This window comes from Cervus elaphus, chromosome 13 (assembly GCF_910594005.1).
Source record: "Cervus elaphus chromosome 13, mCerEla1.1, whole genome shotgun sequence".
NCBI classification, from domain to species: domain Eukaryota; kingdom Metazoa; phylum Chordata; class Mammalia; order Artiodactyla; family Cervidae; genus Cervus; species Cervus elaphus.
Window position 1 is genome coordinate 14,015,203 of NC_057827.1, and position 72,089 is coordinate 14,087,291.

The following is a 72,089-nucleotide window of genomic DNA, read 5'->3' on the forward strand; positions in this document are numbered from 1 at the left end:
GCAGCTTGCTAATAAAACCCAGTAACAAACAGAATTAAATAAGTGCCTCTACAGATTTTGAGGACACACAGAGAGATGCTTGGTACAGATTTATTCATATTTTCAAATGTTTTGTTAAAAATTCAAACAAAGTTGACATTTTATTATCTAATATGTCCATATTTATTTGAATATGTAGACTTAAAAATTTTTAATCATGTTAAAATGTATATAATATAAAATGTACCATCTTAACCATTCTTAAGTGGACAGTTCAACAGGGTTAAGTACATTTATATTATCATGCATCTCAACTGCATAACTCTTTTTACATCTTGAAAAACTGAAACTCTGCACCTATTAAGCAATAACTTCTCATTTTCTGCTTCACACTTCTTTCCAGCAAACACCAGTCTTCTTTCTGTCTCTATAAATTTGACCACTGTAAGTACCTCGTATATATGGAAGCATAAAATAATTTTTTGTATGTGACTGGCTTATTTCACTGAGCATAATGTCCTCAAGATTCATCCACGCTGTAGCCTATGTCAGAATTTTCTTCCTTTTAAAGACTGAATAACATTTCACTGTTGTACAGATCACATTTCATTTATCCTTTCATCCATCCATGAATTCTTGGCTTGCTTTTATCCTTTGGCTACTGTGAACATTACCACTACAAACATGGGTATATAAGTATCTGTTCAAGTCACTGTTTTTAATTCTTTTGGGTATATACCCAGAAGTGGAATTGGTGAATCATGAGGGAGTCCTATTTTTAATTTTTTGAGAAATTGACATATTGCTTTCCATAGTGGCTGCGCCATTTCATAATCCCCCCCAATAGTGCACAAGGGTTCCAACTGCAGCACATGTGCACCAAATCTTGGCATTTTTTTTTTTTTCGGATTTTGTTTTTTATAGTAGCCAGCCTAACGGATGTGAGGTGACATTGCATTGTGCCTTTAATTTCTTTTCCCTAATGATAAGTGATGGTGGGCATATTTTACGGATGGAGACACTTTTGCATTCTCCATCAAACTTACTTCATGGCAAATAGAAGGGGGGAAAGTGGAAAGAGTGACAGATTTTATTTTCTTGGGCTCCAAAATCACTGTAGACACTGACTGCAGCCAAGAAATTAAGACACTTGCTCTTTGGGGGGAAAAAAAGCTATGGAAAATCTAGACAGTATATTAAAAAGCAGAGACACCACTCTGCCGACAAAGGTTCATACAGTCAGCGCTCTGGTTTTTATAGTAGTCATGTACAGACATGAGTGTTGGACCATAAAGAAGGCAGAATGCCAAAGAATTGATGCTTTTGAACTGTGGTGCTGGAGAAGATTCTTGAGAGTCCCTTGGACTGCAAGGAGATCCAACCAGTCCATTCTAAAGGAGATCAGCCCTGAATATTCACTGTAGGAACTGATGCTGAAGCTGAAACTCCAATACTTTGGCCACCTGATATGAAGAACCGACTCATTTGAAAAGACCCTGATGTTGGGAAAGATTGAAGGCAAAAGAGAAGGGGGCAGCATAGCATGAGATGGTTAGAGGACATCACTGACCCAAAGGACATGAATTTGATCAAACTCTGGGAGACAGTGGAGGACAGAGGAGACTGGAGTGCTGCAGTCCATGGGGTCACAAAGAGATGACCACAACTCAGCGATTGAACCAGAACAACAATCAAGTTGACACTCTGAGCATCACCAGCATCCCTCCTTCGGCCTCAGCTTGAAAAGTATGCTCTGAACAGGCTCTCTAAGTTTGCCAGCCTTGAGGGTTAGCCTACCTGTATACCTCTGTTGCAGTCTGCTCCCTCACTGGCACCATATTCTCTGGAGCTATCAGATAGGGTCCTTTCCTTTCTGTACGCCCTAACCCCCCCACCTCCTGATTTTTGTACATAGTTCTCTCTGACTTGGACGCCTTTCTCCTTCTTTTCCACTTGCCTCTGTCTTGCTCTAACTTCAGTGTTGATGATATCCGCTCCCCACTCCAGTGTTGGTTCCAGTCCTACTTCTATTCCCAGAGCATTTATCCTATCCCACTGATATCAGGGTTGAGTCATTTTCCTCTTGAGACTGTGAGCTCTTTGAAGACTGACTTCATCATCTTTGCAACTTCAGCACTGAGGCTGGGGCCTGACGCACGTTTGGACACCAGGAAACATCTGGTTCATGGATAGGGGGAGAAGTCTTTGCAGACAGGAAGGGCATGAGCCAAGGTACAGGGTGAAGAGGCAGACACCATGTCAGCAAAGTTAACGGCTGTAGATTTTGCATTTTCACAAAGTAATGGGGCTTTGCAAAAGTTTAAGAAGCTGCACAGTGCTGAACATTCAGATTCTTCAGAGGCTAGAAATCTCACCGATGGGACCAGGCTTCACATAGGAAATTTGCAATAGCTCGATTAAAGCCAAGAAGTGAAGAGCAGAAGGACCAGTGGCTTACACAAAGAGCTTACAGATTGCTTGGCAGTGTCTTGGAAGAGTCGATAAAACTTTAAAATCAATATGCTGATGAAGAGCCAGCGAGAAAATGTCTCAGAATAGGGTAATGTTGTCACAGGGATCTAAGGGTTACTGCCCAGCACTGTCTATCCTGTGACTCATCGCTGTCCCCAGGCATCCGAATGGCATCCCACCTTTGAAAACTTAGCAGTTTCTTATGAAAAAGCAACCAAAATTCTCTTTCTACAGATTTTATTTTAAAATGCAAGCAATGGGATAATTAGGGAGAAAATTTAGAAAACATACAAAGTCTTAGAATTATCGGGAACTACCTAGAGGTTAACACGATGAACAATTAAGTGCCATCTTTTTTTGTCCATGTGTTTTGGCATAACTAAGACAATTGTCTATATATACTTTGGTATAAATATACCAAATTGTACTTTATTATATACTCTATTCATGAAACAACAGTATTGCCTCAGATAGATAAAAATCATTTTGAAAGCTGTGTAAGTTCCCTTATAACATAGTATCGTAAACAGTCCTCTTATTGCTAGACATTTAAATTATCTCTAATATTGAACTGAACCTCTGTGTACATGAAAGTTTTAGAAATGTTTATGTTATTTCCCTACATACTGTGAAATAAAGATAATCAATGCCCACCTGTTTAAGAACTGTGATATATGTGCATCTTGAAATCTGAGGATAAGTAATGTAATTTTGTTTTAATATTGACAGAATAAATAAAAAGTAACAGCAGGATTGAAGTCAGGGGACCAAAGTTCTCTCTAGCCAGTATGAATAACTTAAATTTTCATGAAGCTTGCTTCAGTGAGGTACATTGTTTTCCACAAAGCTCTTCTTATGCGCCTCTCTTTCTGGAATACTGTAAGGATGTTGTAATTCTAATTCTATGAGTTACATGTATATATGTATAAGCAGACATCTGTTTGCTAACAACCCAAAACTACTGCCAATATTTCAATTTAAAATTTATTACACCTTTCCATAGACCTTGAAATAATAACATAACAATCGTCTGAAAGAACAAACTCAAATGACAATTGAATAAAATTTGTCCAAACACAGAAAAAAATTAATAATTCAAATACAGCTCTTTTATTAAATTAAAAATGAATTGTCAAAAACATTTTGATAACTCAATTTAGTACATTTAATAAAGTCTCCTTAAATCATGCATTTTTCCAAGTAATTTTATTATTTTATAAAATCACCTAATTCAAACCTAATTCTCTGAGTTTGGATGTGTCTTTCTGCTAAGTAGGGTGTTTTTTGATGATATTTTAACTCTTTTATTCATGATTTGGAGTGCCTACTACATTTTTAACTTTCTTAATCCTTGAGTGTATTAATCCATCAATATTTTACTTTGTAGGGCACCAAGGATGGAGCATGGAAATCATCTATTAGACAGTTGTCATAACAGTGATAGAAATTTTCTGTATAAAAGAATATTGTCTGTTTAATGAAATTTAACAGTAACTAAAAGCACAGCACCCAAGTGGACCCTTAAAATTCACTGTTGATCCCCAAAGCTCAGAGATGAGGGGCCGTTCTGAAAATAAAGAGCCATTCAGAAATTGTTTAGCAGAAGAAAGTGCTTTAAGAGGTTTCTGCTTTTAGACTGAGGTTATCAAAATGGGAATTACCTTTACTGGAAATAAATCACATTGTTTTCTTCACAGGTGGCTCAATTTAGCTGTTTAATCTGAGAGAAATGACAGATTTAAGAGCAAAGAAAACTTCTTGGTTCATCAAGTTTGGAAGATATTTTATCTCTGTTTCAATGTTTCCATCTGATAATCAGTTGTGTGGACTGTAATTTCAGAGTAATTTGAAGCATAGAAAATAGAAAGTCTTACAAATAGGTGTGTCTTGGAGTGGCATATAGATGGTCGTGGGCTAAGGTATTTGTTTAGAAATAATATGTTGTTTTTTGGTTTTTTTTTTACTGTCAGGTTTAATAACTTGCCCAAAATATATGTGTACATATTTTCTCAGACAGTTTTCCAAAGGAAAAGGTCATACAATTTTGATGACTGGCCATATAACATACTCTATTTGGTCAAGACAGAAAACTAGCTGAAGCAGTGAAAAAATAGTTCAGAAAACCATGCATGCTTTAAACTAAGAATACCTGAAAGTAATACAAATATAAATCTTTATTTTGCTGAACTCTATTACAATTTTATAAACTATAAATGTAAATGGGACATACACAATTCATAAAGAAATATAAGTGAAACATACTGAATTTAGTGTAGAAATAGCCACAATGCTTAACAGAGAACAGTGAATCTGCACCTATGCTTAGCAAATCTACTCACACATGTTAAAAATACATAATACAAAAAAAATATTATCACCTCTCAAGACTGATATATTTTGGATGCAATACTATAATTTAAATAAGCAAAACATCAAAAAAGTATGTTGTCTTAACTGGCGTCTGTAATTCTGTGCCATAAAGTCTAGGAATTGACATACAGGAAAAGCCTAATGTGGAAAAAATGAACAATTTGAAGAAATTGAACAGCTGGGAAATATCTTGAGAAAACACTATGTCCAAGAAACAAAGATTTTTAAAAAAAAAAAAAAGACAAAAAATAGTAAAAGGAAAGAGACTATGTATTAACAATGTTTTTAGTTGATGTCATTAAGATAAATTGGCATTGAATGGATATAAATTAGAACTTCCAGCTGAACATGCTCATTAGTTCTTTTTTCTATAGTGTTTTCACCAATCATATTTAACGGGACCTGGGGAAAATGATGACCGTATCTGGACTCTTGTCTGTTCCTGTGCCTACCCACCAGTTTACGCTCTCTGAAAGAGAGTTAGTGCATGTTTCAATATATGTGCCTGCTTTTCTTCCTCCTCTTTTTGTATAAAAAAGGCATTCAACAGACATTCACACAAGGAGTCCTTGACTTTTGATAGAGGCAGTACAGGAGGGCTAAAAAGACCTCCCCTGGGGATCTGGAATAGACTGAGGATGCCTAATACTTTCTGTGTGCCCTGAGACAGACCTGAGGGAGGTGGGCTGAGAAGATAAGCAACCAGCAAAGGAGCAAAGCTGCCTAAAGGAGAAGCATCAGCTACTGCCTTTCACAAATCTCATTCAAGTGTCAACATTTGGAAAAGTGCTGTGCCGAGTCCAGCACTGTTCTGGGTACCTGGGGATACAGCTTGAAACAAAACTTACCGAAAGTGGGTGTAGAGGTAGGGGGATCTTGTGAAACTTTTAACCCAATAGAGGGACAATAAACCAAGAAAATAAGTAAATTATGCTTATATTTGAAGGGTGTGAGTGCTTTGAAAGTAAGAGGGTCGGGGCTGCATTGATCTGCTTGCAATTGAGATGTTAGGTGTAAGAAGGTCCGGGTATAGAGGTATGTTCATGGAATGGTAGACCTGTTTTTGCCTTTAATTACTTAGGTGAAGGGAAAGAGTATTAGTCCTTTGTGGGTTTCTGGTTGTCTGTTAATCAAAGCAAACCTTATTGATGTATTTGCTAAAACATATCTAAGTTATTCCTATTCTGCCAAATGAAAATCAAGAAGGGCCCATAATCTGTCCTACACTGGTGATGCTGAATAAAAAAGCAGGCAGCATCTTACAGGGTGATGGTGCAACAGTTCTGCTGCTGCTGCTAAGTCGCTTCAGTCGTGTCCGACTCTGTGCGACCCCATAGACGTCAGCCCACCAGGCTCCCCTTTCCCTGGGATTCTCCAGGCAAGAACACTGGAGTAGGTTGCCATTGCCTTCTCTGGCAAGACCTCTACCTGGGGATTTTCCATTAAAGAGACTGAAAGCCTGAACAAATGTAGAGCTTAACCCCAAAACAGAAGGTAGATTGCAGAGCAACTGTCTTAAAAGGATAGTGGAAGAAGAGCTAAAGAAAAAAAATATATATACTGGGATGCAGTTGGTGAAATTTATATACATCAGAAAATTTTGCATTTGGTAAAGGCAAATGACATTCTAAGTATTGTATGGATGACCTTCTTACCTCTGAAAATGTCGTGTATCTTTATTTTTAGTTGTTCCATCTTATGGAAAAGTGGAACTTGGGAAAGAATTGCAGAATGGGATGCACTGCTATCTAGACAGAAGTATACTTCCCATCCAGTTCTTGTTTTGATCCCTCCCCACCCCTTCCTTCAAATATAGATGCATTTTCCCTTTGTAATAGCATTGGGAAAATAGTGAAAGTGTCAAAAATCCAGAAAAGATGAGACAATCTAAAGATGCTTCTCTGAAGAATATAACTGCAAGCTGCCAACTTGACCAGGACATGGTGAAATCATTAGAATGTCTCTTCTAGATGATGGAGAGCTTGGGCTTCCCTAGTGGTCCAGTGGTTAAGACGATGGCTTTCCAATGCAAGGGGCATGGGTTCTGTCCCTGGTCAGGGAACCACCATGTGGCACAACCGAAAGTAAATAAATAAGTAAAGCAAAATAAACGATGGAGAACTTGCTGGCTTGCTGGCTAGAAGGCATAAAAGCAAGTGACAGTTCACCAAGTTAATAGATAATAGGTTAAAACTGGTTAAGGTGAATTAGTCATTTCAAGGCAGACAAGCATTACAGAAACAAAAAAATAAGATAGACAAACTCCCTGGCAATTAATATAGATCTGTATCATTCAATGGAATGTTTATGAAATTGCAAAGAACTTTTTAATTCATGCATTTTTATACATGGGTACTTGTTTATGTAAACATGTAACATTTAGCACGCCAAGATCATAATATGACATGACCCTCCCCATCCTTCTTCTTCTGTAATAGTGGGTAAAATGAGATTTTTATAAAGATATTAGCACTCATCTAAAATACGGGTACAAAAATGTAAATAATGCATGAGATTGGGCCTTTGTAAACCTTAAAATAATACAGGTTTGAGTTGAGATGATAGGATAGTGCACTGACCTGGAACCCTGACCCCTTGACTCACAAGACTGTTGATTCAGAAAGTTTCTGAATCTTGTTGAATCAGGTGCATAAACTCAGGGATACATGTAAGACCCTCTCTCCTGGATCCCTCAGTAAGGTCAGGAGGAGCCCCCTAATCTCCAGGGCAATGGACCACACATGATGTATCAAAAAAGAGTTAATGGTATTCCCTGATGACCACAGGTTTACTTATCAGAATAAAATCATTGGCAGTAATATTTTTCTTTGTTTTTTTCTCTCCTTACTTCCTCTTTTTCTGCAGTTCTTCCTTTCTGCTTCCTTCCTTGTTTCCTCCTCTCCTTACTTCTCCTCCTTCAGCAATAGTGTGAAAAAAAACTAGATCTTTTCCTAGAAAGATATTAGCACTTACCTAAAATATGTATAGCAGAAAAAAACAGTCAAACAGGGGGAAAAAAAGTGGAAAGTGGGCAAAAGAATTGAACTGAGACTTCACAAAAGCATTTATCCAAATAACCAGTATGGTAGATTGGCTCATCATTTTAAAATATCTATATTTTTCCCACCCCACCTCCACAACGGAAGTCTGAAGAGAAAGTGTTAGTTGCTCAGTCATGTCCGATTCTTTGCAACTCCATGGATTGCAGCCCACCAGGCTTCTCTGTCCATGGAATTTCCAGGCAAGAATACTAGAGTGGGTAGCCCTTACCTCCTCTAGGGGATTTTCCCAACCTTGGGATCCATCCTGAGTCTCCCGCATTGCAGGCAGCTTCTTTACCATCTGAGTCACCAGGGAAACTTTGGGGAAGTCTAATCCCTGTTTCTTTGAGGCTAGGTTTGGCCATGTGGCTTGCTGGCAGTTGAGGAGGGCACTGAGGCATTCCTGGCATCTTGCCTTGGCCATGTCACCTGTGTTGGCCAAGGAGAGCAGAGAACTGAAGTGCTTCTGGGCAGCTGGTCTTCTCTTATGCCTCCACCGCTACCCTGAGGACAGCACCTAGGTGAGCCCACTGCTCCCAGAAGGAGAGTGAGACCAGGCAATAAAGCTGAGCAAAATTACATAGAATAGCATATATTAATAAAATGTAGGGCTACTGCAAAATGCACATATACATGTGAAGAGAATTGCACCAAGATAATAATTGTCTTTACTCTGGAATGGTAGAAGTCTGTGTCAGGCAAAATTTTTATGTGTAATTTTAAATTTTCTAATGGAAACATTAATGCTCTAAAAAAATAAGGTACGATGTGGGGTTTCAAAAAAAATGTAGTGTAGAACTTGATTATAAAGTTTCTACAGATTCCCAAACATTGTTTTTTTGTTTCTTTGTTTATCTGTGGTTTCCTATTTTTCTAAAGGAATGCATAGTACTTATATGAAAAAAATTACAAGGAACAGAAATTACTTCTTTATTTGCTCTGGTACTTTTTTGTTAATTTGCACAGTAATCCCAGAAATGAAATATGAATATCTGATTCATTTTTTCTTGAAATCCATGGGAAAATAGCTCTTTCCTTTCTTAAAATGTCAACATTTTCATAGACTCTTACATTTAGTGTTCCCCCAAATCTTGCAACAGAAAGAAATATAAGAGCAACGATGTACTTTTTTAAAGCTAGAGTTTTGGCGTTGTTCATCCGACAGCCTGTATGCCCGCGTGCTCAGTCACATTGGTCATGTCCAACACTTTGCTACCCGCGGACTGTGGCCCACCAGGTTCCTCTATTCATGGGATTTTTCAGGCAAGAATACATGGGAGTTTTCAGGCAAGGAAAAGGGTTCCCATTTTCTTCTCCAGAGGATCTGGCCAACCTAGGTATTGAACCCTTGTCTTTTGCTACTCCTGCATAGCAGGCAGATTCCTTACCACTGAGCCATCTGGGAAGCCCCTAATTAGTTGTATGGTGGTGGTGGTTGGTGGTAATTTAGTTGCTACATCTTGTCTGACTCTTGTGACCCCATGGACCATAGCCTCTCAGGATCCTCTATCCATGGGATTTTCCAGGCAAGAATACTGAAGTGGGTTGCCACTTCCTTCTCCAGGAAAACTTCCTAACCCAAGGACTGAACCCAGATCTCCTGCATTGCAAGCAGATTCTTCACTGACTGAGTCACCAGGGAAGCCCAAAATGTCAAAGAGATCTATCCACCAAAATCTGAAGGCATTCTTGTGCCTAAGCCCAAACTCTAGACTTTGATAAAAATTCAAATTCATTAGAAACTCATTTATTTCACTTGAGAATGAACTTTTATGCTTGCAGATACATTAGCTCACCCACCTCCTGAATCACTAGACTAAATACACATTTTCTTTCTAACTGGATGATGGAATGACTCAGAAGGCATATTAGGTTCCCGGTGAAGGCGAACTCTTTGCTCCTCACTGTGGTTGATTATCAGTCTAAGGTAACCACTGGTCAACAACATGATCCAAATTCCAGATCAGTCACTCAGTCTTTCCTTAATATTCTTCTAGAAAGAGAAAAGAAAATGTTATCAATGACATACAACTTCAGAAAAGAAGAAGCAAAGTCAACTGTGAGTTGAATGATTGCTGTAGGTAGCTTTTTTTTCATCTTAGATGTCTAACAGGGCTTTTACAAATAAAAATGATTAAGGTTCATGATCATGTTATTGTAATTACTTTAGATTATTAATAATCATGACAATGGCTTAAGCAAATGCCTTGAAGACAACTCAAAATATACTTAAACCACTCCATAAAAGGGACTGCTATTAAAAAAAACAGCTTTCCTGGGCTAGTTTCTCAAGTAATGATTGTAATAAAAGTAATAAATTTACATATACTTTAAAGTCCACAAAAATTTTTCACAAATGACTCCTCATTACTAAACATTTGTTAGAAATTATTGAAAACTCTAAAAAATGATCTGAAGATATAAAAACTGTATATTTTCACTATGAAAGTAGAACCAAATTTTTAAAAATTTAAGGAGAATAAATGATAGTAATGGATCAATAGTTTCAGCCTTAGTTTTTCTTTTCATCTATTTTTCTTGGGCTTTAAGGATGAAGTCTTATTGTGTTGCAAATTATTTAGTAAGAGAAATAAAATAGCTTTTACTAATCTTAAAGAGTAACAATAACAAGAAAATTGCAGGGAGGTTTTTTTTCAATTAGTAACCCACATTTAAGAGTGTTTTCCATGTACCAGTCACGATACTAAGCACTTTACTCTCATTTATGTTACTTAATCATTACATCAAGCATGCAAGGTAAAATTTTATTCATTGCATAAAAGAAGAAACTAAAAATCATTGAGGCTAAACAATTTGCTCAAGATAGGAGACCAGCAAGAGAAGATAAGTGAATGAATCTCTGACTCTATATCCTTAACTGCTCACCCAGGCTTGCCACAACATCTTCTACTAATTTTTTAAGTGACCCAGGCCACTGATACAACAAAATGAAAGATATCCATGTGTGCCAATCATTTATGTATTAGTTCCTTCTACAGTTTGCTCTGTGATGCTGTGGCTGAGACTTTGCAAGCTACATTTCCCAGATTCCTTTGCTTGCTGGCTCCGTGATGAAAGTGAAAGTGTTAGCCACCCAGTGGGATCTGACCCTTTGTGACCCCATGAACTGTAGCCCACCAGGCTCCTCCCTATCCATGGAATTCTCCAGGCAAGAATTTGGGAGTGGGTTGTTAATTCCTTCCCCAGGGGTATCTTCGTGACCCAGGGTTTGAACCCAGATCTCTGGCATTGCAGACAGACTCTTTACTGACTGAGCCACCAGAGAATGACGGGTTCCTTCAATAAGGGCACTGTGGAAAACAGAAATTAGGAGAAGAGGGGAGGGACTCTGATGACTGGGTCCAGCCATGCCAGTTGGGCCTGGTAGCAGCGATTACTCCCTGAATCCAGCTTTCCAGAACCAGCTTTGTCAAACTCTCCTCAAGGTATAAGCAGCAACCAGGTGCCCACCTCTGTGCTCCTGAAGTTCCAGTGATTTCCGAGTTTCTCCAGCCCTGAAAATGATCGCTGGTTCCATCTTGATTGCTTCTGTGTCTCCCTGCCTCTCTCCTTCCCACCTTCCTTCATTCCTTCTTTTTCTTTTTGCCTCTCATTATCTCAACATCTGTACAGACAATTTGAGTCAGCTTTATTGAAATATCTGGTGTGGTTCCTTTTTCCCTGACAAAACCTTGTCTAACATAGTGCTTGGCATTGTAAATAAGATTCTCAGAGGAAGTATTCAAGGATTGATTGGTTTATGTCTTTAGCTGTAAGCACAGTATTGAACTAGATGCCAGCACAAATCAGGATTCCAAATCCATGTCATGTAGAGGCATTATAATTAATTCAATTATCATCTTTGGTTGCTTGAAATGAAGTACTTTTCAAAGCAGTCGTTTTGGAAGACTAGGCGCCTGATATACTTAACTGTAGTAATACTAGCCATAAGAATTATTTGGTTGTAGGTTGGCTGCTTTCAAATGCATACAAGAGTTAACAGAAAGAAAACTAGAGAGTTATGTCATAAACTATCAGCTCAAATTAGAACCAGACAATAAGCTGGGTTATTATAGTAAAAATAACCAAGATAAATCCCTTGGAATCTTTTTCTCCATCAGAGTGGGAAAGAAAATTTATTACCACCAACGGAATTACACGAGTCAACGACACTACCAAAGACTTGAAAGATGCAGGTACAACCCTACTATATCTCTATTTAACTCTTCCACTGGGGTCTTGTGAAAGAAATTGGATCTTGGAGAATGATTATAGATGTTTATAAACTTTATAAGGTGATCTATATAAGCTGTTCCATATATGAATTACTTACTGGAGCGAGGGGGCATGTCTTCTACTACCCGACACATACACAGCTATTAATCTCACATCTTTTTTTTTTTTTTTTAACTCTGTAATGATTTGCAAGGACACTAGAAGTTTTGGTTTTTTTCCCCCACCTGTCAGGAACAGCAACACATCCTGCCTGTTTTGCATGAGGGTTTTGTCAAGTCTGGTGCTCTCTGACATAAGCTAGTTCACAGAGGTCTTACTGGTAAACACATCCCATGAAATGTCATATGGTTCCTCTTCATTGGTGGCAACATTGCTGATTGGACCTGATAAGCAGGAAGTAGCTAGCATCCTAGCTACTAGTGAGTAAAGAACCAATAGTAAAGAACCTGCCTGCCAATGCAGGAGATATGACATGTGGGTTTGATCTCTGGGTTGGGAAGATCCCCTGGATGAGGGCATGGCAACCCACTCCAGTATTCTTGCCTGGAGAACCCCATGGACAGAGGACCCTGGTAGGCCACAGTCCATGGGTTTGCAAAGAGCTGGATACAACTGAAGCAATTTAGCATGCACCACTAGCACCCCAAATAAGATATTAGGATATATGAATGCCAGAGAGAAGGAAGGACATATGAAAATTCACAAGCCTGCCACCTTCGTGATATTTTTGGACACCCAGTGATTTGGAATACAATGGAATATCCCTCTAAACAAGAAGCAGTTGCTACAACTCATCCTGCACAGCAGTTCTCTTTGGATTTTAAAGGCAATGGAGGCCACAATGAGTGTGCTCACATAACTCATTTATTAAGTAACCTACAAAGTGGCCAGTTTTTAAAGAAGAATCTATAAAGTAGCCAGTAATCTATAAAGATTGGAGTAATATATGAAGTGGCCAGTTGTTAGAGAAAAATAAAGCCCTTTATCACCCATTCTATAACGCAGACTGCTCTGTTAATTCATGTCTTTGACTCAGAAGAGTCACCAGCAGGTAGGCCTGTTGTTTAGAGCATCTTATAAACCACATTAGAGGAATCAGAGTGTAGACTCTCAGAGGTTTGTTTAGAAACAGAAAAAGAAAAAAAGTCATGATTTTGGGCAGATAACTCTTCTCCTTCTGAGAAAACACTTATATTATTTCTGGGCTCTGATAGAGTCTGAAAGAGTCTGTCATGCACTGGTATTGTACGGTCCATTAAACCATGAAGTTGGGTGTTTACAGCAGCAACTCCTTCATCAAGTGAAATGTAAGTGATCATCTTTGAGCAGATCCTGAAGTCACATGTAAGTATTTAGTCTCACCTACACCTGTTGGTCTCCTCTTGCCCAACCCACAGCAGTGACTTCACGGGAAATTAATCGTTAGTGAGGAGAAGACTTTGGTTACCAATGTTCCTTTGCAATATGTTGGTACCAACCAGAAGCTGCTTTTAGTATTATAGGCTCAAACAGGAAAGTTCCTGAAAGTAGTGAAGGAAAATCTGCACAGTGGAGAGAAGTTTAAACAATGTGTGTGGTGGTCCACAGTATCTGGACTGAGAAAAGATGATCAAAGATATTGATTCATGGGCATCAGGGAAATTAAATGGTTAGAGACTTCAAAGGGAAAAGATTGATGATAAGCAGGCCTGGGAAGAAATTTATAGATGAAACTCTCTTCAAGCAAACACAGAAGTTGGAGATATTTTTCTCTCATGTGAATGCTTGCCAAATGGCATTCATTGCAGGGTAGGCTGTCAATCATCAAACAGAAAACATTACAAATTCTATAGATGAGAGTGAGCCCCTTCCAGCAGGAATGCCTTATTAGCTATTACAGTATCCCACCTAACATTGCTTCTGAGGGGAAATATGTTCTTCTGACAAGAAACACACTTGTCAACAACAGTGAAAATAGCTATGGTGGGCTCATAATAGCTGTGGTGATCTTCCCATGCGGCCCATTACTCAGAAGCAGCGGGCCTGATAAAACGGCAGAGTAACCTATCGAAACCTCAGGTTTATAGTATCAGTGGGGAGACGAACACCTGAAATACTGGGGTTTCGTTCAAGGGTCCTTATATTTTTGAGCCTTATAAGATGTGGCTTTCCCCATAGCCTGAATTGAGGATTTGCAAAAATCGAGGAGTGGAAATGGGAGTGATTTCTCTACTAGCGCTAAATAATCCACTCACAGAAATTTTGCCTCCTTTGGAACTTTACTTAGAGGTATTCATTCCCCAGAGAGGGATGCTCTTACTAAGGGGAAGAGCATATTTTCATTGAACTGAAATTTGAGACGGCCACCTGGCCAATCTGGGTTTCTCACATCACTGAACCAAATAAAGAGCATGAATCTACTGGCAGAGGTGATTGCTCTGACCATCAGGGCAAAATTAGGCTATTGCAGTGCAGTGGAGGAAGCCGGATATTGTCTGAACCTAGGATATCCTCTGGCCTGTCTTAATACTTCCATGTTCCGCAATACATGTTAATTACAACCAGAGCAACCAAGTTAAATTCAGAATCATGAAGATTTGGTGCTAACTGAAGAGAAAGGGAACAAGAAATGGGTAGTTCAAGAAAATGTTCTAAATACCAACTGGGGCTTTGTGACCAAATACAGCAGCATTATTCCTTGCATAATTGATAGCAGGTTGTTTTCCTTGAATAATTTTATATATATATAGATTTTTTTCTTCCAGTTTTACTGAGATGTAATTGGCATATAGTACTTTATGAGTTTATAGTGTGCAGAATAATAATTTGACTTATACACATCATGGAATAATTACAGTAATTTAGTGAATATCCATCACTTCATGTAAGCACAAAAGTAAAGAGACAGAAAAAAAATTTCTTGTGATAAGAACTTCTAGGATTTAATCTCTTAACAACTTTTGTATATGTTACGTTACTCTCTAAGTCGTGTCCAACTCTGTGAGACCCCCATGGACTATAGGTGGCCAGGCTCCTCTGTCCATGGAATTCTCCAGGCAAGAATACTGGAGTGAGTGGCCATTTGCTTCTCCAGGGGAATCTTCCTGATCGAGGGACTGAATCTGGGTCTCCTGCATTGCAAGTGGATTCTTTACCATCTGAGCCACCCAGGGAAGCTCATAACACTGTGCACACGTGCGTGCATGCCTACATCTGCATCACACATGTGTGTGTGTATGTGTGTGTGTTCAGCCCTCTCTGACTTTTGTGACCCCATGGACTGTAGTCTGCCAGGCTCCTCTGTACATGGAATTTTCCAGGCATGAATACTGGAGTGGATCGCCATTTCCTATTCCACAAGATCTTCCAAACACACGGATGGAAACTGTGTCTCCGGTATCTCCTGCATTGGTAGGCAGCTTCTTTACTGCTGCCCCACCTGGGAAGCGATAATTATATTTATCATGTTGTAGATTACAATCCCTTGTTGTTGGTCAGTTGCTAAGTAGTGTCCTACTCTTTGTGACACCGTGAACTGCAGCACATCAGGCTTCCCTGTCCTTCACTCTTTCCCAGAGTTTGCTCAGACTCGTATCCATTGAGTCATGATGCCATCCAACCGTCTCATCCTCTGTTGCCCCCCTCTCCTCCTGCTTGCCATTTTCCCTAACATCCGGGTCTTTTCCAATGAGCTGGCTCTTCCCGTCAGTATTGGAGTTTTAGCTTCAGCATCAGTCCTTCTAATGAACATTCAGGATTGATTTTCTTCAGGGTTGACTAGTTTGATCTCCTTTCAGTCCAAGGGACTCTCAAGAATCTTCTTCAGAACCACAGTTCAAAAGCATCAATTCTTCGGTATTCAGCCTTCTTTATGGTCCAACTCTCACATGACCACTGGAAAAACCATAGCTTTGACCACACAGACCTTTGTCGGCAAAGTAATGTCTCTGCTTATTAATATGCTTTCTAGGTTTGTCATCGCTTTTCTTCTAAAGAGCAAGTGTTTTTAAATTTTCCTACCTGCAGTCACCATCCACAGTGATTTTGGAACCCAAGACAATGAAATCTGTCACTGTTTCCATTGTTTTCTCATCTATTGCCATGAAGTGATGGGACCAGATGCCAGGATTTTAGCTTTTTGAATGCTGAGTTTTAAGCGAGCTTTTTCACTCTCTTCTTTCACCTTCATCAAGAGACTATAGTTCCTCTTTGCTTTCTGCATGTCTGAGGTTGTTGATCTGCATATCTGAGTTTGTTGACATTTCTCCTGGCAATCTTGATTCCAGCCTGTGAGTCACCTAGACTGGCATTTCAAATGATGTACTCTGCATGTAAGTTAAATAAACAAGGTGATGATACACACCCTTCGCATACTCCTTACCCAGTTTTGAACCAGTCCATTGTTCCACGCTTGATTTTAAGTGTTGCTTCTTTTCCTGCATACATGTTTCTCAGGAGACAAGTAAGGTGGTCTGGTATTCCCATCTCTTTAAGAATTTTCTACAGTTTGCTGTAATTCACAACATCCCTAGTGTTTATTAATCTTACAACTGGATGTTTGTACCTTTCAGCAGCCTATACCCAATCCCCTCCTACCCTCTTCCTGGTAACCAAGAATCTATTGTGTTTTTCTGTGAGTTTGTTTGTTTTGAAATATAGTTGACTTTCAACACTAAGTTAGTTCCTGTTGCACAACATAGTGATTTGGTGTTTCTGTGTATTTCAAAATGATCATCATATTGAGTCTAGTTATGATATGTCACCTGCAAATACATTACCTTTGTGGACTGTATTTCTCACACTGTATTTCGCACCTGGGAACTTGTACCTCTTAGTCTCCCTCACCTATTTCTCTCCCCACCCTCTTCTATGTTGTATACATGGCATTCATATGGATAAGCTAATTTTATCTTCCTCCTATTCTCTTACAATTATATACAAATTTTGTATCCAAATTTATATTTAGGTTACAAAGTATTCAGTTGAAAGGTTGAGAATACCCTGCAGGAGAAATATGCATCTCCTGTGAAAAAGTTCAGTGATCTTTTTCAGAAGGTATGTACTATGACGATTGAGACTGAGTCTCTGCTTTTCAGACTGTAGATGGAAGCATCTTCATTTGTTTGTTTGAGGGATTGTCTTCCTCTTAGATTCAAACACAAAGTTGTTGTTGCATGATAATTCAAACACAGGTAGAAGGGTGAGTGTGCATTCTGAGAATCCAAAGGGTGAACATGCCAATTATTTCTCTATTGTCACTCAACTACAAATCTACTTTTCTATAATGCCACGCTGTGATACCAGGGCTGAGAAGATGTCATTTTGCAGACTTCTTTGAAACTGACTTCCTCTTAGGTTCAGAAAATAGGAAACATTAGAAGAAGAACAGAAAGAGAGAGAAGAAGAAAAGGGACTAAAAAAATTTTTAAAAACTTTTCTTTTTTGTTGACCACTTCCTATCATCATCCAGACTCACCTCAACACACCTTTGTCTGAGGAATTAGCAGCAGAAGCCAGTCATATAAATGTGTCAGTGTTTTGAGTGCCATATTCGTAGGCTATCTCAAGTTCTCTGGCTCTGAAGCTATAATTTTGGATGTACTAAAGCATTATTTGTTGTTGTTGTTGCTTGCTCTTTCAGTCCTCAGATGCTTCCTGATATTAAGTTCACTTCAATATATTAAATTAGTGTGTGTTAGTCGCTCAGTTGTATCCAACTCTTTGCAACTCCACAGACGGTAGCCCATCAGGCTCCTCTGTCTATGGAATTTTCCAGGCAAGAATACTGGAGTGGGTAGCCATTCCCTTCTCCAGGATATCTCACTGACCCAGGGGTCAAACCTGGGTCTCCTGCATTGCAGGTGGATTCTTTTACTGTCTGAGCCACCATTACATCTGTTAAAATGCACAGAGTGGTTTCTCTCTTATTTGATCTTGCCTCATAAAACAACAAATAAAACATGTTATTGTTTGGGTTTGGGGTTTATTTATAAAAGTATTCAGTGGTATTTTAAAATTGACTTTAGAAGGTCCTATCTTGTTCTACTTAATCATTCATAATAAATGTTTAAAGTTGAAGTCATAGATCCAAATTAGATAAGTGATGAAATTCAGAACCCTTGAACTACAAAGATTTTCTTCCAATAGGAAAGGCTATGTAGACACAAATAGAGTATTGTATTACATGCGATTGGAGATCAACAGTTTTCCAGGTGTGGTCTGTGAACTTTTGAGAGTCCCCGAGACGCTTTCTTGACTTTAAAACTATTTCCTTAATAATCTTGAGACAGTGTTTGCTGTTTCCACAGTGTTTACAAATGTACTGGTGGTGCAAAAGAAATGGGGAATAAAAGTCCTGGTGTCACTGCTTGAGTAAAGGCAACTGACATGAAAATATACTATACTGTATTCTTCACCATTAAACACTCTTTGGTTTAAAAAAAATGTCAACTGAATGTCCTTGATAAAGCAATAAAGATGATAAACTGTATTAAGTCCCAATCCTTGAGTATAGGCCTTTGTTGTTTTTTAAAAATATGGTTTACAGATCACCAGCCCAGGTTGGATGCATGAGACAAGTGCTCGGGCCTGGTGCACCGGGAAGACCCAGAGGGATCGGTTAGAGAGGGAGGTGGGAGGGGGGATCGGGATGGGGAATACATGTAAATCCATGGCTGATTCATGTCAATGTATGACAAAAACCACTACAATATAAAAAAAAAAAAAGAAAAAAGAAAAAAAAACTTTATTAGATAAAAATATGGTTTGACAAAATGGTAAATGTGTATACAGCACTTCTTTTGCATATCAAACGGTGTTCCCCAAGAAAAGCACAAGAGTTTGAATTGTGAGTGTGACATTTTTGTCATGGACTATTATTTTAAATTTAAAGAATGACAGATAAAATATAGTTATTTAGTTTAAAGTATTTAGCAGACAATTTTTCAGAAGTTCGCTATGTGAACTTATCCTTCCAAGAAAAGCCATTGACTTGTTTTTCTTGACTAAGATGAAATTTGAGCTCTCAAGCAAAAACAACAGTTTTGGAGAATTTGTATTCATCTCCACAAACTGATATCTTCTCCAAAACTTAAACTCATATCAATGGTAATGTTAATGAATGTGTGGGTTTTTTAAATTTTATTTGATAAATTATGTCAACATTTATAAAATTTATGTAATTTAGTGGGCTAATATCTTACAAATTAACCAAAGCATGATGATATAAAATCATATCTGAGTAAAACATCCAAAATGCAAGATATAAGAAATAGTTTTAATGTAATTGAGTTTATTAATATGATTTAAGATTCTACTTTCAATTAGTCTTTTAAAAACTTCCATTTTTCAAATTATGGTGCAATATCAAAGAAGAATATACATGATTATCAAAAAGAGCTGATAAAACACTTCCTCTTCTAATTCAATGTCAGTTTAAAGCTAAGCATTCATATTCTTCAGCCAAGAGAACATATCACAACAGATTGCTTTCACAAGCAGGTATGAAATCCCAGTCCTCTTTTGTTAAGCTGGACATTAAAAAGATTTATGAAAATGAAAATCAGTTCTACCTTTTCTCTATTTTTTATTTTTCCATTGAAAATGCTATGTGTGTGTGATCATTCACTTCAATCATGTCAGACTCTTAACCCTGTGGACTGTAGCCCGTCAGGCTCCTCTATCAGCGGGATTCTCCAGGCAAGAATACTGGAATGGGTTGCCATGCCTGCCTCTGTGGGATCTTCCCTACCCAGGGATGGAACCCTCATCTCCTGCATTGCACATGGATTCTTTCCCAACTGAGCCACCTGGGAAGCTCAAAAATGCTATATAGATATGTTAACATGAAATGGGATTGTTATTGTTATCTCTAAAATATTTAATAAATGTTCAAAAACGATTATCAGTCTTAATTTCTTATATGATTAGCATTCCTAGATAGAAGCCCTTTGGAATTCTCATAAACAAAAGTCCTTTGGAATCCTTAATAAATTTTAAGCATAAAAATAGGTAGGGAGCCCAAAAGTTTGAGACCTACAGAGATGTGATTATATCTCCATGAAAATATAAATACTAATTTGGGGCTTCCCTGGTGGCTCAGACAGTAAAAGAATCTACCTTTCGATTTAAATTGGGCAGGAGTACTATCAACTGATCAATAAGAATCATATTTTCATTTATCTTTGTGTCAAAGTTAGAAGTTGATATTCAACTTAAACGTGAAATTATAAGACTCAAGCTAGCCTTATCAATTTTGAGGATCTTGAAGCTTTCTGGTGAGATTTCATTGTTCACAGATAGCATGCTTACGCGCATATGGTTTTCTTTCCAGGCTTTTGTGTTATTGCCCAGCTCTCGGGTTCACACATGCATAAGCTTGCATCTGTATATAACTGCCACCAGTGAGAAGTTCACACACAGCAGCACTGGGTCCACGCTCCTGATTTGTCTTTTGAGTTATTTAAAAATCAGGCTGATTGCATTATAGGCTTATTACAATTCACTGTTGAAAAGAGATCAACGCAAAAGGAAATTTCCTCTCCAGGATCACAAAGTCACCCTCCAGCTTGGAGTTCAAATAAGTACTATGGCTATCTTTAAAGAAATTCTACTAATTATTACAGTCCAGCCAAACTGTGAATTTACCTCTAAAAATAGCCTTTTGGGTGGCTGTATTAGTCAAGATAAAACAATCCTTGCACATGTATATGTTCAAGGCTAACGAGAAGTGCCATCTGTAGAACTGGGATATTTTTACACTCCTCTCTATTATACAAAACAATAAACCCTCTCCAGCTGATTTCTCTCATTGTGAAATGCAAATTGCCTATAAAAGTCCTCAGGGTGTGAGAAGACACTTATCAAACAGACATTACACATGCATTCATAGAAACTATGCAGCCTCAGACTCTATTTAAGATGCATTAAGCACCAAAAACATAGGTGTGAACCTGTTCTGGGTAGCTATAACAGTTATGGCCTGAAGTAGCTATGTTGGTTAAGATATGTAGATTACTCAACTGCTCCCACTAACTTTTGATCTACTACACACCTGCCTCCTACCAAGAGAAATAAAATCTTCAGAACAATAAAAAAAAAAAAATGAAACAAAACACATTATGTGTGAGGTTTGAAAACTGTCCTAAATTATTAATCTGGCTTTTACCAGTTAGCTACATTTTACATGTGACATACTCAATATTATACTCTTTGCTTATTCCCCTGTGGAGATTTGCACGTTCCCCTGTGTGATAAATTGACTGTTGGTAACAGGTAATGCAAGTTCCATGGGGTTAATGACCTTGAAGAATCCACGTAAATTTTCATCCAGAAATTCACTGCTGCCCATGGTGCATGAATAGTCAAATAAGGGAAAAAAAAGAAAAGAATAACATTTCACAGAAAAGTGTTAAGGCCTCAATTTGTACTAGGAGAGAAAAAAAGTCCACAAAGACATTAGAATAAAATGTAAATTGAAAACACAAGGAAGATGTTAAAATTTTCAAATAAAATTAGCTGAAGATGTTCTAAGAGATGAAATCTTGGAGACCAGTAACATGTGACTTATTTTTATATTTCCCATGATGCTTATGTCTTAGATACTATAGGCAATATAATATATATATATAAAATATATAGGTGTAAGAATATCTTAAATAAATGAAATGAATATCTTAAAAATAAAATCAAGATGTTTTATAAGCATAAAATGAAAAAACAAGGTCTGATTTAGATAAAACATTTAAATCCTGCTTTCTGAGGGAAATATTATGCATAATTATACCTAATCATGAGATTTCATTTGTTTTCCAAGGACTGTTTCTAAAATTTGAACTTGCATTTCAGCAAGTTAAATTTTTTACAAACCTTACACTGAATTCAAGTTCCTTGTTCTACGAGAGAAGCAATTAAGGGCCAATCATTTTTAATACATCATAAATAATCTTCACACTTGCTGTTAAGTTAATTAATATAATCAGTAAAGCCAAATGCATCAAAATGAAGCTTATTTTGCAAACGTGCAAAATGTTCTGCCTCATTGCCCTACCACCGAGACTAAATGACATTTTGCTAACTACTGTTTCAAAGTTGAGCCCAAATTTCATCTTTTAAATAGGATCACCTGAAGGAACACAGTGATGTCAATGGATATTCAAAATGATTGGCCCTGGAAGTGGTGGTGGCATACCTAGCCCCTAGATAACATTCAAATACACTGGTACTAACCCAAAGCTAGAGGACTTGGCTTTAAAAATATAGTACAGATGAGAGCATAATTAAGGCAATCCCACCCTCATTCATTTTAAAGCATTACAATTTCTTTGGTGTTGTGTCTTTCCCTAGGATAGTGCCTGTTCCGATAACTCATCCAGAGAAGCCAATATATTACCAAAAACCTGTTGAACTAGTCTATAGATCATTCTTCAGTTTTGTCTATCCATTTGTGTGATAATCTACAAATCAGTAAACAACCATTGTACAGTACTCACAAACGGTTTCATTTTCTCCAACTCTCAGATGTATTGAAACATTTCTACAATGAGATAAATTTCCTTTTCATAGTGTAAAGGCAGAGACACAATTTCTGAGTACATATAGCAACATGAAGAAGAAGAGACTGCCTTTTTCTCTTCCTAAGACCTGAATAATGATAACAATAAAAACACTTACCAAAAGCAATCAAACCAGGAAAGGAATATATACTTAAAATAAAAATTCAAAAGGTGAAGTGATGAAAAGAGGCAGTTTGAGAAAGATGGGTATGGTACTTACCTCCAACCTGTCTTCTAGAAATTCTACCAAAATATAGTATTGTCAAATTTTGCAGTTTTGGACTTATGTCCAAAATTTAATAAGACTATGGACTGTGGGCATGCCCTTCTGCATCTATTCCATTTGCCTAAAGAGCGGAAGCAGTTCCTTGGAAGGGATGAGTGAAATGGAGCAAATAAACAGCTGGAACTAACTCTGACATGTCAGTAGATGTAGCCTCTACTGTGTTTTGGGAGAGAGACCTAAATCCTAGCTTAGCCCCACCCACCTTGTTAGGCAACACTGGTGCGGGAAAGTCAAGAAATTTCGGAAGTGAGTACAGAACCTCATTCCAAAAGCAAACCCAGAACTTGGCATTAGTAAAGGAATGTGGCTTCTCCTCCCTAAAACCCATCCTCTATGAGTCAATGGAAGATTAATTCACAGAAATTAAACATGAATCAGATAAGGTTAGATGTGAATCAAAGAAAAGTTACCCACATTGTATTAGTTCAAGCAGCAACCCATACAAAGACTCATCCTTCAGTTCAGTCACTCAGTCATGTCCGACTCTTTGCAACCCCATGGACTGCAGCACGCCAGGCCTCCCTGTCCCTCACCATCTCCCAGAGCTTGTTCAAACTCATGTCCATAGAGTCAGTGATGCCATCCAACCATCTCATCCTCTGTCATCCCCTTCTCCTTCTGCCTTCAATCTTTCCCAGCATCAGGGTCTTTTCCAATGAATCCACTCTTCACATCAGTGGCCAAAGTACTTCCGCTTCAGCATCAGTCCTTCCAATGAATTTTCAGGGCTGATTTCCTTTTAGATAGACTTATTTTATCTTCATGCAGTCCAAGGGACTCTCAAGAGTCTTCTCCAACACCACAGTTCAAAAGCATCAATTCTTCAGTCCCGAGCTTTCTCTATAGTTCAACTCCTACATCCATACATGACTACTGGAAAAACCATAGCTTTGACCAGATGGACCTTTGTTGGCAAAGTAATGTCTCTGCTTTTTAATATGCTGTCTAGGTTGGTCATAGCTTTCTTCCAAGGAGCAAGTGTCTTTTAATTTCATGGCTGCAGTCATCATCTGCAGTGATTTTTGGAGCCCAAGAAAATAAAATCTATCACTGTTTCTATTGTTTCCCTATCTATTTTCCATGAAGTGATGTGACTGAAGGCCATGATCTTGGTTTTTTGAATGCTGAGTTTTAAGCCAGCTTGTTTACTCTTCTCTTTCATCTTTATCATGAGGCTCTTCAATTCCTCTTTGCTTTCTGCCATAAGGGTGGTGTTATGTGTATATCTGAAATTACTGATATTTCTCCCTCAAATCTTGATCCAACTTGCGTCTTATCCAGTCAAGCATTTTGCATGATGTACTCTGCACCTAAGTTAAATAAGCAAGGTGACAATTACAAACACTTGACCTACTCCTTTACCAATTCGGAACTAGTCCATTGTTCTATGTCTGGTTCTAAATGTTGCTTCTTGACCTGCATACAGATTTCTCGGGAAATGGAACATAAAAATTTACAAAGTCATAGGCCAAGGATCACGAACTGGGAAGAGTGTGTTTTGTCTCCCTTGTGCATGCACTCCCTCTCTTTAACAATTGCACCTCAGGGTTTTGATGTAGAGTGTCCATGATCTGGTTTCTAATGGCCATCACTTCATCTAAAGCACCTGGCTTACTCTATATAGCTCTGGCAGGCACCAGCCCTGTGTCAGCCTGTAAGGTTGTGACTTCTGACATAAAGTGAGATTTCCTTGTACCTAGGGGCAAAATTAGTTGTCTGAGTGGTGTATTATCTCCCAAATAAAAAAATTACTAGCTTAGAAACAGAGCCTGGTTAAATATTGAAATCGATGGGTAAAGAAAAAAATATTCAAACACCCAGGCAAAGAAAACAAATTACTTATAAGAGTCAAAGAAAAAGGTCAGAAAGGGTTTGTACATTTTATATACATACATACCCAGACATATTTATACACGTGTGATATATGTGTATGTATAAAACTCACATGTGAATATATGCATATATACTCAATGACAGCCTATACTGGAGTAGTATCTACAAGGTCTTGAGAGACAAAGTTTGGATCCAAATTTTAAACCCAAGAAATAATCTGATTTTCAAATATGAAACATAAATATAGTTGTCATTCAAATATAAAAGCATCAGTCAGGTAGATGAGCTACAGAATGTCACACTATCAACTCTGCAAAAAGTTACTAGACATTGTAAAGCATTGGAAGATGCGCTAAAAGGACTGATGCAATTCTCAGGCCAAGAGATGTTGGAACAATGCCTAAAATAACTCTGATGGAAGGAAAATAACCTTTAAAAAGTATATCCAGATAAATTGTTCTTGATTTTTAAAATTGTAATTATGCAAAAGCCCAGGTAGGTAGCCCCAATGAGATTGTCAACCACCACCAAACCAGACCTACCTGGTGATGAAACTCAGGTAAGCACGACTTGGTGGGTGATCAGAAGTGAACACTGAACCCATTCATGCATAGAATTAAGATTAAACAATTGTGAATCACACAGTTATAGAACAGAATCTCAGTGTTACATATCCAGAAATAAAAAAGCTTATTCTATAACTAAAAAAACTGAGAGATAAGGGAAGACATTTTCTTAAATGTTACAGTAGAATTTTTCTTTCTTTCAGGGCAGGAGATTGATTGTCTTCATCTGTAATTGAAACAGGTTATGAAAAGATGGATTCAAACACTTTATGCTTTATTCTTTCTTTACATTTCTTTTCCTTCCTTAGAGATTTCAGGAAGCAAAGAAAAATGTGAAATGTATATACACCTATGTATATATTAATATATGCTTATATATATTTCAGTGGGCTTTCCTGGTGGCTTATACAATAAAGAAACTGCCTGCAGTGCAGGAGACTTGGGTTCAAGCCCTGGATCGAGGAACTCCCCTGGAGAACAGAATGGTTATGCATGGCAGGGAGATCAAACCAGTCAATCCTAAAGGCAAGCAGTCCCAAATATCCATTGGAAGGACTGATGCTTTAGCATGACTGAGCCACTGAACTGAACTGAAGTGGCTCAGATGGTAAATAATCTGCCTGCAATGCATGAGACCCAGGTTCAATACCTGGTTCAGGAAGATTCCCTGGAGAAGGGCATGGCAACCCACTCCAGCACTCTTGCCTGGAGAATCCAGTGGACAGAGAAGCCTGTTGGGTCACAGTCCACGGGGTCGCAGAGCCGCACACGGCTGAGTGACTGACGCACACGCTCCCAGCACCGTATAGTGGACGGGATCAGACAGCGCTGCTATACCTGGTGCCTGAGCGGTCACAGCAGAAGGATTTAGGAAGCCCAGCGGGTGCTGTCGCTCAGTCGTGTCCGACTCTTTGCGACCCCGTGGACTGTAGCCTACCAGGCTCCTCTGTCCATGGCATTCTCCAGACAAGAATACTGGAGTGGGTTGCCACGCTGAAGTCCCCCCAATACTTGGCACAAAAAGCAGCACTTCGCTGATGGGGGTGACCATTGTGAGATGCCCATCCAAGAAGGGTCAAGGTAAGAGGTCACAAGGTGTCAAGGTCATGGGGGAGCCAGGGACAGAATAATGGTTGAGAAGATGGAAATTATCTGTTGATATTAAGATGCCAGAGAGCAAAAAGATGGTGGGAATTATGATACAAGGAAGAATCAAAACATGATAATTAACTGCAGTTTTTTCTTTGAACAATAAAAATCTGCCCATTTTAGGTAAAAGTGTGTCTTATGCTTTTAACTGTTGTTATTATATGAATATGTTACCTTGTCAAAAAGTAAAATAAAAAATCTTCCCATTTTGTGTGTGTCTTCATATCTGAGAAAACAGTGGTTGCTGCCTGAAAGCTTTCTCTACCAAATTTTATCACTTTGAGGCTGTGTAAGAAGGGCCTAAGGCATTGAAGATATGGATATACTTTATCTGAAAATTCAGGTTTTTAAAAATAACTCTAAATACCAACAGCATAAAAGTATAATGCAAAAACCCAACATTTTAGCCTTAATTCTTACTTTTTAAGCTATTTCATTGTTTTTTAAAAAGTACTTCAAGCTCATTTTAATGATTTAACTATTTCAAAGAAACAAAAAATTTAAAAGTTAATGGAAATAAAATCAATCCAAAGCTCATCTCTTGCCATAATTAAATGAATACTATTAATATATGGCTTCTTCCCTGATAGCTCAGTTGGTAAAGAATCCACCTGCAATGCAGGAGACCCCAGTTCGATTCCTGGGTCGGGAAGATCCGCTGGAGAAGGGATAGGCTATCCACTCCAGTATTCTTGGGCTTCCCTTATGGATCAGCTGGTAAAGAATCCACCTGCAATGTGGGAGACCTGGGTTTAATCCCTGGATTGGGAAGACCCCCTGGAGAAGGGAATTCCAGTATTCTGGCCTGGAGAATTCCATGGACTGTATAGTCCATGGGGTAGCAAAGAGTCAGACACAACTGAGCCACTTTCACTTATTAGTATTTATTTATATGTCAGTGTTCAGATACAATAGTATACAGACAAATAATTATATAAAAATGATTTCACACTACTTGTACATTTTAATAAAAATTACTAAACATTGTTTTTAATTGAATTTAACAAATAAGAGGAAACAAAAGAAATTGCTGTAATATGAAGTGTTAGTCGCTCAGTCATGTCCAACTCTTTGAGACTTCATGAGCTATAGCCTTTGTGCTCCTCTATCCTTGGGATTCTCCAGGCAAAAATCATTTCAGTTCAGTCACTCAGTCATGTCCACCTCTTTGCGACCCCATGGTATGCAGCACACCAGGCTTCCCTGTCTATCACCAACTCCCAGAGCTTGCTCAAACTCATGTCATCACGTCGGTGATGCCATCCAACCATCTCATACTCTGTCATCCCCTTCTCCTGCCTTCAATTTTTCCCAGCATCAGGGAAATATAGTCTTTTCCAATGAGTGAGTTCTTCACATCAGGTGGCCAAAGTATTGGAATTTCAGCTTCAGCTGGGTAAGTTAACCCATTTGCAGCAAGTTCCAAGACCTCTGGAAAGAAAGTAAGCACAAAATGAATACACATTTCTCAGATACATGCATCTAACTTATTAGTCACTGAAAATATAGATATTCTAAGCAGAACTGTTTTATATACAACAAAGAAAATATTGGGGGGGCCCCTATGACCTTAGAATCATTTGGCTTTTAATTACCAAGTAATCATCATAAGTCAATAATCTGATGTTAAGGTGTTTGAAATTATAAAACAAATAAATTGGGAGGGGGACAGCACTCAGTAGAATGTCAGACTGACCTGCAGTTGTTTTGGATTTTTGCTTACTAACTTGGAATCTTGGAGGAATTATTCTAATGACTCTGAACCTCAGTTTCCCTTTCTGTGGGGACTATAATACCTATCTGGGAGAAATATTTGGGTTTCTAGTATTTGCTTCTGTCATTCCTAGGCTCATGCTTCACCTCTTTCATAGTAAGATGGGTCATGTAACTGGTTCTGACTCAAAGGCATACATCATTCATGCAATAAGGCAGAGGAAAACCCTTTTGCAACCTCCTAACTCTCCCTCTTGTGTAAAGAGTAGAGGCCTTTATTAAGGAAGCAAGGCAGAAGATTGAAGAAGCCAGTGTCCTCAGATTTGCAACATGGATATTTGGCTAATCTGCAGTGGACTTTGTGTAAGTGATGTTTCGTTCTCAAGCCTCTGAAGGTTTGAAATTGTATATCATACAGGATAAGCTCATCTGATCTAATATGGTAAAGTCACTTCAGTCCTGTTGGACTCTTTGTGACCCGATGGACTGTAGCTCGCCAGGCTCCTCTGTCCATGGGATTTCCCAGGCAAGAATACTGGAGTGGGTTGCCATTGCCTTCTCCATGGGATCTTCCTGACCCAGGGATTGAACCCGTGTCTCTTACATCTCCTGCACTGGCATGCAGGTTCCTTACCACTAGCGCTATCTGGGAGGCCCCAACCTAAAATAGGGTGAGGAAACTATGTCAGGTGCTGGAAAGTGAGGGTGGTAAAGAAAGGCGTATGAAAGTATTATCCATGTTTGTTGTTCAGTTGCTCAGTCATGTCCGACTCTTTGTGACCCCATGAACTGTAGCAAGTGTGTTAGCCAGGAGCAAAATGCATGCTAAACCTGTGGACACTTGGGAAGCAGATTACTTGCCTCAAGAACTTGTGTCTCTAGGAGAAGGGATTGAAGACACAGCTTTGTCCTAATTGCTAGTGGCTAATAGCTACATTTGGCAAGGTATTACAAGAAAGGTATGAGTCTAGGGAAAAAAAAAATTGGCAAATTTTCAAACAGTAGTAAGATTTAGTAAGAATGGAGAGACCCAAGAAATTTAGGGTATTTTGTGTCGACACCAAAGTGTAAGAGATAAAATTTTAAAAGATTTTGAGGGACAAATGCAAATTTTTAAAAAATTGTTTTGCTCGATGTCCAAATGCCTCAGTTGACTAAAACTCAGGGTAGAGATAAGAGCAAGGATGTGGCTTTCCCACAAAATCCTTACAACCCCTACATAACACAGAAGCAGGGGATAATGGGATGTAGCAAACCAAAGGGTTTTATGATGGCATCAGTCTCCCCCCAGGTATAAGGTGGCAAATTATCAAAAGAGAACTTTAAAACAATTATGAAACCAATTGAAGATCAGCTTGACTTTATCATCTCCATATGCCAACAATCCTATGCTGCCATGTCAGGGGTATAATTCTCAATCAGCCTGAGGCCAACCAATCGTTCCTCTCTTTTTATACCCTTATGAGCTTTCCTGGTGACTCAGAGGTAAAGAATTCTCAGTAAAGTCTCCTGCCATACAGGAGATTCCTTCGATTCCTGGGTCGGGAAGATCCCCTGGAGAATGGAGTGGCTACCCACCCCAGTATTCTGACCTGGAGAGTCCCATGGACAGGGAGCCTGGCAGACTACAGTCCGTGGGGTGGCAAAGAGTCAGACACGACTGAGCGACTAAGCACATACAAAAGTGAGAAAGCAAATCAATGCTTCAGACCGGAGAACCCTGTCCTCACGTAGACAGGAGTTACTAAGCTTTTGAGTTGCACTGGGTGAGAATCTCTAGGCCTGGGGTAAAAGAGCCTATGATTGTGAAACACTCCCCAGTACTCTAATATTCAGTAGTCAGGAATTGGACTTAGAGAGTTTCTCAGTCCCCGAGAGGGATGTACTTCCTCATATCCACTTTAGATGTGGCCAAGGAAAATAATAGACAAGGGAAAATTCTCCAGAGGACAAAGTATCTGCTACATAATGAGAGGTATACCTGTATTGCCAAAAAGAGAAATACAAGGTCATATAATGTGCTCCAAACTTGAAAATCTTGAAGATTTAGGTTTAATGTTCTATATGGCTGTTGGATACAAAGATTACACTTATATAAAATATATAATAGACACTGGGCTTCCCTGCTGGCTCAGTATGTTATATTAATACAAGCATGCCTGGGTTTACTGAACTTTATTACACCTCACAAATACTGCATTTTTGCAAATTGGATGGTTATGGTTACCATGTGTCAAGCAAATTTATTGGCTCCATTTATCTAACAGCACTATTTTTTAATTAAGTTAAATTTATTTATTTATTTTTAAATATTTTTATTTTGTATTGGGGTATAGCCAATGAACCATGTTGTGATAGTGTGAATGGTGAAGGAATTCAGCCATACATATATATATATATATATATATATATATATCCATTCTCACATCACGGGCTACATGGACATGCATTTGAGCAAATTCTAAGAGACAGTAAAGGACAGGGAAGCCTGCGTGCTGTAGCCAGTGGGGTCACAAAGAGCTGCACATGACCTAGTGACTGAACAGCGACACTGTCCCCCAAATCCCCTCCTCTCCAGGTGGCCATGTAACACTGAGAAGAGTCCCATGCGCTGTACCGTGGTTCCTGGTTGGTTATTCATTTTAAATATAGTGCGCATGTCCATCTCCAACTCCCTAACTATCCCTTCTGCCCAGCCTTTCCCTTCTTACTTTCAAAACAGAAAGAGACTCACAGACTTAGCTGACAGCCTTATTTCTTAAATTAGAATTTGTACATTTTACAAATTTTAAAAATGAAATGCTATTGCACAGACTCCAGGATAGTGTAAACAGAACATACACGCACTGGGAATACTCAAAATATCCATGCACCTTACTTTGTTGTGATATTTGTGTTTTTGCCGTGGCCTAGAACAAAACTTGCATTACCTCTGAGATACACCTATATATAGTAAATGTGTACTTTATTGTTTTTCAGCTTCTAAGTCGTATCCAGCTCTTTATAACCCCGTGGACTGCAGCTCACCAGGATCCTCTGTTCTCCACTGTCTTCCAGAGTTGGCTCAAATTCATGTTCATTGAGTCAGTGATGCTATCTATCTCATCCTCTGCCGTCCCCTTCTCCTCCCGCCTTCAATCTCTCCCAGTATCAGGGTCTTTTCCAATGAGTCGGTGTTTCGCATCAGGTGTCCAAAGTATTGGAGCTTCATCTTCAACATCAGTCTCTCCAACATGGGCCCATGTTAGTTGTGTACTTTAAATGTTCTATGGCTTAATTTCTTATTTGCTTGTTCTGTTAGATATTGATGGGTGTTAAACTCTACTGTTATCATGGATTTGTCTACTTTTCATAACTCTGTCAATTTTGCTTGGTGTGGTTTGAGGCTATGTTACTATATATAAACATATCAAAAATATTATATTTTCTTGACTCTTTTTATTATAAAAATTTCTCTTTGTTTCTAGTAATGTTTCTTGTCCTAGAGTTTACTTGTTCTGGCAGTATATTCATATTTCAATTAATGTACATATGCTATATTTTTTCCTGTCCCTTCCTTTCAACATATCTGTGTCCTTATATTTAAGATGTTTCCCTTAGAATTTGTATCTGTGTGGCCTTTGCTTTTTATAGCTTTCAATTGGAGGATGTAACCTATCTACATTTGATGTAATTACTGTTATATTTGAATTTGTCTTTGTCACTTTTCTACTGCTTTGCTATTTGACCTAGTTATTTTCTTTCCTCAGCTCTTTCTTTCTTTGGGATTAATCATATTATTATTATTACTATTATTATTCTATTTCTTCTTCTCTCTTAGCTTGTTATTTAGGTATCATTTTATTTCTCTTTTGGGCTTCTCTAGGGGCTCAGTGGTAAAGAATCCACCTGCCAATGCTGGAGACGAGGGTTTGATCCCTGAATTGGGAAGCTCTCCTAGAGAAGGCAATGGCAACCCACTCTAGAACTCTTGCCTGGGAAATCCCATGGACAGAGGAGCCTGGCAGGCTACAATCCATGAGGTCGCAGAGAGGTTGGACATGTCTTAGTGACTAAACAACAACAACAGTATTCCTCTTATACGGATTCCCCAGATATTACCATATAAATCTTTGACTGACTTGATGAAATAGAAATTATTGCTTTGAACACTTCTCATGCAATTCTAGAAGCTTAGAACACTTTCACTGGAAACCTATGAATGAACTGGAAGGCTTACTGCAAGTGGCTCAAGAACTTTGTTAGAAAGAAACCATTCCAACACAGCTGAGAAGAGATGAAAATGAAGCAATCCATTTCCTTCTCCTACCACCTCATGCTGATTGCATCTTGTCCTCCAAGTGAAAATGACTTGTGTATGACCCCTCCCAGGTCACAGTTTTGCCTCCAAGCACAACTGCCGGGGCTACCTACAGCATTTAGCCCACTGCTGTACCACAACAGACAGGAAAAATAATTGGGACCTATTAGCAGAAATTTTCGCAATGACTTTGGCAATATAAGCCCAATGTTTTCATGCATTAGTGTCTGTATGATTACTCAACTACTATTAAGCTTTGTAGATGAAAGATCATTGTTGCTTGGGTATAGCAACTACCAAATAAGTTGCAAGGAAAACTAACAAATTAAAGTAAAAGGCTTCAAATGGTGTTTTCAAAATTATATTCTTAATGTAAATTATCTTTGAGAAAAACTACATCAGATTTTTCATTGTCTCCTACTTTAGAACATCTCAGGTAAAAAAAGTTTAAAACTCACAACTGAATTTCAAATAAATATCAAAGATAATCTTTAAAAAGAATATTTTTTTTAAGGGGAGCAGAAGTCTACGCCCTACAATGCTTTATCCTGATATGATCAGGCATATTTTCTGTCTCCTATTTCAGTCTAAGGGCTTCTCAATTTAAAAAAGCAATACTGATTGGGGAAAATAATTCCATTATGTGAGCTACCTTCCACATCACTGGCTAGAGTCTTTGAGAAACTGTAAGCTACCATTTGTAAGTATGGTGGTGGTTTAGTCGCTAAGTCATGTCTGAATCTTGTGACCCCATGGACTGTAGCCCACCAGGCTCCTCTGTCCATGGGATTCTCCAGGCAAGAACACTGGAGGGGGTTGCCTTTCCCTTCTCCAATTGTAAGTGTGGGCAGTGAAGTCAGCACAGGACTGTTCACTAAATTCTGAGAGCATAGCAGTGACTTTCTCCAATACAACAATGTAACACCATAAAAGACCTTAGCAATTACTTTCCTAGAAATCTGCCAACTTTTTGTTGTAATGGGTCGAATAATAAATATTTAAGCTTTGTGGTCTCTGTCATAAACAATAAACTATTGTCATTGGACAAAAGTGGCTGTAGACAATACATAAACGAATGGACTTGGCTATAATCCAATAAAACTTTATTAACAAAAGCAAACATTAGGCAATATATGAGGTGTGTTTCCTTGTTCCCCAATCCCAGATCTGCTTCAGACTCTTCACTGAGCATAAGGTAAAGCTAAGCACAAAGCCATCGCGATTTGCTCAAGAATGTCCAGTCACCAAGTTGCCCTTAGTAGGTCCTAGTAGAGGAACTTTTCCATATCAAAAAGGAACTTTTAATATTAATTTTAAATTATTTAAAAAATTTAAAAAATTAAAAAATAATTTTAAATATTAATTTTTCATATTAAAAAGAGGAACTTTTCCATATTAAATAAAACAGAATTAATTTTAGTAAAGCTCTCTGATTCTCAGTTTCCTCACTGGAAAAAAAATGAGAATAATGATAATGATAGAACATACCTTGCCTTTCATACGACGTTTGGCCCAGTGGAAATTCTCCTTGCCTAGAGAATGTTCTTGGCACAGGGTCCTGATATAATGTCTGTGTAAAGACAAACAGGCACACTCACAATTGCACTGCGCAACCAGAGGTGTGAGTGTTTACATGTGAGATGACTGTTCATGGGAATCTGGGTCAGTGGGACTTGGACACATAGTGCCTTAGTACACAGGCCAAAGAGAGCTTGGCACAGTGTTTTTATATTTTGTTGACAGCTACTCACTGTTTTGCTTTTCATATTTTGGCCAGAAAATACAATGCTGAAGTTTTATTAGAATACAAAGAATAAAACTCAAGGGACCCTCAACAGACAAATCTACAAAGTCTAGGTTTGCTAGATAGATTTGTTGAATCTGACACCTCTGAGATGGAGACCCCTTGCAAAGTGTCTCCATCCACGATGGTCAAGGTTTCTAGAAGAATGCTGTCTGCCAAGCACTGGTGAAAGAAGTTCATGTACAAGAGCTCACTTAATGCTCACACAACATCAGGAGGTCTTCAATCAGGCATTAAACCCTCTTCTGGGCCTGGGATATGGCAGGAAAGGGAAATGAAAGATTTCCCATTCTTGTGTGTTACTTTCTTGAATAACCACATATATGATTCTGGGTGTTGGTGTTATTAAGAAAAATAGAGTACCAACCCAATATATTAACACCTATATGTGGAATCTAGAAAAATGGCATAGATTATTTGCAAAGCAGAAGTAGAGACACACACATAAAGAACAAATACATGGATACCGAAGGAGGGGAAAGGGGGTTGAGAAGAATTTGGAAGTTGACATTGACATATATACACCACTGATACCATGTATAAAATAGATGACTAATGAGAACCTATGTACAGCACATGGAACTCTTACTTAGTGCTATGTTGGTGACCCAAATGGGCAGGAAATCAAAAAAAGAGGAGATATATGTGTATACATACCTGATTACTTTGTTGTACAGTAGAAACTAAAGCAGCTTTGTAAAGCAACGATACTACAATAAAAATTAATTTAAAAAATAAAGGTAAGGTAAGGAGAAAAAGAGATGGCAGAGCTCTTTAAAAGGATGGCCAAGGACATTGACTCCTTTCAAGCATAAGCCTGAATGAAGTAGGTGAGCAAGCTAGGAGCACTCCTGGAGGAGTATGACCAACCTAGACAGGATATTAAAAAGCAGAGACATTACTTTGCTAACAAAGGTCCGTCTACTCAAGGCTATGGTTTTTCCAGTGGTCATGTATGGATGTGAGAGTTGGACTATAAAGAAAGCTGAGCACAGAAGAGTTGATGCTTTTGAACTGTGGTGTTGGAGAAGACTCTTGAGAGTCCCTTGGACTGCAAGGAGATCCAACCAGTCCATCCTAAAGGAGATCAGTCCTGGGTGTTCATAGGAAGGACTGAGGTTGAAGCTGAAACTCCAATACTTTGGCCACCTGATATGAAGAGCTGATTCATTGGAAAATACCCTGATACTGGTAAAGATTGAGGGAAGGAGGAGAAGGGGATGACAGAGGATGAGATGGTTGGATGGCATCACCGACTCAATGGACATGAGTTTGAGTAAACTCCGGGAGTTGGCGATGGACAGGGGAGCCTGGCGAGCTGCGGTCCATGGGGTCGCAAAGAGTTGGACATGACTGAGCGACTGAACTAAGAAGGAGAATGTGCCAAGACCATAATCAGAGGGTGCTCACAGTTAGGGGGTGCTTGGCATGTGTGAGGAACAGTACGGGTTCTCCAGGACTATTGAAACCAGTGAGCTAAAGTGATGCTCAGACCTGGGCCCACAGTGGGAAGTTGGAGTGTCCCCTGCCTCAGTTGCCCTTGGGATGGCCTCCCCAGCTCCTGCGGCAGGCTTCCAGGGCCCAGTCTCTCTGCACTGGTCATTGTCTCTGTTGGAGGCTCCTCTGCACATCAGCGGTCCCCCCAAGGAGCACAGCTTTCCTGGCTTCTCCTGGAGCACCACCCTCCCTTGCTCTCAGTACTTCCTTCTCTGGGATATTCATCACGGGGACATTTTCCCTGGCCACAGGGGAGATTGGCTTACTGGGAGGCCATAAGAAAGACCACAAGCTGGGTGGCTTAAACAACAGGAGCTTATTTCCTTATAGTACTGGAGGCTGGAAGTCCAAGACCAAGGTGTCAGCGAGGTTGATTTCTCCTGAGGTCTCTCTTCTTGGCTTGTAAATGTAAATGTCTGCCTTTTCATTGGGTCTAAATGTAGTCTTTCCTGTGCTTGCCTAACCCTGGTGTCCCCCTGTGTGTCCAAATTCCCTCTTCTTATAAGGACATCAGTCAAATTGAATTAAGGTCCACTCTAACAGTCTCCATTTAACTTAGTCACCTCTAAAGGCCCTGTCTCCAAATACAGTCCCATTCTGAGGCACTGGAGACCAGGACTTCAACATCTGAATTTTGAAGGTGGTCAGTTAAGCCCAGAACAGAGGCTTAACGGTTCATGGTGCAAATTTTTCAGGGAGAGCTTGGTTCCTCTTTGCTGATCATTGTACACACACCTGTTGGGTAGAGGATGACCAGGCTTCCTGATTTCCCACACACTAGGCACAGAGTGCCCATCCTCAACGTGTGTACCAAGGGATAACCCGGCCCCTTCCGAGGAAAATCCATCAGCCTACAGTTTTCCCAAAGCAAAGGCCTTAGGGGGTCTGCTGGTCGGAGCAGAGCATTTATGTGGCGTTATGCTCCAGGAGAAACTTATATTCTCCTGCTGGCTCTATACTCTGTATTACCTGGTTTCTAGCAGGTCCTCAGTGCATCAGTATCAAATGAATGGAAGCTCTCAACTCTGCTAGGGAAGTCACTGTTCATAATTTCTGTGTCGGCAGCCTGGAAGAACATACCTACAATGTCAACACAGTAAACTTGCAAAGGTGATCAGAAGAGCTTCAGCAAATCCCATTTTGATGAGATGATGGGAGAATTGCCAAATAACATGACTTTAGTACTCAAGGACATTGTCTGCAGAATAGCCTGCTAGTGGGTTGAGTGCTGAATTCACTCCGTGGTAGTCCCAGCATCCATAAGGCATTTTGTTATGATTGTAGAATGAAACTATGTGACCCACATGTATACATATTCAGTCATGGTTAAAGTTGGATCAGTGAACATGCTTTGACCTCCAAGGTCTCCTGACACATTTTTGTGACTCACTTGCCTCAAAAATGGGAAAATAATGGCTTGCTAGAGTGAAAAAGAAAGTCGATCAGAGTCTGTTTTGGAGGATAGTCTTTTGGAGTGTTGGTTCTGATGTGTATGATTTAAACAGAGACCATGGTGTGTCCTTTCAAAAAAAAAAAAATCAGACTCCACTTGACATTCTGATGGTACTCCTATTCCTCATGAGGAAAGCCTCATGAGGATTATTCAAACAGAAAATAACAAATTAACCCAAAGGAAAAAAAAAGTTAATGTCCTGGAGAGAAATTTTTAATGACAGCATGCTGTCCATTTTACAGAATTTAATTCAAATAACAGGCAATGCGTTTCCCAACTGGAACATTAGTTCTGTTCCCCAGCTGCTTTGTCATTATGTCTTTATTATGTCTTACCTTAAAGTTGCTTCCACCACATCAGAAATAATTTACCCCTAGCCAGGTTTTAAATCAAGGATATTCATCAACACACACTGGTTTGAAGTGATGATGTTATTTTCAATACCGGAGACCGAAAAGAAATGAGTTGAAAATGTTAAATGTGGTTCAAGTTCTTGTCACACCACAAGGAAAACATATTCCAAGCCAAATTAATTTAGGAAGTAAGACATTCAAAAGCATCCTCCAGTCAACTACAGTTTGACATATTGTGATTGTCTTGATGAATAATGCAGCAGAACGCAAATTTCTCCAATACACTCACCAATGAAGAGGAAAACAGAGAAGATAATGTTCTTAACTAGTTACTCTTCAGACTTTTCCAAAAAGAGCACTATTTGCAATACAGTTTCAAAGAACAGTGGGTCTTGAGCTGGGCCATGACCACACTAGCTTGCTGGTCAATTCACGTGTAACGTAGGTTCAATTTCACTTGGGCTGGAGCCTGGAGCCCAAAGCCTGTCCCCAGACTGAAATTCTTCTGTACTTCAGTTTTCCTTTTGTTCTGACAGCACTTCTCTCAACAATGCTTGACAATGAGTGATGCTCTAAAACCCTGCTCTTTCACACCCGGTGGGTGACCTATAACTTTTCATGGGTCACCTTTGACCTGGGAGCTGACAGTTTGATTTATTGTCCGGTGTTATGATTTATGAGTATCTTCTCAGAATAATTAACAGACAACAGGTGGCAGCATAATAATTTTGATTACCCAGCGGTTCATGAAACCACGACAAAGGTGACTTCATTTTCTGAATAAGAGAAGGACAACAATTAGAAATTAAACAAAGAAATGCTTTTATGCCATAGTTTTCAGCCTTTTGTCCATCACAACAGAAGACTTATTTAAGAAGCCTGCATTCCTCTTAGACACCAGGAAAAAAAATAAGGGACTGCTACTCAGTGAACATCAGAAGACACTTTTCATCACCGTATGGGTAGAATTATTTTCCTTTCTTTGGTGAAGTCTTGATTAATTGAGTTATGTCAGACCTGTCATGCAGACCACCTTTTAGCATCCCGTTTTTGACAATGGCCATTGCCCAGGGGAGAACTGATGGTCAAAGGAAGTTTGGGAAAGCATTTAATTTTCTATAACGCACTCTAACGTAATTCAACCAACTATACTTATAAACATTTCTGCCTGAGTATGCAAACAAAAGCCAAAAATACTCCCTTGCACAGAGCTTATTTTTATTTGAGTCTACAAAAAGCAATCTACATTTTTTTTAAGTACTATATTAATATGGTCCCTGTTAGTTTCAACTTCCTCCCCTATTCTCAGTTTTTGTGATGTTTTTCTTCAGGAGACACTACATCTCTTTCATTTAAGTCAAGGGGGGCATCCTCACTAGAGATTTTATTATGGGCACCTCACTCTTCTAGGGATTGACATTTATTTCCAAATGAATCCTCCATGCATTTCGGTAAGCACCTACCTTTAAGAATGCCTAATGCCAGTTTTGTAATACTAAATAAAAATCAAGTCAGGTAAGATTTATCCCCCATAGCTCTCCATTTAATCTCTGCCGAAAATGGACCTAAGTGTTACTAATGAAATTGAAGTACACAGGCCTCTGAATATGTAACAGTCCTGCCTGCCACCCACATGCGAGGTGGCTAAGGCCCTCCCGTGCATATGAAATGCCATTTTGTACAGCTCCACCACACTGATATTACAGGCTTATCATTTTAATTGACTTTCTGACATATAAAAATATTCCTGCAATCCTGCTTTACATTATAGTTTAATAACAGCTTAACACACATCTATGAAATATTCATTCCTGTTACATTCAAATTTTAAAATATCTGATGGAGAGCCTGGTTAATAGATAAAGGAGAGTTCCTGGAATATTAAAGACACTTAGGTGCAGGTAGGGTCCTCCACTGGAAAGGACAGCACAATTACCATGAGGACTGCAGATTTTTATTTATTTATTTTTAATTCAGAAAGATCCTCTTGAACCAAACTCTGGTGAATATAAGGGCAATTTTGTGGCAGGTTTTTTCTGTTTTTTTTTTTTTTTTTCTTCTCCTCTCTGACTACAGGTGCAAGTTTCCTGTTTATGTTCCATCAGCCTCACTAAACACAACTATATTCCTGAAGAAAAATCACAGAAATACCAGATTCATTCGTTTATGCTTGAAGCATTCTAGGGATAAAAACCTGCATATTCAGCAAACACCTCAGCAAACCCAGCGCCACAGAAAATCCAGCATTTGGTTAACTTGCTTCCAGGATCTCCACCCACCTTTCAGCTTCAGCCAGCAAGTCAGGGAGAAAGTTTACTTTTCACTCATGATACATGTGCGAATCATGAGGTGATTTCGGTACTTTGTTCCCCATCAATTTTTAAATTAATTATCTGGAAGCAAGTGGTGGTTAATTTTGGCCATAGACTTTTTGATTAGAAGCTTTGACCCCGTTTGCCTTTTGGCATCTCCTATACAATCCCCTGACACGCGGGGTAACCCCTGACACCTGACTCAACACAAAGTCACACTCTGGCCGGGCCATCTTCCACATTCAGCAATCCTTTTGTTGCCGTGGGACATTCACCCACCTCCATCCTCCTCTAAGAAATGCCGCTCCCTTGTCTTCCCCTTAAGCCTCTGCATCAAATTTATTTCCCAAGGAAAAGAACAGCTCCCAACTCCCCCACCCCACCCTATCCCACCCCACCCCACCCCGTCCGGACCTGGTGCCATTACTCCTGTTTTTACAAACTTTTCACTACGGCATCATCCCATATGTTTGTGCAGCGCACAAGAAGGCTTCTTTAGAAAGCGCTGATGCTAATTATAAATTTAATTTGCATTTTAATTAGAATGGTAGCAAATTAAAAGCGTGGCAGCTGGAGAATTTTGAACGCTTTGCAGAGATTTGGTGTCAGTATCTCCCTGTTTTTGACTCGGCAGCCCTTTCTCTTTTTCTCCCTCGCTATCTTTCCTTCACACAAGCTTCTTGGCCATTTTTCTCCCCTCATCCCTCAGTTGCTCTCTTTCTCTCTCATTCCTTTCATTTGTACATTTTCCTATTCCTCCATTCTGCCCCTCCCCTAAGGATCAACTTAGGAATTTTCTTTCTTTCTCGCTGATAGACGGTCGGTGCCTGCCTGGGACCAGCCTGCGTGTGCAGAGGTGATGATAGTGTGTGTGCAGGGCCTTGTGAGGCCCTTCTGGTGTTACTCACGCCTGTCACACAGGTAGGGATCTGGTACTTCCTTCCCTGGAAGAAGGGAGCTGTGTGGACTCCTTGAGCCTCTGTTTATCACAGACTTTGGTCTCAATAGCAGTGTCTTTAAATGACTCGAAATCTTGGCCACAGGCCTTGGATGCGTTAATAAAATATTCATCAGGCCCCCAGATGCCCCCTCGGCATCTGAGCGGAGGCATCGTTCAGGGTGTACCTCTGGGCAAGAGCCCTGTGCCGTCAGCCCGCGGACTGCGGCGGCTGTGTCTCAGAGCTGTCTCTCACTTGGGATGTGAGCATGTCTGTTTTTAGCGCTCACGTGAGCACACTGAGGCAGTTCTGGCGTTTTCCCTATGCTGTGTCTCCATGGTCATTTTCCCTCCTTCTGTTCGCTTCCCCCACAGTGTCCTTGCTCAATAATTTTCATTAATTGATTGACAGCTCTGATAGACCCAACTAACCTCTATCTCACTCTCATGTCTGTTTTTAAATAAGTACTTGTACGTCCAATGACCTTGTCGCCTCATCAGCTATCAGAAAATGAGCATGCAGATATGGAAGGAGCTGATTAGCAAAATAAGCAATAGATCTCGTTGCTGGCTGAAGTCCACCGTGAGCAGTGACAGCGAAACTTTGCCATTTTACATTTCCGAGAGCATTAAAAAATAAAATGGTAAGCAATAAACTGGTGATGCTGAAACTCACTGGCATCCGTTCAAACATATTAGGAACAAGCCCCTGCCCATCATTTGGTCACTCCGAAGGAAGAGGAGGAAGGTGTGGGGGCCGTGCCTCAACAGCTCAGGGAAGGAAGACGCCCAGCAGTCCCCTCACTGGTCCTCCTTAAACCCTGAACCCAAACAGTTCCGACTGAGAGCGTTATTCATCCTAAGAGCAGTTTGCTTCTACTGAATTCTGTGTACACACGTGTGTGCGTGTTTTACTTTTTCTCTGTGTATTCTTGATTTGGGGATATGCTAGATAGATCAACCTTCAAGAGTTACTATTGATAATGAACTCTACAACTCTCATCCACCTAATAAGCAAGAAAATGTACTTCTACATCATCAAACTCCCAACACTTTACTAAATACTAAGACAAGATAAAGGACGGTAATCTACATTTGATAGCAGCAAAAACTTGTTATAGCCTGTTTTAAATATGCCGATTTTTACCTAAGTCAGTAGTCATATTCTATGAATGAGACTGAATTAGAAAGTTACTAATTACTTAATGGTAAGACATCACATTTCTCAAACTACCAAAAAATAAAATAAAGTAAACCCACTGATACAAATGTCAAAATTGCGTTTTAATTCCAAATAATTTTTAGTGGATACTACCACTCATTTTACTTGATGAATATTTTACATTTTTCATTTCAAGGGCCTCGAACATGATTTAAAAACTACTTACGTCAGGGATGCTGATGAAAGTGGAATTTCCTAAAGGAAGAATTGTTTTATAAGTACCATCTACAATTTACACTAAGTTTTGGAAGTCAGAAACAGCTAAGTTTCCAAATAAACTATTTTATATTTTTATAAGGTTGATTGAGGTTATTTCAGAAATAAAAAAGCATGCCACAAAATTAAGTTCTTTAAAATTTGAACGCAGGAGAGTTAGAAAAAAGACAGCATTAGCATTTACTTTAAGTATAGGGGCGAACACATAAGATGTGCTGAAAGTAACATTTTGATGATGGCAAAGGTATCTAGAGTTTCACAGTTTGATTTGCTGATAATTTAAACTTTGGTGTAAAGAGTGCTTTATTACATAAAAATTTGCTTCTTTAATTTGTAATTTTCATTTGAGAATTCTATCTTGAATTTTCAAAAGCAGGAGTATCTCTGTGATACTGGCATTTTAAAAATGTTAATAAGCATATTGCCATCAAAGAGTAGTTGTTTAAAATAGTGGATAATGGTATGCAAAACACTGGCCATGACTTACCCTAATTAAGTAACACAATTACAAAATAGTGAAAATAAAAGTTCTCATTTCTTGCACCTCTGTGGCATCCACCACTTACCTTCTTCTTAGCCAAAATATACCCACTGTAGTTTAAAACCATACGTGTCCACCCCCTGGCTCTGAAAGGAAGCACACATTTTTGATGGCATTTTGAGATGGACAATGCAGTTTTCCGAGATAAATCTTTTTCACTGCCACTTTGGAAAGGTTTAGTTTTTCTTCATGTAATTTTTTGCAGCTGTACAAAACACTTTCATTAACCCAAGAATGGATTATTTGGAGTGCTAATTAATTGATTCTTCAAAATGCCAATTGACACACTCCCAGGGAAAACCTGATCTAAGCAACTATGTTAATCAAGCTATTGTACTTGTGGTTCTGTCTGAATATCAGACCATCTGAAATGAGGAGAACTTTGCCATTACTCGCCTGGCCCTCTCATGGGCAGCTAATTAATATGAGCTGAATATGACAGTTGTACTTGTACGTTTGCCGTCCTGCCTGACAATAACTCTATAAAATTACATTTCAGCTAAAGAATGGAAACAGTGTTAAATACCATTATTTGCCTTCCTTTGATGTCTCAGAGTCATTATGAAAGCAATTACAGCAGTTTCTCTGTCTGTATGTCTACGGGGTATTTATTATCTGTATCTGTCTGAATTCTTTGCCAGGTGGAGAATATATGGCATATTAAAGACAAGGGAATTCAGCCACAATTATCAGGATGGGAACAGAGAAAGAAACAAAATCAGAGTTTTGTGGATGATCCTGCCAGAAAACAGTAATTTAATATTGAAGTCTGGTGATCTGGGGGAAACTTACAGGCTCTTTTTATTTATTTAAATTTAAAAAAAAAAAAAGTCTCCAGGTTCACAAAGCTCATGAATCTAGGGCAAAATTAATCAAAACCAATAGGGAACTAGAAAACACAAAAACAAAAGGAAAAAAAAAACCCCCTCAGGGCAGCAGCAGAAAACATATTTTGCTTCTTAATTATAAGCGAATATTCTCCTTTTCCACAAGCCCTTTCCTAAACAACGGGTGCAGTCCACAAAATGGGTTTTTGCTTTTCCAGGTAAAATGACTCATGGTCTTTTTCGCACATGGAGTGACAGACACCAAGGATTCAATTTTCTGGTCACCTCCAGGACTTTCCTGGTGCTATTGGAAACTGGTATAATTCCGACACATCCCTGTGCTGCTCAGGTCTAACTCCTCACTATGAAAGATGTCTCTGCACTTCAAAGGACACTTCTGACTGACAGGCAAGGCATGGCGGCTGCCCGCCCTGGGGTGGAGTTTTTCTCCAGGGCAGTATCTGAGGACCGGCCTCTATATGATTCAATTCAGAGAATATTGATTGCGTCTTCTCGTGTGCTCAGCATTCTGTGAATGCTGTGGCGAAGCAGAGAGGAAAAAGGCGGGTGGGTGGGCTGAGGTCTCTCTCCCTTAGAAGGACTGAAGGAGAGAGATGGAGTGCAGCCATTCTTTAGCCAGGCTTTGGGCAAAGTCCTTGATGTGAGCATTCCCATGTGTCATCTGTGTGATAGCATACGAGGCGGCTTCTATTATCTCCACTCGTGGACCAACAAATCACAGTGCCCAAGGGCCAGGCAATCTGCCCAATGTCACACGTTGGAGTGGCAGAGCTGAGCTTCAAACTACCCACCTTCAAAGCCTTGCTCTCTCTCCTAGCTCACATCCCTGCAAATGCTTAAGATCTTATTGGGGGCAATCACAGGTGATGTGGGTACCACGTGCAGCCAGGAAGAGGGAGAAAGAAGATGGTCTACAGGGCGAAGCTGGAGTTTTGATTTGCACAGCCTCCTGCAGATGGACAGAACCACAAGGAGGAAGGGAGTCCCTAACTTTCCTCTCCTTTAAGATTCCCCACTAACACACAAACATGGTCTCCTACGTAATGAAGTTAATAAGTGTGATTTGCAAAACACTGCACAAAGAAATGCATTCATTAATATTACTGATCCTGAGCAGATTGGCATAGGATTAGCCAAGGTACATTTGAAGGACACTGAAGAGATGGGCTGCTTAGAATGAAGGGTTGGAATTCTGATGTGCTGTGTCTGTAAAGCTTTGATGGGCACTGACTGCCTTGTGTGTCCAGAGAGCAGGACCCTTCTGGGTGGAGATAAGTGGACACAGAGATGCTAGGCAAAGAGAACTTAAAACAGTACAGGCACTTCAGCCAAGAGTTTGACAATCTCAGCTATGAAGAACGGTTCTTTCTCTCTCTTTTTTTCCCCTTCTTCTCCATCTGCTGCTGCTTCTTTTTTGACAGGTGCATTGGAAAAGTTAAACCACTGTCCGGAGAGGAAGGATGCTATAACAGGCCATCAGTAGCACAGTCTGAATGGTATCTGGCTTGCAAATATAAAATTGTTTCAACTACTGCAAAAATAAAGTCAGCTGCTGAAACAGTTAACAAAAACGCTTACATGAATTAGACAAAGGGCTGAATGTACATTCATGATGCTAACACCTGAAGTCAGGGAAAATACAGATATTTGTTTAACAAGAAGGACCAGGGAAACATTTTATGTTTTTGTCCCAAGTAACTTTAGTCTCAACAGAGTTCATGGAGTTGGCAATTCCAATAACTACAAAGACTGGATCTGAATTGAACCATGTTTCTGTTTTGTCTCCAGAACAAAATGTTTATATATTTTTCAAGTATGTGAGTAATACACTAACTTATGTAATTGTATTAATAAATAAAGTAGTAAACCACTTGTAAAGGAGGAAAAATAACAAGGGCAACAAATTAAGACCAACCTGGGCTCAAGGTCGAATCTTTCCATCTCTGCACATTGGAGGATGTTTTTTTTTCTTTTCCCCTTGAATAGAAATGGCATTTGCTTCCCATGGTTACTATGATGTCTTAAGTAAAATAAAAGATCCAAATTATCTAGCAATATATATGGCATGTGGTAGGTGCACCATACATGTTATCACTCCTTTTCAGTTTTTAATTTGGTGCACGAAATTTTATTTGGAATAGAAAGAGAAATTGGCATACAAACTTCAATAACAATTAGGACTGGGAATGGCTTAAATACTTTCAGCCTTCAAAGATACTTTGCATGTTTCTTTCATGAGAAATTCAGTTCTTGTACTCAATGATGATTTTTATTTTGTAGGTTTGTAATCATCATTAAATATTCATTAGGGAAAAAAATTCAACATGCCTGTATCATGGGTACATGTCTGTATCACGGGTACATGTCTGTATCACAGGTGAGGTTATACTGCAGTAACAAACCATAACCAATGACATAACTCAAAAGCCTCAGGGTCTCAGAGCAACATGAGGTGCTTCGCCAGGTCTGCCTCATGTCCTGTGGAGACTCTGCAGGACCTGCTCCATGCTGTCCCTACGTGGGGACTTCACATTGTTCTTACCCCTGTGGCAGAGGGGGAGGAAGCTGGAGGGTCCCTCTCGGACGATTAGATGCCCCAGCCTGGAAGTGACCCGGGTCACCTCTTCTCATAGCTGATGCACCTGGAGCAGTCACAGGGCCCTACCTAACTCCAAGACCCCAAGTTTTCCAAGCCTGCCATTTCCCCAGAAGGAAAACTGGGGGAAAGTGGTGAGCTGGTTGCTACACTGGTCTTAGAGGACCATTTTTACACATTTTCAACATGCTTGTAAACATCTGAACTTAAAATTTAATGGAAGAGCAGAGTGACTGCAAAATCAAACCACTTTTTTACAACTGTAAATATGTCTCATAATACTCTTTTCTAAGTTCATTAAGTACCAGGTTGTCTTGATTTTTTTCCTTTGGGATCAGGTCAGTCAGAAGCATTGAGACCGGTGAGACTCTTTGAAGCTGAGCAGACCTCTTGGATATTGGCTGCAAACTCGGGTGAAAGCATTTCTCCTAGCCATCCCCAGCACTCCCTTTTGCTGCCCTGATCAATAACCCTAGCTACAAAAAGCATCAAACATCTCAAAGACATCCCAAAGGCACAGGTCGCCAAAGGGAATAAAAAGAAAACACTGCATACATTAACGTTCTCCTTAGGCTGCGCAGACTTCCTTGTAGGCCCGAGGCCTACAAGAGGCCAGTGGTGATTGGGATGTTTAAAATTAGAGACTTGAACAACATTTCTTTATGAAGTAGCTTTTTGAGCCTCTAGAGAAAAGAATTCTCATTCAAAGAGTGATGGTTTCCTGTTTTACAACCTGCATTTTCTCACCAAGTAGGTGAGAAAGGACAAAAAAAAAAAAAAAAGAAAAACCAAAAAAAAAAACACAGCAGAATGATGCCAAGGATACTGATAAATATATAATAATAACAATAACATCATAGTAAGATTGAAAATAATGTAAATACCACGTGTTGACAAGAATGTGGGGCCAGCTCGCAATCTCATCCATCTCTGGTGATAGTGTAAGTAGAAAAAAACAATTCTTGAGGGCAACTTGGAAATATGCAGCAAAATTCTCAAAAGAGAAAAATGCATGCCCTTTTACTCAGCAATTTCACTGTTAGGATTCTACTTTAAGGAAGTAATCATAGAGGTGTTTAAAGGCATGTTTATATGAATTATCATCATATTACTTATAACAGTGAAATAATAAAATATGCTGAATATACAATAGGGATTCAATTAAGTACATTCTATATGTGAAATGCTGATAAGCCATTGAAACTCACATATGTGGGTGCATTTCTATATGAGCAGAGAAAAAACACTGGAGCAAAACAAACAATTCTAAAGATATTTGATACAAGACAGAAAAGTAGGATATGACAAATTTGTCCTTTTTCCTTCTTTTTCTTTTTTTTGGCTCATGTACATTATTTGAAAAAAAAAAAAAAAGATACAAATAAATAAAAATAAACTTTTACTATGACCCCTTAGAGTTACTTGCTAAGTTATAAAGGTAGGTTCTCATCTGCTGTGTCCCAAAATGTATATGAGGTAAACAAGAAAGTACAATTATTCCTATTTTCCAGAAGATAAAATGAGGTTCAGAAATTTTGAACACTATCTTAAACTGGTTTTATAACTGCAGTGGGCCTGTGTAAATATTAGTTTCTAATGATACAATCAAGATAAACCAGTAATTTGTAAATTAATGAGAATGTACATTGAAAATGTACATTGAAAAGTGAACTGAAGGGATTCCCCTGTTTGTCCAGTGGTTAAAAATTCATCTTGCAATGCAGAGGATGCAGGTTCCAGCCCTGATCAGGGAACTAAGGTTTCACATGCCTTGGGGCAAGCAATTACTGAGCCCTTGCAATGACACAACTAAGACCTACCATGACCAAATAAATAAATAAACATTAAAAAAGAGAAAAAGGAAAGAGAAGTGAACTGAAGCAGTAAGTTACTTAAAATATCTTTTGTATTATGTTATATATACTTTAATTTTAAAACATCAAATTTTATTTAGCATAAGTCATGTTAAGATAGAAAATATGTCTTTTTTTCTTTAAGGGTAAGATGTTAGACTCAAGAGATAGGAACGAATTGTTAATATATCACTTTTTTGAAACACATTCTGACATTTGTTAATTAAACTTTTCTTAAGGTTTAATGCATTGTCAACATAGGGCACATTTTCAGGAAAGCCTTGTGATCCTCCAAAGATTTAAAATAATCCAAAAGCTCATTTTGACATTCTACCTAATGTAGATAAAAGAGTATTTTAAGCTCATGCAAATCTAAAGAAACAGGGAAATTTGATTCATCCCATTAATTAGTAGGTAACACACTTATGTTTCTCTGAAAGGATGATTAATGCAGATTTAAACACCCTTTTTGGTTTTACAAAGTTAATACTATTTAATTACATGAGATTAAAGTTATACCATACCACATAGTTTATTCAGTATAGATGGGGTCAGAAGTTACAGTGTTTAGCCAAGATCACCTTTTGCATTTTTCCAATATTGAATAAACATGGCAATTTTAAATTATAAATGCTGATAATATTTAAGAGGTTTCTCATGTCTTCTAATTTTAGCTTAATAATGTTCTCTCCTGATATCACTAATTTTCTTGGGGTCATAATTCCATAATGAAATGAACCAAGAGTAAGGATAAAACCCAATCTGTAATCTGAATGTTATCGGATTACAGTCAAGGTGTTATCTGATCAAAACCTTCCTACAGAATGTGTAAATGTAATTAATGTGAGTGGCTTGCTGGGGAAGTAGAAACACTGCTATCTGCTCAGTCTTAAAAAGAATCTGGGAGACCTATGCCTCTCAGCGACCCACTCCTGTGTTCTTGCCTGGAAAATTCCATGGACAGAAGAGCCTGGCAGGCTGCAGTCCATGGGGTCACAGAGTTCTACACTACTGAGCATGCATGAATGCAAACATGCCTCTGGTCACTTTCCAGAAGTGAGTCAAGTAGAGTGGGAAGAGCATGGACTCTAGCCCACCTTCTTAGACATGCAACCTCCAGCTGGTGTACAATCTCCAAGTCACACTTTCTTCATGTGCAAAACAGGCAATATACAGGCTGCCTCAGTTCTTGCAGTGAGTGAAAGGTGACAAGGAGATGGTGTATTAAAGGTGTTTCATGAATATTCGTTTCTGTTCCTCTACCCCATTCCCTTAACAAAATATTTGACTGTAAGGATTCTAACATCAGGCAGAGGGAATCTATCTATCAAAAGATGAAGTGCATCTGTAAACTGGTTTAACTGGAATGACATGTCAGTCTGAACTGATAATCATAAATATATGAGGCAGATATTATAAAATACCTAGACGTTTTATGCAATGATGGATTTTTTTTTTTACGAGAAGAATGAAAATGGGGAGAGGGCAGAATTAATAATAAATACTATCTACTTAAATCATTAATTAAAGATCTGATTTAGGTTTGGTTCTTTCCCAAGTGACAGAAAAAGCATGCTTTATTAATTCTGATTCCATCGCAAAAGTGAAAAACTGAGAAAAAGGAGTGCTGACCTCCAGATTAGAAATGAAATGAAGATGCCCAGATGGAATCTTGGTTTTGGATGAAGTCAGTGAAAGTACACGACACTGTGCACATATCTGACAGTGGTGGGTTCCTTTCCTGGAGTCTGTTATGGGGCCTTGTCTTGCTGCCACATTCACTGATCCAGGCATCGAGTCACCACACTGAAGTCAGCCCAGCACTCTGCTGAACACCAGAGATGCAAGTAAGAATAAAACTTAAAACTCGACTGCAAATTTCTCCATAAAAATTAGAATAGTGACTGTCTGCACTTACTTCACAGTTTCTAAAGTGCTTTTGTGTGTCTTCTGTTTTTTAACAACTCTGTACAGCAGTCATTATTGTCATTAACCTCCACTTTCAGAAATGTGAGACGAAGGCTCAACGAACTAAGGCCATTTCTTGAAGAACTACTCACTCATTGACAGAAATTAAAGACATTTGCAATCCATGATCCTTGATTGAAATTTGGATTAAATAAAATAAAAAAAAGACTAAAAGCAAAGCAAGCATACCAAGAAGAAAGTGGGAGCGTGGAGAGTTTTGCAGATGATGGATTGTGAAACCCAGGAGGTAAAGGGGAAGGGCTTAGGCAGCTGGGAAGGGCAGGAGGAGAGGCAGAGAAGCAATGTGCAGGGGTTCATGGTGGTCAGAGCGTGAAACAGGAGAGCAGGACCTGGGCCAAGGTTGAAGGCCATACAGGAGATAAATGGCAGAGTGAGAGAGATCTGAATGGACACAAGGCCGAAGTAGTGGAGAGACTGCACAAACAAAAGGGCAAGGCACATGGGTGTTCAACCCCAAATCTGATCCACAGTCAACTTCTTCAAGCTCCTTACTTTCCCAAGATGACTCTTCACAGGGAAGTGGTAAAAGGGGTTGAAGTGTCTAGCCTACAGGGTGGACGACTCTGAGTCTGGCCCTCATACTAACTGTCCTCTCCGAGAGAGAGGTCCATGGAGCTTGCTGCCCTCAGTCTAAGACTGCAACAGTTTTCAACACCCATGTGATTTGCCCCTTTGGCATCTGGTGAAGTCTGTGAACCTTTCTCTGCATATTTCTAAGTACAAAGGTAACATAAGTGGGCTTAGAGAGAAAACAATCATTGAGAAAGTCTTTAAAATATAACTTGAAAGCATAAAGTTGTCTATAAAGAAAGCTGAGCACCAAAGAATCAATGCTTTTGAACTGTGGTATTGGAGAAGACTCTGGAGAGTCCCTTGGACTGCAAGGAGATTCAACAAGTCAACTCTAAAGGAAATCAGTCCTGAATATTCATTGGAAGGACTGATTTTGAAGCTGAAACTCCAATCCTTTGGCCACCTGTTGCAAAGAACTGACTCACTTAAAAAGACCCTGATGCTGGGAAAGATTGAGGGTGGGAGGAGGAGGGGACAATGGAGGATGAGATGGTTGGATGGCATCACAGACTCAATGGACATGAGTTTGAGTAAACTCCAGGAGTTGGTGATGGACAGGGAGGCTTGGCATGCTACAGTCCTTGGGGTCGCAAAGAGTCAGATATGACTGAGCAACTGACCGAGCAACTGACTGAGCAACTGAACCGAACTGACTGAAAGTATAATAGAGAAAGAGCTGTGCTGGTTTCTTCAAACATTAACAGTTAGTCTGATTGTGCTTTGAAATAGTGTGAGCATAAACCTTGTTTTATCATCCTGGAATGTGAAGACATCCTGGAATGTGAAGTCAAGTGGGACTTAGGAAGCATCACTATGAACAAAGTTAGTGTAGGTGATGGAATTCCAGTTGAGCTATTTCAAATCTTAAAAGATGATGCTGTGAAAGAGCTACATTCAATATGCCAGCAAATTTGGAAAACTCAACAGTGGCTATAGGATGGAAAATGTCTGTTTTCATTCCAATACCAAAGAAAGGCAATGCCAAAGAATGTTCAAACTACCACACGATTGCACTCATCTCACACACTAGCAAAGTAATGCTCAAAATTCCCCAAGCCAGGCTTCAACTGTACATGAACTGTGAATTTTCAGATGTTCAAGGTAGATTTAGAAAAGGCAGAGGAACCAGAGATCAAATTGCCAACATCCACTGGATCATTGAAAAAGCAAGAGAGTTCCAGAAAAACATCTACTTCTGCTTTATTGACTATGCCAAAGCCTTTGTCTGGGTGGATCACAAAAAACTGGAAAATTCTTAAAGAGATGGGAATACCAGACCACCTTTCCTGCCTCCTGTGAAATCTTAAACAGAACTGGACATGAAACAACAGACTGGTTCCAAATAGGAAAAGGAGTCTGTCAAGACTGTATATTGTCACCCTGCTTATTTAACTTATGTGTGAGTACATCATGAGAAGTGCTGGGCTGGATGAAGCACAAGCTGGAATCAAGATTGCTGGGAGAAATATCAATAACCTCAGATATGCATATGATATCACCCTTATCACCAAAAACAAAGAACTAAAGAGCCTCTTGATGAAAGTGAAAGAGGAGAGTGAAAAAGTTGGCTTAAAACTCAGTATTCAGAAGACTAAGATCATGGCATCCAGTCCCATCAAATGATAGCAAATAGATGGGGAAGCACTGGAAACAGTGAGAGACTTTATTTTGGGGGGCTCCAAAATCACTGCAGATGGTGACTGCAGCCATGAAATTAAAAGACACTTGCTCCTTGGAAGAAAAGCTATGACCAACCTAGACAGCATATTAAAAGGCAGAGACATTACTTTGCCAACAAAGGTCCATCTAGTCAAAGCTATGATTTTTCCAGTAGTCATTATGGATGTGACAGTTGGACTGTAATGAAAGCTGAGCACAGAAGATTTGATGCTTTTGAACCATGGTGTTGGAGAAGACTCTTGAGATTCCCTTGGACAGCAATGAGATCCAACCAGTCTATCCTAAAAGAAATCAGTCCTGGATATTCATTGGAAGGACTGATGCTGAAGCTGAAACTCCAATACTTTTGGCCACCTGATGTGAAGAACTGACTCATTGGAAAAGAGACTGTTGCTGGGAAAGATTGCAGGTGGAAGGAGAAGGGGATGACAGAGGATGAGATGGTTGGATGGCATCATGGACTCAATGGACATGAGTTTGAGTAAACTTCAGGAGTTGGTGATGGACAGGGAGGCCTGGTGTGCTGCAGTCCATGGGGTTGTAAAGAGTCAGACATGACTGAATGACTGAACTGAACTTAACTGAAACCTTGTTTTGAGATATCTGCAACAGTTACATGATGTAAAAATATCTATGATTTCTACAGGTGACAAAAATGCAGCTAGTGCTAATACTATCAAGATTTATTTCTGTCATTCATTATTTTTTTAAAAAATGCTGCATTTCAGTTAGTTGTTAGTGGCTGTCAAAATTGAGAGACCTCAAGTTACAAATCTTGGTAAGGAGATCCACATGTGCCAAACTCTGTGCTGGAAGATATATCTGGACCTCTTATCATTATCTTCTGTAACTCTGAGAACTCTGTTAACTGTAAACAAAAAATTCAGGGGTTGTTATAGTCCCTTTATGCCTTGTGCACACTGCTGTAGGCTCTGTTGAATAATCTCAGAGTGGATGATTATGACTTTCTCCAAGTCACAAGAGTTGGGCTGTACAACTCTCCGTCTTTGGATCACCTATTGTGTGCATGTATTTGTGCTCAGTGGCTACGTCATGTCCAACTCTGTGACCCCATGGACTGTAGCTCACCAGGCTCCTTCATCCATGGGATTTCCCAGGCAAGAATCCTGGGCTGTGTTGCCATTTCTTCCTCCAGGGGATCTTCCCAACCCAAGGATTGAACCTGTGTTTTCTGCATCGGCAGGTGGATTCTTTATCACACAGCCACCTGGGAAACTGGATCACCTATTCTGTGGCCCTTAATAAAGTGTTTGTAAGTTTTCTTAAATGCTGTATTTTTCACATCTTCTCTGTGCTTCATGTCCAAATTAAGATACCAGTTATTACCTATTCTCCAAAACCCAGTTTCAAATGAACCAACTTAAAAAATGAGTTTTAACATAGAATCCACTATGATGATTTTTTTTTAGATATTCTCAACTAATTTTTAAGTCTTTCTACCAATTCTTCTCACTTATAAAAAAAATAGACAAAATACAGAACATTTAGATATCTTATTTAATGGACAGAATGATGTCCTGAAATACAATTCTATCATGTATTGACCATGTTGATCTTTGAGAATAAAGGCCACTTAATAGCTGCTGTATCTATTTAAATTGCACCTTATTTAGGTGGCTTCAATAAGAATATATGTAATCACATAGCTAAAAATCACAAATGAAAATAAAACATGTGCAAGAAAAAAAAAGCCCAGGTCAGGAAATGTATATGAAATAGAAATTAAAAGAGATAGTTAATTTAAGGAAGCCTCCAGAAGATCAATGTGAGAAACAATTGATGGTCATTAATTTTAGAAGAAAAGTTAAAACTTCCAGTTTACAGGAAAGTCCAAACTTTCCTAGGGCTTCTCTGGTGTCTCAGCAGTAAAGAACCAGCCTGCCAACGCAGGAGATGCAGGTTCGATCCCTGGGTTGGGAAGATCCTCTGGAAAAGGAAATGGCTACCTACTCCAATATTCCTGCCTGGAGAATGCCATGGACAAAGGAGCTTGGAGGGCTATAGTCCATGTGGTTGCAAAAGAGTCAGACATGACTTAGCAACTGAACAAGAACTAGTCTTTCCCAGAAGTAAATTTCAAAGCAGTTTCTCCATGGAACCTTATGCAGGAACTCTGACTGGTGACAAGGAACATACTTTGGTAACTTTCTCACAGCAGAAAATAGTAGTGGGTTGCAGACAGCTGATCTTGTCACATTCTTTGGACTTGACTGTGAAAAGATTGTGAGTTACTATGGACTATTATGGACAATGTGCAAATTTAAAATCCATCCCTTGGGTACTGTGGCTGGTAGACTCTTAGGTGGACTCAGTGAGTCACCCCCTGGTGTTCACACTGTTAGCTAGTTAGAATAGGAAAAAGGAGTCCAGATTGGCGGTGGCTAAAAGACAAGGAAGGGGAAAGCCCAGGAAAATAGAACAAAGAAAGGTCTGAGGACCAGACTGAGGACCTCAGGTAGAACAAACAGCGCAGCTGGCCAACCCAATTTACATAGGGCAGGCCCAGAGGGAGGAGAAAAAACATATAAAAAGAGCCAAAATTGGGCTGGGGGACCTCTCTTCTCTTCATGTCTTTTGGGTTGGCATGCCTCATGCCTCAAGGATGTGTTTTCCTTTATTTTCTAAATAAAACTGAGCTGTAACACTCGTCCGTCTGAGGGCTATAACACTGGTGCATCAGTCGCTTCAAATTTTTGTTGCAACGAGACAGAACCGAGGAAATCACACTCTCCCTGACAATACCTTACATGATTCCTGCTCCTTGAGTGTGGATGGGACCTTGTTTCTAAGCTATGGAATGAAGTGCAGGTGATGGGATGTCAATTTCCTGACCGTGTTACCTGAGATTGGGACTTGCATCTTGCTAACAGGCTCTGTTGACTCTGCCTTGCAGCCTCTGATGGTCAAGACTTCTTAGGGTGAGTCCCATGTTACAAGGAACTGGGAGGCATCCTCCAGTCAACAGCCCTGAGCAAATGGCTGAATTCTTCTCACACCATCTGAGCTTGGAGTTAAGTCCCTTCACAGTTGAATCTCAAAAGGTAGACCCACCCAGGTCATCACCTTCACTGTTAAAGCCAGAGGACCAACTAAGCCACGCCCAAATTCTTAATCCACAGAAACTGTAAGATAATAGATGGGTACCATCTTAAACTGGTGATTTTGTGGTAATTTCTCATGCAGAAATGGATAAAATACAATAAATAAGATAAAACACAGTTTTAAAAAGTAGAGCAGAGGCTATATTTGTGCTAGGCTGTGTGTACCACTTGAGTGGTGCTCCAGAATATTGGGTAGTATGATGTTTCAGCTTTTGGTCACTTTGCTAGCTTTTATGATCTCATAGTCTCTCCTTAGCACAGATGCCAAATCACAAGCAGAAAAGCTTATGGTTCATATGTGAATAACCTTGCCATAAAACCAGAATTATGGAGATTAATCAAGTGCATTCAGATAGTTAGAAAGTCATAAAATCATAAAAACAAACGTGGAATGTGTATATTGGGCTTATGACAGGTGGCATGAGACAGTTCCGCTAGCTATTTCAAGGTTCCCCATATAGTTTGACATACAATCAAAGAAAAACCAGTGGTTTCAGGGAAATATACATATTCAGAGGGGAAGAGGGACTCTGGATGAAGATGTTTAGTACAGAGATTGATCTAATTTGGGGGAGGAAAAGATCCAGAAATTGGGAGATGGATTAAAGTGTTTATTTGGTCATTCATTCAGCAAATAACTTTTTACAATCTTCCATGAGCCAGGCCCTTATTAGATGATAAAGATTTTTGTCTTGCCGTCAAACTCACTGTCCAGCATGGATAAAGACTATGATCATGTATCGCAAAAGTATGTTCTAAGATATGACAAGAACTCCACACACTTTGACTCATTTATTCAGAAAACAGAAGTTTGATATTTATCCCAATTTAATTGGTCAGCAAACTGAGGTTTAGAAATCACACAGCAAGCACACAGCAAACCAGGAATTTGATCCTGGGGCTTCTGACTGTAGAAATTGCTTTTGACCTTTCTTACCATCTTCTGGTGCAATGAGAGTACTAACTTAAATGTATGACAAAACCCACTGAAATGTTGTGAAGTAATTAGCCTCCAACTAATAAAAAAAATAAAAAATAAAAAATAAATTGCAACCTTAAAAAGTAGAGGTTATAGTTTATTTGGTGGGAATTTTTAGGACTTTTTTTTTGCCCAGAAAACAGCATATCAGGTGATCCTGAGATAACTGCTCTGGTGAGGTGGGGAAGTCAGGTTATATAGAAATTTGCAACAAAGGGAAAGTAGCCTGAACATCATCAGTCAATTCAGTTCAGTTCAGTCGCTCAGTCGTGTCCGACTCTTTGCGACCCCATGAATCGCAGCACGCCAGGCTGAACATCATAAATTATTGATAATTAATGAAAGAAAATCAGATATTTCAAGATAAGGAACTTAGCACTCTTCTATGTGTGGAAACATGCAAGAGTCTGGGTTCACTGAAATGATTCTTTTGATACACACTTCAACAATCTGAGGGCTTTCCCTGGTAAAGAATCTGCTGCAATGTGAGAACTCAGGTTTGATCCCTGGGTTGGGAAGATCCCCTGGAGAAGGGAATGGCTACCCACTCCAGTATTCTTGCCTGGAGAGTTCTATGGAGAGAAGAGCCTGATGGGTTACAGTAAACTGGGTCACAGAGAGTCAGACAAGGCTGAGCACCTAACAAATCATCAACAACCATCTGGGGCCAATACCTAGTTTTCACATCCTGAGTCCCTCAGGGCTCACCACAGGGAGTGGCTGTAATCTGATGGTTGCTAGATGGCAGGTATTCTTCTTATTCCTGAGTGCCCTCAGGGCTCACCAGCTCACATTGGAGGGCTGCAATCTTTAATGACTGTGACATCCTTGTTTACTAATGTGACAGGAAATATTTCACTTCTCAAGAGTCTGATGCCAAAAAGTCGGCCTCTGGGCACCAGTGCCAAGTCAAAACTCAGAGACAGAATTTTTGGGTGAAGTAGAAAAGAATAGCTTTTTGGGTTTGATAAGGCAGAGTGGGGACACTGTGGGCTCTTGGCTCTCAAAAGGGTGTAACCGGACCTGGGAGGATTTGATGTGGAGTTTTACAGTTTAGTCAAGGCTATGGTTTTACCAGTAGTCATTATGGATGTGAGAGTTGGACTACAAAGAAAGCTGAGCGCCAAGGAATTGATGCTTTTGAACTGTTGTGTTGAAGAAGACTCTTGAGGGTCCCTTTAACTGCAAGGCAGTCCATCCTAAAGGAGATCAGTCCTGGGTGTTCACTGGAAGGACTGATGTTGAAGCTGAATCTCCAATACTTTTGCCACCTGATGCGAAGAACTGATTCACTAGAAAAGACCCTGATACTGGGAAAGATTGAAGGTGGGAGGAGAAGGGTACGACAGAGGATGAGATGGTTGGATGGCATCACTGACTCAATGGACATGAGTTTGAGTGGGCTCCAGGGGTTGGTGATGGACAGGGAGGCCTGGCGTGCTGCAGCTTATGGGGTTGCAAAGAGTCGGACACGACTGAGCAAATGAACTGAACTTAATAGAGGAAATTCCCGGGCCACCTCTGGTGGCAGAGACAATAGATGTAACCACATTGTGGCTTCATTTGTGTGAAGAGCATTGACACCAACACACTGACGCCTATCAACAGTAACCACACTCATGAAGACACACACGTGACACCCATGACCATTCACTGGAGATAGTAGTTTCCTCACATTTTTACCTCACCCAGAAACGTGTGCAGCTGAAGTCCCAGGAACAGTTTATGAGTCTAGCTTTTGATGCTGTAACTAGAAACCTAGCCTAGAAATATCTTTTCACCAAATGAAGCAGTATAGCATGAGGATGGATACAGAAAATGGGTTGCCAATTTTTTTAAAATGACAGATGTGTGTCTGCAGCAGTTCCTCTGGCCTTGTTAAGTAGTTACAGTAATTCTGACCAGAATCTGAAAGGATTTGTGTTTTTCCAGTGTTTTAGCAACAACTATAATTCACGGCTGGTGGTTCAGCAGTAAAGGATCTGGCTGCAATGCAGGACAGGCGGCTTCAATCCCTAGGTGGAAAAGATCCCCTGGAGAAGAGAATGGAAACCCACTCCAGTACTCTTGCCTGGGAAATCCAATGGACAGATGAGGGTGGTGTCCAATAGTAAATGGTGTCTCAGCATCAGACAGGACTTAACTAAACAAGAACAGCTATTCACAGCTGGTGGCTTCAGGGCCTCTAATAGTCCTCAAACCTGACATTCATCAAGTGCCCTAAGGTCTGGTGTGTGCTGAGTCTCGGCAGACTTGGTCCCTCCATCCCAGCCTGCACACACCAGGCCCATCCCACTGCCACCTCTACCCTCATTCTTCTTCCTGACAACCCTGGGAAGTGTCCCAAGCTTTCTACTTCCTTACAGGTAAAATCAGAAAAGCAGTTCAACATTTGTATATGCCAACCTGAAACATTTTATTCCAAAAAGATTGTGCTGAACACATAGGCAAGTTCTGAGCTAAGTTCTAGGGATCTAGAAATGCATGAGAAACAGTGTCTTGTCCTCCAGAGCATGAGAGGAACAGATGAAAAGTCAGTGAAGAGGGTGTAACCCAAAACTGGGATTGAGAAGAGTCCACATGGGGAGTAGTTGGTCCTAAGCACACATGATGGATGAAACAGTCCGGATCTAGTGCTATGTACCCAGAAGTTGGGGAGGAGTGTTCTCTGTGGGGACTAGCTAAAGAAGCGGGGAGGAGGCCATGGCATCAGCAGGCCTGAAGCCTGCTCCAGGGGCCCAGGGGTGGTGTCCCGTGTGGAGTCACCTTCCATTTCCTGTTGAGGACAAGTGGGAAGTGCAAACGGAGCAGAACCTGATGCCCTGCATCCTTCACCCCCTTCGTGATGACCAACAGACTCAGTGTGAGGGCGGTCCTAGCACTGGGATTCCTGACACTCAGGGAGAGTAGTGCAGATGGAACAAGTGCTTCTTCATCGCCTGAGTCACTGAGATATGCACTTGTGTGGAGTCAGATGGGGTCCTCCTCCTTGAGTCTCTAGGCTCCTTGCATGACTTGAGGTCCAATCTTCCTTGTGAGCAAAATTAAATATATATATATATATGTTTATATATATATGTATAACAAAACAAAGCTAAGAGGGTATAATAGGCAGAAATGGACACGTTGTACAAAATGTATACAGACACGTACAAAATGAACAGAAGGCATCCATCTGTTGGAGAGGGAAGACAAAGAAGTGAGCACTAGAGCAGTGCTTCCAGATTTTACGAGGAGCACTTGATGGTTGGCCAAGGCCCGCTCTTCTACCTTGGGGACACCGTGTGTCATCTTCCCACACACTTGGAAACCCACGCTGTTGGGAAGCTGCTGAGAGATCTCAGTGACCTCCAGGGAAAGAGACAAGGTGATAGGAGGTGTTCAGAGGCAGAAAGAGACACAGAAGCTGGGACACTGTCTAGGACTCAGGGGGCAGGGCCTGGCGTGTGGAACCAGGAGCTGTAGAGAGGGAGAAGGCTCAGTGTGCAGAGCCGACCGTTCCTTGTGGTGTCTCCTCTGCCCTGCAGCTCCTGAGAGGAGCAGACGTGTCCTCTCAGGGAAGGAGCCGCCCGAGGAGGCAGGTGTGCGGGCCTGGAGGGGAGCAGAGGGGTGCACAGTGCAGGAGAGATTTCCTGACAAGTGAGGTCCTCGTCACCCCCCACCCCGGGCAGCAGCCACTCCAGGGCTAACCTTGCAGGCCTCCAGCTGCAGGGATGCAGCCCGGCCTCTGGGAACTGTGGCTGGGAGGGCCGACGGGGGAGAAACAGGGTCGGCAGGACAGGATGTCTCTCGGCCCCGGGACTCCTACCGCTGGGGAAGGGTCTTCACCTGGGGGCCCGCACCCCAGGCGGCGACCCTCTGAGCCCACCTGGGAGCTCTTCAGCAGGTGTGCTCAGACCAGGCTCAGCCCTTCCAGCGCAGGCCCACTGCAGGGTCTTTGGCCCCAACACCCCCTCCAGCTTGGCCCAGCCTCTGGTCTGAAGGGAGTCCTGACAGCCCACAGCAGAACACAAAGGAAAGCTGGCAGCTTGAAACGTCTTTTCCACAAAGTAATGGTCACTTAATATGAGTCAGTCCTTCACCCGGGGAAGGCATGTTTAATGGGGAAGGCATGTTTTGATGGTGGGACATCAGACATTTGGGACACACAGCTTCTGAAAGGAGGCAGGAGTCAAGGGCTCTCCCAGGCCCCTGAAATCCCAGCCTAAGCAGCCCCTCCTTCCTTTCTTTCCCTGATACCCTGGCTTCCAGAAGAAGCCCCAAGGCCAGGAAGGAGCTGAAGTGGTTCTGAGCAGGGTCAGAGCAGCCGTCTCTGAGCAAGAGGTCTGCCCAGGCGGTGCAGAAGCCTCTGCTCCTGGGGAGTTCCACACCCGAACCACAGGGAGAAGTAGACCCTTTAGGCCAACTGACAGAGCCCTGCTGGGCCATCCTGGAATCCCCAACGGAAGCAACTGTCCCTGGAATGGGGCGGGGGGTTGGGGGAGGCGGCTTTAAAGTCTGCTTCCTCCCTCTGCCCCCCATTCACTGTCCTGCTCTCCAGCAGGAAGATCACAGCTCTAGGACCTGAAGGGAGGAACCACATGGCTCCCACCTGTCCTGGGGGAAACGGGGCTCAGAGACGTCACTGGATAGCTTGGAGGCCCGCATAAACATGCCTCCTTGTCTGATGGGTCATCCTTAGATACAAATTGTGTAGATGCACAAGTTATACAATTATGTGGAGAGAATATATAAGGTGGCAACCGTCTACCAGAAGCAGGATTGCTAACAAGGTGGGATGCTGCAGTGTGGTGGGCACCTGGCCGGGTTGGGGTACCCACATCTTCTGAGCTCCCGCCTCAGGCAGAGAGGAGCCCAGAGGATGGAGGCTGTGTTTGCCAAGTCCCGTCTTCACTCTGACCCCCTCCACGAGTCCTGACCATTGACCGGTTAGGGGTTCCCTAGAGAAAGAGAGGCAGTAAGAAAGAAAGATGAGGTATAGACAAATGGATTGGTATTAACAGATGATAAAAAAATTAGATACATCAGCAGACAGATTTGTTTCAGGCGATTGTCTTAAGTGATGTTAGTATTTTGCTGGACAAATTCTGAACTTACGGGGCAGTTCAGCAGACTGACAAATCTCAGGTAGCCGCTAATGCTGCAGAAAAGGCAGAATCTTTTCTTCCTCCAGAAGACCTCAATTACTGAAGATAATCTTTGAAGTCAAACGATTGTAGCTGTTAGCCACGTATCCCAAATAACTCTCAAAGAATACACCTGAGATGAGTGTTTAACTGAAGCATTGAGTACTTAGAGCCTCACCAAGCTGACACCCTGGGAACTGTACAGTAGAAGACATCGCGGGTGGCAGGAGGGCCCCAGGGGAGAGAGAACGAGCGGATGCCACCAAGATAGGGAAGCGCAGGGTCTGCTTTGGGGAATGCTGAGGGGTCCTGTGTGGCTGAAACGGAGGACAAGAGGTGGAGAGAAGGGCTGGCCAGCCGATGAGCCAGGGAAAGAGGAGAAATGCCAGGGTGCTTTTAACTTGATCATACTCAGATTCTGCAGAGAACAGTGGGAGGGTGTGGATAATGATAGAGGAGTGGGTGAGGTGTAGAGAAGAGCCGCTGGCCTGAATTCCAGCTCTGGCAGTGAGGACAGAGGAGAGCATGGAGACTGGGAGGGTACCGGAGAGCCTGACCGCGGGCCTCGGGACCCTAGGCGTCAGCCCCCGCTCCGTCATCATGGGGCCCTTGCCCTTTCTGCGTTGATCGGCTGTTCACATCGCTGTCCACGATGGACTCTGTTCAGCCACTACCAACAGAGGAAATTCCTGGGCCACCTCTAGAAGCAGAGACAACAGATGTAACCGCCTGTGGCTTCAGTTGTGTGGAGAGCATTGACACCAACACACTGACACCTGTTAACAGAAACCACACTCACGCAGCCACACGTGACAGGCATGACCATTCACTGGAGAAGGCATTTCCTCACACTTCAGTCTCGCTGAGAAATGTGTGCAGCTGGAGACACGGGAATGATTCAGGAGTCTAGCTTTTGATGCTGCAACTGGAAACCCTAGCCTAGAAATATCTTTTCACCAAATGAAGCAGCGTAGCATGAGGATGGATACAGAAGATGGGTTGACAATTGTTTTAAAAATTACATTTGTGGGTCTACAGCAATTCCTCTGGCCTTGTTAGTCAGTGACAGAAGTTTTGATCAGCATCTGATGTGATTTATACTTTTCCAGTGTTTTACCAACAACTATAATTCACGGCTGGTGGTTCAGCAGTAACGGATCTGCCTGCAGTGTAGGAGAAACGGGTTCAATCCCTGGGTCAAGAAGATTCCCTGGAGGAGGAAAAGGCAACTCACTCCAGTACTCTTGCCTGGGAAGTCGAATGGACAGAAGAGCCTAGTGTGCTATAGTCTATGGGGTGTCAGCATCAGACAGGACTTAACAACTAAACAAGGACAGCTATTCCCAGCTGGTGGCTTCAGGGCCTCTAATAGTCCTCAAACCTGACATTCATCAAGTGCCCTAAGGTCTGCTGTGTGCTGAGTCTCGGCAGACTTGGTCCCTCCATCCCAGCCTGCACACACCAGGCCCATCCCACTGTCACCTCTACCCTCATTCTTCTTCCTCACCACCCTGAGACCATCTCAAGCTTTCCACTTCCTTACCCGTAAAATCAGAAAAGCAGTTGAACATTTGTGCACACCAAACTGAAACATTTTATTCCAAAAAGATTGTGCTGAACACATAGGCAAGTTCTGAGCTAAGTTCTAGGGATCTAGAAATGCATGAGAAATAGTGTCTTGTCCTCCAGAGCATGAGAGGAACAGATGAAAAGTCAGTGAAGAGGGTGTAACCCAAAACTGGGATTGAGAAGAGTCCACATGGGGAGTAGTTGGTCCTAAGCACACATGATGGATGAAACAGTCCGGATCTAGTGCTATGTACCCAGAAGTTGGGGAGGAGTGTTCTCTGTGGGGACTAGCTAAAGAAGCGGGGAGGAGACCATGGCATCAGCAGGCCTGAAGCCTGCTCCGGGGGCCCAGGGGTGGTGTCCCGTGTGGAGTCACCTTCCATTTCCTGTTGAGGACAAGTGGGAAGTGCAAACGGAGCAGAACCTGATGCCCTGCATCCTTCACCCCCTTCGTGATGACCAACAGACTCAGTGTGAGGGCGGTCCTAGCACTGGGATTCCTGACACTCAGGGAGAGTAGTGCAGATGGAACAAGTGCTTCTTCATCGCCTGAGTCACTGAGATATGCACTTGTGTGGAGTCAGATGGGGTCCTCCTCCTTGAGTCTCTAGGCTCCTCGCATGACTTGAGGTCCAATCTTCCTTGTGAGCAAAATAATATATATATATATATTTAAATATATAACAAAACAAAGCAATATAAGAGGCAGAAACAGACACGTTGTACACAATGTGTACAGATGTGTACAAAATGCATCCATCTGTTGGAGAAAGAAGACAAGAGGAAGTGAGCACTGGAGCAGTGCTCCCTAAACTCTCTCACTCCTGGCCCAGGTGGAGAGGATTTTACGAGGAGCACTTGATGGTACCAAGGTGTTTGGCCAAGGCCCGCTCTTCTGTCTTGGGGACAACGTGTATCATCTTCTCCAAACACTTGGAAACCCACGCTGTTGGGAAACTGTGGCGAAATCTCAGTGACCTCCAGGGAAAGAGACAAGGTGATAGGTGTTCAGAGGCAGAAAGAGACACAGAAGCTGGGACACTGTCTAGGACTCGGGGGGGCAGGGACTGGTGTGTGGAACCAGGGGCGGTAGAGAGGGAGAAGGCTCAGTGTGCAGAGCCAACCGTTCCTTGTGGTGTCTCTTCTGCCCTGCAGCTCCTGAGAGGAGCAGACGTGTCCTCTCAGGGAAGGAGCCGCCCGAGGAGGCAGGTGTGCGGGCCTGGAGGGGAGCAGAGGGGTGCACAGTGCAGGAGAGATTTCCTGACAAGCGAGGTCCTCGTCACCCCCCACCCCGGGCAGCAGCCACTCCAAGGCTAACCTAGCAGGCCTCCAGCTGCAGGGATGCGGCCCGGCCTCTGGGAACTGTGGCTGGGAGGGCCGACGGGGGAGAAACAGGGTCGGCAGGACAGGATGTCTCTCCCAGTTAGGAGCCCTGCCTCTGGCCCCAGGACTCCTACCGCTGGGGAAGGGTCTTCACCTGGGGGCCCGCACCCCAGGCGGCGACCCTCTGAGCCCACCTGGGAGCTCTTCAGCAGGTGTGCTCAGACCAGACTCAGCCCTTCCAGTGCAGGCCCACTGCAGGGTCTTTGGCCCCAACACCCCCTCCAGCTTGGCCCAGCCTCTGGTCTGAAGGGAGTCCTGACAGCCCACAGCAGAACACAAAGGAAAGCTGGCAGCTTGAAACGTCTTTTCCACAAAGTAATGGTCACTTAATATGAGTCAGTCCTTCACCCGGGGAAGGCATGTTTAATGGGGAAGGCATGTTTTGATGGTGGGATATTGGGCCTTTGGGACAGACAGCTTCTGGAAGGAGGCAGGAGTCTCTTGGCAAAAGCAGGGGCTCTCCCAGGCCCCTGAAATCCCAGCCTAAGCAGCCCCTCCTTCCTTTCTTTCCCTGATACCCTGGCTTCCAGAAGAAGCCCCAAGGCCAGGAAGGAGCTGAAGTGGTTCTGAGCAGGGTCAGAGCAGCCGTCTCTGAGCAAGAGGTCTGCCCAGGCCGTGCAGAAGCCTCTGCTCCTGGGGAGTTCCACACCCAAACCACATGGAGAAGTAGACCCTTTAGGCCAACTGACAGAGCCCTGCTGGGCCACCCTGGAATCCCCAAGGGAAGCAACTGTCCCTGGAATGGGGTGGGGGGAGTTGGGGAGGCAGGGAAGCTTTAAAGTCTGCTTCCCACCTCTGCCCCCCATTCATTGTCCTGCTCTCCAGAAGGAAGATCACAGCTCTGAGGCCTGAAGGGAGGAACCACATGGCTCCCACCTGTCCTGGGGGAAACGAGGCTCAGAGACGTCACTGGAGAGCTTGGAGGCCCGCCCGAACATGCCCCTTAGACTAATGCGTCCTCAGATACACATTGTGTAGATACACAAATTCATACAATTATATGGAGAGAATAAATAGGGTGGTCACCTAGCAGGATTGCTAGCAAGGTAGGATGCTGCAGCATGTTGGGCACCTGGCCCAGGGGGCACCCACAGCTTCTGAGCCCCTGCCTTGGGCAGAAAGGAGCCCAGAGGGTGGAAGCTGTGTCTGCCAAGCCCAGTCTTCCCTCTGACCCCCTCCCTGAGCCCCCATTCTTGTGAAAACAAATGGAAAAGGCACGGGAGATAAGGGAGCGAAGGGTGCAGGGTCCAGAGTCGGTGTAGGATGGAGAAGCTTACAGAGTTAAAGCAGACAAGAGAGAACCTCTGACAAGATGGGGCCCTGAAGCTGAAAGGCAGGGAAGTGATGGGATGCAGAGCACACAGATTGGGGGCCGGGGGTGGTTAGATGGAGGGGCCGCAGGGTGGAGACGCTGTCAGCGGGGCCAGGCGGGCAACTGTGCTGCTGAAGTTGTGTTGCTGAAGCGCTGACTTGACTAACCAGGACTGGAGGGCTGACCCCGGGGCCTTTTGGATGGTTTCCAGTTTCAGCTTACCCCCAAGGGGAGAGAGGGGGAGACGAAGGCAGAGGGTAAAAGCTAAAGGGGCAGGCAGAGCAAGACAGAGGAGGGCAGACAACCCTGAAGTGCCCTTCTCTCTCCTTTTCCCTGGTCCCCAACCCACCAAGAGCCTACAAAGCAAGGAAGGGAAGGGGACCAGACAGAGTAAGGTGGAAGGGTGGGAAATGAGCATCTTTGCCAGAAGGAATGGACAGCTCAACAGTAGTCAGTCCAGTGACCAGGAAACAGTTCCATAATGGTGGAGGGTTAAGGATCCAGTATAAGGCTCTGGGGGGAGTGGTGTGGTCAGTCTTGAGAGCCTTTCTGAACCCCTCAGAATGCCAGCCTAGGTCACCCTGCAGGGGAGCCCCGTGGGAAGTCAGGCCTCAGAGGGATCCAGTAACGGCTCCAGGCTCAGAAGGAGGTTGGCTGCCTCTTCTGGGGAGGGTACCTGAAGATTGTAGGTCAGACGAGGCAGGGAACTGGCAGGAGAGAGGGGTACTGGGGCTGTGTCCCCTCAAGACCAGCCCTGCCAACCTGCTCAGGAATCTCGGGCAGGAGCAATTGCTACTGGTCCTTCCCAACCCCCAGCAATGGGGGGACTCCTCCTGGGGCTCTCTCCAGTGGTCTTCCTGCACACTTGACCCTGCGGCCCCAAAAGGTAGACATGGAGACAGGTCTTGAACAGTGAAGGAACCATGTGCCTTGGCGGGGAGGGATAGGATCTCAAGGATGGTGTTAAATGACGGTCGGTGTGGCTCAGTGACCGTCAGTCAAGTGGGGAACAGCTGGACTGGGGGTTTTTCTTCTGGCAGGGGCATGGGGATGTCTAACTCTGGTGTTTCTGTTGGAACATGCTCACAGGTAGGGACCCAGCAGACCTGGGACTTAGGATTTTGTGGAAAGATTCCTTCAGAAGACTGTCCCAGCAAACCCAACTCCCCTGGGCAGCGGTGGAGGTCTGGCCTCACTTCCCTTTTGATTTCCCTGTTGCCGCCATCTTCTGACATCTGTTCAGGAACTCACCCACCCACCCATAAACCCACTGCCGTGCCAGATGTCTTTGGAGCTTTGCTGGGCAGTGGTGATATACAAAGATGAATGAGGCAAAGTTCCTGTGTTCCAGCACCTTCCTCCCTAGTGAGAAAGGGCAGATTGACATGCTGAGAATGAAGTCAACTGTAAGGGCAGGCTGATGCTGATGACTCAGACATAACTGATTCCTACTTCTACCCCACCCCCCACCCTCAAGTTGATACATCCACTCAGAGAAAACTAACACTCAAAACATGCTCTCCTGCACTCAAGGTGCACACCTTTTTGGCCAAGAATTCCCGCAGGTGGGTACAACAGGGTCAGCTGACCGAGAGTCTTGGCTGGTGCATAGCTTCATTCAAAGAGGAGAGCAGTGGTTTTCTATCCAGCCAGTCCTTCGGTCCTGAGTTTCTTTCCTTCTCTTTAAACTTGTTAGTTCATCTGGCCTCACTTGGCTAAGGAGATGAGTCACCCTGTAAGAAGGGACGTTCGCACACGTATCTGTGAATCCCACAAAATCTTGCTGACCCTTTCCAGAAGAACCTGTAAAATTGTGCAGAGTCATGCTCTCCAGCAAAGCTTCTCATTCCTCGTTTTCTGTCGTTTTGAACTATGAATTTCAGAACACTTTCATGATTCTCCTGGAGAGCTGGCCACCTGGGGCGGAGTGTGGCCAGATGCTTCCCGTAGTGGCCCCAGACCCTCCTCCATCTATGAAGAGGGGCTCTCTGGCCCTTGGTGGGGAGGGGAAACTTGTTGGCACCTCCAAGGCCCTGACACATTCTCCTCTGACCTTGTCTCCCACCACCACTCTTGTTTTTCCTCTCTGTGTTGCTTCCTCTCCTTCTCTGTCTGAGCAAGGTTTCCCTCCCCACCGAGGGCCAGATGCCCTGGGCCTAAGGAGTCCCAGACCCTGCTGCTGCTCTTAGAAGCCAGACCCACAGCCCTGCCTGCCCCCTAGGCTTCTGGATGCCTTGGTTAAGCTTATCTCCAGCTTGAACTTGTACGGTGGCACCTAGACTTATCAGGTCCTGCCAGGATTGCTGGCCCAAGCCATTTGGGACATAGTCCTCCTTCCTCCCCTTCCCCCTTCCTCTCTCCTGATTGGCTCTCCTTCCTAAAGAGGCTGAGAAAGTAAAATTACTTTCCTTCCGCCCTGTCCCACCTACTCTACTCTCAGGATGCTTGCATAAATAGTGATGCAACACTCTTTCTCAGAAGCAAAAGGATGATGGTACTTGGATGGATTTATTCCCCCGAGAAAGTTTTATCTTAATGACAAAGGACCCAGGGACATGAGGTCAGGGACTAGACACCTTATATAATAAGTGACTTATGTGAAAAGTCTTAACCCAGGTACTTTCTCACTTTACTCCCTCCTGAAATCCAGGTAGGCTTAAGAATAAAAAAACTACTAAAGCCTTTGAAGTTGGTCCCAGGTACAATTCTAGGGGGAAGAAGCAGATCATTTAGGAAATTCCCAAGTCACAAATAGACCAAGGAATCAGACCTGAGGTCTTGGGGCTAGGACTACTCTTCAGTATTCACAGGCTTCCCCTTAACCAAAGGCCTCTGAATTCAGCTAACCTCAAGAGACATATTTCCTCTAGGATATCTTACAGACTTCTAGCAATAAATTTGCTGAAATTTAGAAAAGGACCTGAGTCCTTGCCTTACAAGAACGTCTTGCCTTCAATCAACCTACAGTCTGAGAAGGGAAGATAGGCAAGTGTATAATCATATGACCCTATGGTTATAGGGTGAATGTAGGTCCCTGATGTCCCACCACTCAGAGAACCCCAGCTTCACTGAAGCAGTCATAGTAAAAAAAATTGCAGGGCCTGGGAACTCCGATGGCAGCGTTTTTCGGAGGTCATTGGTCTGTCTTCAGACCAGCCTGGGAACAATGAGTCAGGAAAGTATGGAGGGGGACAGGGAAGGTTTTCCCGGATCCAGGTTGAAGGGGTTGACATAATGGTTGGATCAGGAGCACTTTACTCTTTCCAGCTGAAGAACCAGAGAGTTGGGTGGGATGGGAAGGAACTCGTCCCTAATGAACTGTCCCTTTCCAGACCATGGAGACTGGGAAGCATCTAATAAGGTGGTGGCAGTTTAGTTGCCAAGTCGTGTCCGGTTCTTGCAACCCCATAGACTGTAGCCCATCAGGCTCCATCCATGGGATTCTCTATGCAAGAATACTGGAATGGGTTGCCATTTCCTTCTCCAGGCCATCTTCAGGACCCAGGAATCAAACTCGGGTCTCCTGCATTGCATGTGGACTCCTGCATTGCAGGCGGATTCTTTACCAGCTGAGCTACAAGGGAAGCCCATCTAATAAGGAGGGAAAGGGGAAATGAGGGCCACCTGGAGAGTGAATCTTGATACTCAAGAAAGGAACCAGGAGCAGAAAGAAGGTGGCTGTGTCCTTCTTGGAACATCCAGAACTTCTTCTTTCCTCATGGTCCCTATTTTGTCAATCTGGAGACAATTTTTTCTTAGTTTTTTTTTTTTTCTTAAGTGGACAAGCGCAGACACTGTAAAGGAAAGGAAAGTCGCTCAGTCATGTCCGTCTCTTTGCGACCCCATGGACTGTAGCTTACTAGGCTCCTCTGTCCATGGGACTTTCCAGGCGAGAATACTGGAGTCGGTTGCCATTTCCTTCTCCAGCAGATCTTCCCGATGCAGGGATCCAACCCGGGTCTCCCACATTGCAGGCCAATGCTTTACCATCTGAGCCATCAGGGAAGCCCAGCACAGACACAGAATATAGACTATTCTGAAACAAGATGAAGTAGGGAAAGAAATAGAGAAGAGCAGGGAGATGGATCCCGAGAAACAAGCGGCAGGGCAAAGGCGTGGAGGGGAAGCGGAGGTCGGTGTAGTCGTGGAGGCGGGGGGAGGGCACAGACCAGGGAAGGCAGAACCAGGTACCGGGGGAGGGGTTGGATGGGAAGGGAGCCAAGGCTTCTCTTCCAACAAATGCATGTTGCAATCTTGGTTTGGAAAGAGAAGTTTTCTGGAAATGCAGTGATGGCCAGGCATTTAGGAACAAACTACTGTCTGACGTGTCTGTTCCTCCCCCTGATTGCCAGCTTAAGTTTCTGGGGAGGAGGGAGTCCACAAAGCAAGAGAATCACAGGCCTGCCCGGGAGGCAAGACTAGAAAGGAGGCGCTTCACAAAAAGGAGGGGCCAGGCTGCTACGGTCTGGCCCTGGCCCGCCCACACGGCAGGGTGTGTGTTTAAGTTGGAAGGGTGGGTATTGGGCAGAGTTGGAGGGCTATGGTTGGGGGAAGGATTAATGGGATACTTCAAGCTCTTGTGAATCCAGGTGCTAGGCCTCTGGGCTGTTCCCTTGAGGTCCTCATTCTGATGTGGTCCTCAGGCCGGAGCCCGGATTAGGTATTGAAGAGAAAAAAATTGACCAAGACCCACAGATTCTCCCTTCAAAATAGGCATTCCCAAAACACATGGACTTGGACTGGGGCCCCATCACCCCTGGGGGAGAACCATAGTATTTCGGTCCAGTCTTGATTTCCCTTTACTCCTGGAAGGGGCATATATCCTACCAGGAAGTGCGGTAGGCTGTCTGCCCTGCCCCAGAGTGGGACAAAGAATGGCTTTCCAACCATAGTTGGGGCATAAGTCTATTCCCATATCCTAGGGAATTATCAAATGACCTATTAGTATGGCGCCTTAAGAAAGACAAGGCAAAGTTGAGTTGTTCTAAAGAAAGTAAGTTTTGTTCCAGTCCCCTTCACCAGCCACCCTCCTTTTACCCCCACCCTTCTCTTTGCTCAGGATTGCTTCCTCTAACCCCTATCCTTTATTTGAACCATGCAGACTTCATTCCCACCTGTCTCCTTTGGATTGGTGTGCTCCCACTGAGCCCCGTGACACCGCCCTGCTGCCCTGGGCACCTGGGGACCCTGTGTCTTTGACTGATGTGACCTGGTGTTACAAATAAGAGAGGACGCCTATTTTGAAGGGAGCATTTGTGGACTCTGTTCTTTCCACAAGTGTTTACTAAATCTGTACATTTTAACACATGCATTTGTTTTTAAATTTAGCGAAGGGCTAGAGGGGGGTTTGTCTTGATCTGTAGTTTTGGCTACACCTGCTTGGGAAGACATCAGCTTCTGGGAACTCCTGCCACCTCTGAGTCACTGACTGACTCAAGTTGTCTGGGATCTACTAGAATTCCTCATTTGCAGGTGCTCGACACACAGAAGCTAATATCCATCCAGTCCTTTCTAGAACTCATGGATTCATATTCCCACCTTCTTTTCCTGGCTTCTTTACCATTTCTTGCCTCCCAAGCTGCTGCATATGTTCTGGTTTCTTGTATAACATAAAACACTTGGGAATTGAACATTAATTCCATTCAAAACACACCCATGGAAATGCAAATATTCAGATACTCAAGTATTGGGATACAACAATGAATGAGAAGCAGTGTCTTTTCCTCTAAAAGTACTTAATCTTATCCACTAACCTTCAGTATTCTCCATGACGTTAAAGGTGAGACTGAGTTTAAAATATAGGGAGTCAGTCTCTTTAACGGGAAATAGAAGAAATCCTTGAAGACACTAGGTCCTGAAAGGCTGGGGTTGGTTTTAAGGAACCACTAAGAAGAAGCCTGCTGACAAAGCCGATTCTCCCTCAGACTTACAGAAAGCACAGAAGTCTCAAAGGGTTCAGGGTTTCTAGATGTGGGAGCCTTAGTTGGAGTGGTAAGCTGTCTTATCAGAGTTTCTAGCTGGAAGGCAGAAAGCTAGGTGGGAGGAAGGTCAGAAGATGTGGTTTCATGAAAGTGAAAACGGAAATGTTAGTCGCTCAGTCGTGTCCGAGTCTCTGCAATCCCAGGGACTGTAGTCCCCCAGGCTCCTCTGTTCATGGAATTCTCCAGGCAAGAATACTAGAGTGGGCTGCCATGCCCTCCTTTGGGGATCCTCCTGATCCAGATATCGAACCTGGGTCTCCTACGTT

At 41.7% G+C, this 72,089-nt stretch overlaps 1 long non-coding RNA gene across 1 annotated transcript; it reads right to left on the reverse strand.

The window, feature by feature from the left end:
• Nucleotides 1–24,131: 24,131 nt before the first annotated feature.
• LOC122706882 lies at nt 24,132–44,532 on the reverse strand. The gene is made up of 3 exons (XR_006344493.1): nt 44,522–44,532; nt 34,492–34,501; nt 24,132–24,346 (listed from the first exon to the last, which is right to left on the reverse strand). It is a non-coding gene; the product is annotated as an uncharacterized LOC122706882 (long non-coding RNA).
• Between the last annotated feature and the right edge of the window lie 27,557 nt (nt 44,533–72,089).